At 49.6% G+C, this 69,216-nt stretch overlaps 5 protein-coding genes across 8 annotated transcripts; 4 read left to right on the plus strand and 1 right to left on the minus strand.

Annotated features, from left to right (window-relative positions):
* The first annotated feature begins 7,280 nt into the window (after nt 1-7,280).
* On the plus strand, nt 7,281-15,143 carry LOC100281096 (protein kinase). Its single transcript, NM_001154015.3, has 12 exons — nt 7,281-7,559; nt 7,669-7,797; nt 8,009-8,203; nt 8,418-8,465; nt 8,550-8,678; nt 9,556-9,680; nt 10,361-10,471; nt 13,502-13,610; nt 13,697-13,815; nt 14,180-14,333; nt 14,532-14,676; nt 14,781-15,143. Exons 1-12 carry the CDS (start codon nt 7,440-7,442, stop codon nt 14,831-14,833), a joined length of 1,437 nt encoding a protein of 478 aa, NP_001147487.1. The 5' UTR covers nt 7,281-7,439; the 3' UTR covers nt 14,834-15,143.
* On the minus strand, nt 12,020-21,722 carry LOC103636396 (protein NRT1/ PTR FAMILY 8.1). Of its 3 annotated transcripts, XM_020542417.2 has the most exons (6): nt 21,513-21,722; nt 21,234-21,359; nt 20,844-21,061; nt 20,201-20,733; nt 15,574-16,472; nt 12,020-13,104 (listed from the first exon to the last, which is right to left on the minus strand). In XM_020542417.2, exons 2-5 carry the CDS (start codon nt 21,334-21,336, stop codon nt 15,617-15,619), a joined length of 1,710 nt encoding a protein of 569 aa, XP_020398006.1. In that variant the 5' UTR covers nt 21,337-21,359; nt 21,513-21,722; the 3' UTR covers nt 12,020-13,104; nt 15,574-15,616. The 3 variants fall into 3 exon arrangements, with proteins under 3 accessions (XP_020398006.1, XP_008656974.1, XP_020398007.1); XM_008658752.4 differs by lacking the exon at nt 12,020-13,104 and having other exon boundaries at nt 15,357-16,472; XM_020542418.2 differs by lacking the exons at nt 12,020-13,104; nt 21,513-21,722 and having other exon boundaries at nt 15,357-16,472; nt 21,234-21,502.
* A 3,866-nt stretch (nt 21,723-25,588) lies between these two features.
* Nucleotides 25,589-28,868, plus strand: LOC103636397 (probable carboxylesterase 16). Its single transcript, XM_008658753.4, has 2 exons — nt 25,589-26,735; nt 27,841-28,868. Exons 1-2 carry the CDS (start codon nt 26,062-26,064, stop codon nt 28,379-28,381), a joined length of 1,215 nt encoding a protein of 404 aa, XP_008656975.1. The 5' UTR covers nt 25,589-26,061; the 3' UTR covers nt 28,382-28,868.
* Nucleotides 28,869-30,229: 1,361 nt separating this feature from the next.
* LOC100382312 (Protein PLASTID TRANSCRIPTIONALLY ACTIVE 10) lies at nt 30,230-34,339 on the plus strand. 2 transcript variants are annotated; one of them, XM_008656990.4, is made up of 12 exons: nt 30,230-31,032; nt 31,235-31,294; nt 31,377-31,406; nt 31,500-31,573; nt 32,050-32,131; nt 32,310-32,383; nt 32,496-32,562; nt 32,654-32,746; nt 32,880-33,056; nt 33,161-33,211; nt 33,280-33,440; nt 33,526-34,339. In XM_008656990.4, exons 1-12 carry the CDS (start codon nt 30,316-30,318, stop codon nt 33,917-33,919), a joined length of 1,980 nt encoding a protein of 659 aa, XP_008655212.1. In that variant the 5' UTR covers nt 30,230-30,315; the 3' UTR covers nt 33,920-34,339. The 2 variants fall into 2 exon arrangements, with proteins under 2 accessions (XP_008655212.1, NP_001385664.1); NM_001398735.1 differs by having other exon boundaries at nt 30,266-31,032; nt 33,289-33,440; nt 33,526-34,198.
* A 531-nt stretch (nt 34,340-34,870) lies between these two features.
* LOC100273328 (acid phosphatase/vanadium-dependent haloperoxidase protein) lies at nt 34,871-37,402 on the plus strand. Its single transcript, NM_001147769.1, has 5 exons — nt 34,871-35,443; nt 36,143-36,299; nt 36,532-36,582; nt 36,731-36,823; nt 37,098-37,402. The coding sequence occupies exons 1-5, from the start codon at nt 35,298-35,300 to the stop codon at nt 37,155-37,157; spliced, it is 507 nt and encodes a 168-aa protein (NP_001141241.1). The 5' UTR covers nt 34,871-35,297; the 3' UTR covers nt 37,158-37,402.
* The last annotated feature ends 31,814 nt before the right edge of the window (nt 37,403-69,216 follow it).

The following is a 69,216-nucleotide window of genomic DNA, read 5'->3' on the forward strand; positions in this document are numbered from 1 at the left end:
GTCGTTGTCGTCGTCCTTTTAGGAGGAGGAAGATTCGTCGCTGTCGTAGTAGACAATTTCCTTGATGCGCCTTGTCTTCTTCTTCCTCCCGTCTTTTCTTTTGTGGCCCGAGCCTGAGTCGGTGGGCTTGTCATTATTGAGCTCGTTGACGAAGGTCTCCTTCTCCTTGTCGTTGATCACCATCCCCTTGCCCTTAGGATCCATCTCTTCGGGCGGTTAGTCCCTTTCTTGAAGAGAACGGCTCCGATACCAATTGAGAGCACCTAGAGGGGGGGGGGTGAATAGGTGATCCTGTGAAACTTAAACTTATAGCCACAAAAACTTGTTAAGTGTTAGCACAATAATCGCCAAGTGGCTAGAGAGAAGGTCTTGCACAATACGATAATCACAAAGAATTCAACACAGAGAAGACACAGTGATTTATCCCGTGGTTCGGCCAAGTACAAAACTTGCCTACTCCACGTTGTGGCGTCCCAACGGACGAGAGTTGCACTCAACTCCTCTCAAGTGATCCAATGATCAACTTGAATACCACAGTGTTATGCTTTTCTTTTCTTATCCCGTTCGCGAGGAATCTCCACAACTTGGAGCCTCTCGCCCTTACACTTTTGATGTTCACAAAGAATCACGGAGTAAGGAAGGGAAGCAACACACACAAATCCACAGCAAGAATGCGCACACACACGGCCAAGAATCGAGCTCAAAGACTATCTCAAAGTTCTCACTAGAACGGAGCTCGAATCACTTAGAAAGACAAACGAATGCGCAAAGACTGAGTGTAGATGATCAAGAATGCTCTAAGGTTGCTTGTTTTTATCCTCCATGCGCCTAGGGGTCCCTTTTATAGCCCCAAGGCAGCTAGGAGCCGTTGAGAACAAATCTGGAAGGCCATCCTTGCCTTCTGTCGTCGGGCGCACCGGACAGTCCGGTGCACACCGGACAGTGTCCGGTGCCCGATTTCCTTCCTTAATTGGCGAAGCCGACCGTTGGCAGACGCGGAGCCGTTGGCGCACCGGACATGTCCGGTGCACACCGGACAGTCCGGTGCCCCCTTCTAGCCGTTGGCTCGGCCACGTGTCCCGCGCAGATCGCGCGGCCGACCGTTGGCTCACCGGACAGTCCGGTGCACACCGGACAGTCCGGTGAGTTTTAGCCGTACGCCGTCGGCAAATTCCCGAGAGCGGCTTCTTCGCCCGAGGCAGCCTGGCGCACCGGACACTGTCCGGTGCACCACCGGACAGTCCGGTGCCCCAGACCGAAACAGCCTCTTGGCTGTATACAGCCAACTCATCTCTTTTCTTCTTCTTTCTGTTTCAGATACTTAGACAAGTATATTAGTACACAAAACCAATGTACTAAGGCTTAGTAACATACCTTTACTCTTGATTTGCACTTTGTTCATCCATGGGCATAGATTCACATTTAAGCACTTATGTTGGAACTCAATCACCAAAATACTTTTAGAAATGGCCCAAGGGCACATTTCCCTTTCAGCCCGGTGTGGACCGAGGCTTCCCGCATGAATCGGGAAGTCGCGGCGCGATGTTCCGAGGGATACCCCTGCCTTCGGGAGGCGGAGCTTTCGGCCCATCGGACCGCGGCGCCCTCCAGGAGATTCTTGAGCTCTCCCTGGATTCGCCGCCCCTCGGTGGTTGATGGCTCCGGCATCGCGCGGAGAAGCATTGCCGCTGCAGCCAAGTTCTGGCCGACCCCACTGGAAGTGGGTGGCGGCCTTACCCTGACATCGTCGGCGATGCGGTGCTGGATACTCTGGGGTAGATGACACATTTCTCCGGCCGGAGGCTGGCCCGCCCATTCCTGCCCGACGTCCCGGCGGATCGGCTCAAGTGCTCCTGCTCCCTCGTCGAGCCTGACCTGCACCCCGCGGATTTGCTCAAGTTGTGGGTCATGACCCCCCGCCTGAACGGGGACCACAACTAGCTCCCGTAGGATGTCAACACGAGGCACAGGCCTAGGGAGATCACCGTTCTCCGGCATACCGAGATGGTTGCCTTCGGAGGGACCCCCTATATCGACGTGGAAACATTCACGACTTGGGCCGCAGTCCTCGTCGCCGAGGCTGCGGCTACCGTCGGAACAGTCAGAAAGGCAGTAGTCGCATGCGGTCATGAAGTCCCACATGGCACTGGGGTTACCAAGTCCGGAGAAATCCCAACAGAAGTCGGGCTCGTCATCTTCCTCGGACCCCAAGGGCCCATAGGTCGAGACGTCCGTCAGCCGGTCCAAGGGTGACCGCATACGATACCCTAGAGGGTTTGGACTCGCCTCTACGAGAGCGTCCGCCGAAGCGAAGCCGCTTGGCGGGTCGAGGCTGAATCCAAGGGACGTGAGATGGGAATCGGTCGATACCTCTTGGTCAACGGGCGGTGATGAAGTCACGTCGGGGACTGACTGCACCGTCGTCGCAGGCACGAGGGTGACACCCAGCAAGCCTTTCGCGAGCGTGCTGGCGTCGTCCGTTTGCTCGGAATTGGCGTGTTGCGGGGAGACGGCGCTCGTCTTCGTCTCAAACGCGAGGTCGATGCCCGACGCGCCCCCCGTTGGGGCGTCGGCACCGCCGACTTGCTCGACAGCCGACGAGGGGCCGCCTCCTGCTTGGCCTTGGTTGCCCCGCCTCCTCCTCCGTCGGCGGGGGAGAGGGCGGGGTGAGCTCGAATGTTGTTCTTCCACCACGCGGGGAAGACATCGTCGATTCCGCCGCCGGCGGGCGGGCTGTCGGCCGCCATTGTCGCTGTCGCACGGCGGGGGAAGGAGTATCATGTCGTAGCTGTCGTCGAGGGACATGAACTCAAGACTCCCGAAACGGAGCACCGTCCCGGGCTGGAGAGGTTGCTGGAGACTGCCCATCTGGAGCTTGACGGGAAGCTGTTCGTCAACACGCAGCAGGCCCCTACCTGGCGCGCCAACTGTCGGCGTTTCGAGACCGGGGGTCCCTGGGCCGACGAGTGAAATGTCGCCGCGTGCCCCAGCCCAGATCGGTCGGCGCGAGGCCGAGCGCGAAGGGGGGAAAAGGCGGCCGGAGACGGGCGTGAGAGAGGTGGAAATCCCGCGGCCTTCGTGTTCGTCCCGCGCCCAGGTCGGGTGCGCTTGCAGTAGGGGGTTACAAGCGTCCACGCGGTAGAGGGAGCGAGCGGCCTCACGCGAGCGCCTGTCTCGTCCTCGTCCCCGCGCGGCCAACCCTCTGTAAGAGGGCCCTGGTCCTTCCTTTTATAGGCGTAAGGAGAGGATCCAGGTGTACAATGGGGATGTAGCAGAGTGCTAACGTGTCTAGCGGAGGAGAGCTATCGCCCTAAGTACATGCCATCGTGGCAGCCGGAGAGGTTTTGGCACCCGGTTCGTGTGGTGTCGTGGCCGTCGGAGGAGCGCTGAAGCCTGGCGGAAGGATAGCTGTCGGGGCTGTCGAGTCCTTGCTGACGTCCTCTTGCTTCCGTAAGGGGGCTGAGAGCCGCCATCGTCATAGAGCGTGCGGGGCGCCATCATTACTTTGTCTGGCGGAGCGAGCCAGATGGGACGCCGGTCTTGTTTCCCGTAGCCTGAGTCAGCTTGGGGTAGGGTAATGATGGCGCCTCTTGTTGACGTGGCCGGTCCGCGCCCTAGGTTGGGCGATGTGGAGGCTCCTCCGAGGTCGAGGTCGAGTCTGTCTTCCGAGGTCGAGGTCGAGTCCGAGCCCCTGGGTCGGGCGAGGCGGAGACCGTCGGCTGAGGCTAGGGCTGAGTCCGAGCCCTGGGGTCGGGCGAAGCGGAGTTCGTCGTCTTTAGGGGCTGAGCCCGAGTCCGAGCCCTGGGTCGGGCGGAGCGGAGTTCGCCGTCTTCCGGGGTTGAGCCCAAGTCCGAGCCCTGGGTCGGGCGGAGCGGAGTTCGCCGTCTTCCGGGGGTGAGCCCAAGTCCGAGCCCTGGGTCCGGCGGAGCGGAGTTCGCCGTCTTCCGGGGCTGAGCCCAAGTCCGAGCCCTGGGTTGGGCGAAGCGGAGTTCGCCGTCTTCCGGGGTTGAGCCCAAGTCCGAGCCCTGGGTCGGGCGGAGCGGAGTTCGCCGTCTTCCGGGGCTGCACCCAAGTCCGAGCCCTGGGTCGGGCGAAGCGGAGCTTCCTATGGTGCCTGAGGCTGGGCCTGACTGTCTGTCAGCCTCACTCTGTCAAGTGGCACAACAGTCGGTGCGGCGCAGGCGGCGCTGTCCTTCTGTCAGGCCGGTCAGTGGAGCGGCGAAGTGACTGCGGTCACTTCGGCTCTGCTGACTGAAGGGCGCGCGTCAGGATAAAGGTGTCAGGCCACCTTTGTATTAAATGCTCCTGCGATTTGGTCGGCTGACGCGACGATTTGGTCAGGGTTGCTTCTTGGCGAAGACAGGGCCTCGGGCGAGTCGGAAGTATGTTCGTCGCTGGAGGGGGGCCTCGGGTGAGACGGAGATCCTCCGGGGTCAGCTGCCCTTGCCCGAGGCTAGGCTCGGGCGAGGCGTGATCGAGTCCCTCGAATGGACCGATCCCTGACTTAATCGCACCCATCAGGCCTTTGCAGCTTTGTGCTGATGGGGGTTACTAGGGATGGCAGTGGGTAAGGTACCCAGTGGGCACACGAAGCCATACCCATACCCACTAGGAAAAAATTGACCCATACCCATACCCACTACCCATCATGGGTACAAAATTACGCCATACCCATACCCACCATGGGTAGCGGGTACCTATCGGGTACCCATACCCACTAACATTATGATAGACATGATCATTTGAATCGCAAAAATAAGTACCAGCATAACAAATGTATCGAACCCAACATAATTTTATCACAGGTTCAACAATATTCAACATTAAATGGAAACATCATGCCTTCAAATCACACAAAGCATAGCATTGATTCTACAAAACTATGGACAAAATCATGCCTTCAAATCTAATTGTTCAATACACAATACTTAATATTTGAATCCAGACCCACGTGTCATATATTAGTGGGTTCCCCATTGGGTAGCGGGTATGGGGCAATAGAGAACATACCCACGCCCACCGTACCCGATGGGCATAACAAATGACCCAATAAAATACCCATGGGTATCAAAATCCGCCATATCCGTGCCCTAATAGGGTTTTTACCCATCGGGTTTCGGGTTTCGGGTACCCATTGCCATCCCTAGGGGTTACCAGCTGAGAATTATGAGTTTTGAGGGTACCCCTAATTATGGTTCCCGACAAAACCGTTTGGTGGAAACCACTAAAAGTCGCTAAAAATTCTTATATATATATATTTACAGTTCCACCTAAAAGCTGCTAAAACCAGATCTAGAGGTGCTTTCAATTTTGCACTACAAGAAAGTCGACTTTTAGAAAAAGTTGTTTTCTAGATTCAGCACTTTGGTTTGACTTTTGACTTTTAGGGGGAAAAAGGCAAAACCAAAAGCCAAAGCAAACACACCCTTAATTTTCTGAGGTCTAGAATAATATTGTTTTAGTTATTTCAGTTTTCTAAAATATGGATCCAAAATTATTAACGATTAATTCGGTTTGGGTTTAGATTAATCTGGTTCGGCTCTTTAGTTTCATTTTATTTTACCAATGTACAAAGCCAAGGGTGTACCAAAATTTCAAACTTTTGAACTGCGAAAAGGCAAATAAACTCGTGCGTGCCACTGCTGGTCTTCTGTGTCTTTCACGCGTCCTGTAGCTATCTGTGAGTGAGGCCCTTTTCTGTGTGGAAGGCTGACAAATCCACGGTTCTTTCTTGGCTTCTTGCCTATGACGATGAGCAGGAATCAAAGCGCGCAAGTGCTACTTTACCACCGTGGGTCGAAAATCTATCCAGACCAGGATGTTTCACGTGGATCGGGCCGCAATTTCGGCCGATCCTGGCCCAAACCAACAAGGTAATAGAGATAAACATCAGGTATAACCGTATAAGAGCAACTCCAAGAGTTCTCTGATAGACTTTCTAAATCAATAATTTAAGTAGTCAACACAAAAACTCATCTCCAACAGTTCTCTAAATGAACTTTTTAAATTTAATTTCTCATCTAACTTTATTTCCTCTCTACATTTGGCAACCATTTAGCAACCCCATAAAAAAATATTTACTGCATTATGTGGATAATGAAGGTAATTGATGACATTTGTGACTTTACTTTTTTATGTGAACAGATACAAAACAAAACTACAACCTATATTTAGAGAATTATTGGAGAACTCATATTTTTTATTTCCAAATTATTTAGTAACTTTTTAAATCTATGATTTAGAGCAACTCCAAGAGATTAGCTAAAAAGACTAGCCAAATTTACTGATTTAGCTACTCTCTAAAATAGATTTTAAAGAAAAAGTGTAGGCTAATCCAACAGACTCAGTAAACCTACGGACTGAATAGAGAGTGAAGCAGGCTATCCAAAATTGGAGAGCGAAGATGAAGAAATAGAGAGCCACTAAATTTAAAGAGTCGTTTACAGAGTTTATTGGATACAATTTTCTTTTAATATTAGCTAAATTTACATTTACAAAACCATATACCTCGTCTCTTGGAATTGCTTTTAGAGAGCTAAAATTTACATAGCTACTGGAGTTCCTCTATGTGTTACTAAAAATTGAGGAGAGGGGTGGGGCTGCATCTGCATGGCCCCCTTCGCGGCTTTGACCTCTCCCATGTGGATGGATCCGCCCTGGGCCGATAGCCAACCACAACCAGCCAAACAACACGGACGCGGCAGCGGCCGCCCCACCCCGCCACTTGTTATCGGGCGTAGGGGTGGGCATTTTAAAACCGAAAACCGAATCCGAACCCGAACCGAACCCGAATAGACCGAATTGTCGGTCTATTCGGGTTTTCGGGTTCGGGTTCGGTTCCTATATGTGTTATATTTCGGGTTATGGGTTCGGGTTCGGTTCCTAATCTTTAAAACCCGAATAGACCTAATAACCCGAAATGTAAAAAAGCTCTTAATATGTGATGGTATTATTATATGATTTATGAACTTATTAGCTAGAAATAATGATATCGTCTTAACGATAGTATATATATCTTTGTATGCTAATTTTTATAGTCACTTGTTGTAGTAATAGTACTTTCAATTAATTATTCATTGTATATATTTTAACAAAATATACTAGTCTCTCTACAATTCGGGTCTATTCGGTGGACCGAATAGACCGAACCGAAATTGTGAGTCTATTCGGGTTCGGTTCCTAAAATATTTTTGGAAATTTCGGTTCTCATTTTTCAAAACCCGAAATTTCACAAACCCGAATAGACCGAACCGAATTACCCTAATAGACCGAATGCCCAACCCTAATCGAGCGCGAAAGGAACGGAACGGCGCAGCCGCGGCGGCGGCGGCGGCTCATGTAAGCTCCCCACCAGCGACCAGTGGACACGTATATCCATCTCCCCTCGCACAGTCGCAACTCGCACGCATCCGTCCTCGGCCTCGTTCCGTCCGCCAGCAATGCCGCTGGCGCTCGCGCAACTGCAGGACTTGCGGGACCGCATCTCCGACCGCCTCCGCCCATGGAGCCGCTCCGCGCAGTTCTGGGTCCGCGCCGCGGACATCTACACCAGCTACAAGGTGAGCCGGCTAGCCGCTGCAAAATTGGTGTGCGGTATATGTGCTTGTTTATATGCCCCTGAGTCTAAGCTGCGTTTGTTTTAATTGTGAATCGCTTTGGTCGTTCCAGGTGTGCCAGCTGCGCGCGGGGTTCGTGAAGGACGAGGACGAGCTAGAGACCATGTGGGAGCGGCAGCACGAGCTCGGCGCGGAGAAGATGTACTCCCTCTGCTCCGAGCTCGGCGGTCTCTTCCTCAAGGTTGGTGAGCAGTGTGCATGGGTTCGCCCTGTTCTTTTTTTCCTCCCCCTCCTCTCTGATTTTCAAATTGCCCCAACCCCACCCACCAAAAAAGCGCGTGTGACAGAAGCTGCAATCCGATTGTGTGCTGTAACTGTGACTGCGCTTGTGGAGTTGCGGTGCTTTTTATCATCATGTGCTGCATGACACTGGATAGGTGGATTTTGAACAGGCTGCTCAAATTCTGGGAAAACCTGACCTGGCACCGATGGCTTGGGTGAAGAGACTTGTTACGCTGTGTGATCAAGCCCCATCCACGCCATTTGATGTGGTTAGAGATGTTGTGGAGAAACAGTTGGGGAAGAACTTCGATGACATGTTTGAATTCTTCGATGTCGAGCCTGTTGGGTCTGCTTCTATTGCACAGGTTCGTGCTTAGGTATCTCTCTTCACCTGTGAAATCTGGGCAGCAGGGTAACATCTGTACTTTCTACCTCCTGCGGCCTGCCAATTTTAGGTCTGTGCAAATGTTGTTTGCTTCTTTGTAACATAACATCACATACGTACTGGTGACAAATCACTTATTTTCTTACTAATTGTTTAGATATTTTGGAAGTTTTATTTTGCTTCATATTTATTAGGTGCATCGAGCAAGGCTTAAATTATCAAAGACAGACGTTGCTGTCAAGGTTAGTAATATGCTATGTGTTTTGTTAACAACTATTTGAAACCTCAATTTTTTCGAATGTCATAATGAATTAGGAATTGACCAGGTTCAACATCCAGGAGCCGAACAACTGATGATGGTTGATATTCGGAATATGCAAGCAATGGCCTTGTTTTTGCAGAAGCATGACCTCAACTTTGATCTATTCTCTGCCACCAAAGAGATGGAAAAACAGGTTTCTCCCCCACTCCCATAGCTTTCTGTTTTGTCCCTTGTCCAGGTAATCTGGTATATTTTTCTACACCTTTCCTAAATAACCCTAAAATTTTGAGCCTCTTTCTGCGCTTATAATTATGTTGACATAAAATAAGTCAGTTTGCCGTGTTTCAAATTACTATTGAACCTGTCAAACTGCACAGGATGGTACTATATGCAGATCCTTTATAAGAGTTGACACATCATGGATTCTGCTATCTACTATCTTATATCTAATTAATCAGCAGCTTTCAAATTTAGGATCACTAAAATAGGGTTTCAACATTTCTTTTTCTTTTTTTCTTCAACTGTCGCAGTCGAAAATTTAATTTCTTATCTTAGAGCTAATGGGAAAGCTTCCTCTTAACATTGTTTTCATAGTAATGTCGCATGGTAACTATTATGTATCTTTGGTGAAGAAGTAATGCAACACAAGGTTAATAGAAGGTTCAAATATTAGATATATGCATGTGCACAAAAGAATAAACTCAGTCATTCTTTCTACATATTAGCTGGAAGAACAAGGAAGACATATCTAGAGTCCCCATTTTGACCGTTAGAAACAAGAAATGACTCCTATTTGTATCTGGACCATGATTGACCACTTATATATTTACATTAGCCAAAGGAGGTTAGCTGTTCCAATATATTGGTCTTCATAAACATGCATCTCCTATATGGAAATACGTAGTGTTAACATCATTTTTGTTTTGATAAAGGAAGTAGATTTTACTCTTTAAGTTGTAGAGAATATATTGTTGTGTTTCGTTTCTTGTTAATACCTCAATTTCACACCAGTGCGAGCCTTGTGTGGTATTAAAGTATTGATTTGTTTTTTTTTATGTTTGCTTCTGAAGATATGTTATGAGTTTGACTTTGTGCGTGAAGCAAGAGCAATGGAAAGAATACGAGAATTTCTACGTGTCACTAATAAGAAACCTCCGGTTATGGTGCCTCGTGTGATTCCTGGGATGGTTAGCAGGTATAGTATAATATCATAGCTGCTCACTTAGCCAAAGTGTTCTTCAGGTTATTTTATTGAATCCTAGTTCTATACCATATGTTCAGTTGGATGCAAGGGTTGACTCTAGTTTGATGGTTTCAACGGAGCAATTATAAATCAGCCACTTACTGATACTGGGACACTAATTACTTTTAGCCATTCTAGATCTTCCCTTTGCATGATGCTTCTTTATGCAAAGTTAATATTTGCATTTCAAGTGTGTTTCCTCCATCATGCAGTGCTTGTGTTATTGAATCTTCCTGGCCTTCTAGATTCTGTATCTGGACTTCCAGGGATTAACAGTATCTTGTACTGGCTTGCTTGGATATTTAGAGCTAATAAATAAAGCAATATTTATCACTTCCATTGCACAATATCCAGAAGTCTGTTGCTGATTTTAAATCATACCTTTCTTTGTTCTTGTATTCCAAATGTATAAACTTGATTTTTATATACTGTATGCTGTTAGATAGATCAGACACTTAACTACGATCTAATGTAGTGGGCTAGTGGCTGAACTTTTACTGAACCTCTATCACTTTTGTTTCTTTGCATATGCAACATGTGACAGTTTTAAGACCAATCAATATATGAGGTATTGAGGTTATTCTGTTGTTGTATTAACTAAATGTTCTTTTTTTGTTTATATGTTTTGTTAGAGAAGTTTTGATAATGGAATTTATCAAGGGGACCCCAATAATGAATCTTGGCAATGAAATGGCTAAAAGGGGCATAGATCCTGGTGGTAAGATTGCAGCAATGGCAAAGCAGTAAGCTCCTTCGTCTCAAAAGAGTACGATTCTCATTTGCTTAGTTTACAGAACCTTGTGCTAGTTCTAAGGATCAATGTTATTGGATGAATATAAATATATGATAAAATTTCATGCCACTCAGTTTAGTCACTATTGACAGACCTTGAAAAGCAATTAGTTTTTTTTATCAAACATGCAGGAGAGCAGCAAAGTTATCAAACTGCGTCTGGTGCAGTGTTGTGAGTTCTCTGATTCACCAGGTCAGAGGTTCGAAGCAACCTCTTCGCATTTGCGGGAAGATGACTTACCTTGGTTCATCCCTTCTCTAGACCCCACTCATGTGTGAGCCTTCATCACTGGGTCTGCCAGCCCTTTTGCACATGCAGGAAAGCTGTGTATCATATATTAAAAAAAGGGTGTACCCAGTGCCATAGGCTTCCCGCACTGTGCGGCGTACCTAGTGTCGTAGACTTCCCGTACCCAGCGCCAAACCTTACCCACATAATATGCAGAGGCTGGGACCTTCCGGTTATAGACGGTAGGCTCTACCGCTGCACTATGCCCGCCCTTCGCACCAGGCCCACCCTTCTGTGTATCATATATTAAGATCTAAGAAAAACAGAAGGGGGACAAGAGCCCTTGCAAACACCCACCACCCACAAGAGCTGTTAAATAAAACAGAAGGGGGACAAGAGCTGTTAAATAATATTATAACTCGCTGTTGATAAATATAGGACTGACCCTGACTAAAGCCTAGAAACCTGCACTGTTTTCCATCCGGCACAAGAGCAAGGTGGGAAGTACCCCTAGCCCTGGCCAGACTCCAATTTAACAGCTTCTTCTTAGCGAGAAAAAAATGCTCTAGCCATTTTTGGGGAAGCCCCATCAAACACACTCCAATTGCAGTGTTTCCAAATTATCGAAGCTCCGAGGACGATGATAGAATGGAGACCTTTTCTGATGGGACAGGACCATCCACCATTGATTCAGCTATCGCCCACCAGTCATCAAAGCATACATCTTCATTTTTTGGGGAGAGACCTTGTAAACCGAGTCTTTGCAGCAGGAGAAACCATAATTCTCGTGCAAAAATGCCAGACACAAGTAGATGTTTGATTGTTTCATCAGCTTGATCGCAAAGTGGGCAATGAGCAGGATGTGGGGGACTGGGGGGCTCCACTGCGAGAGACGACCAGCTGTCTAGCACCTTCTATGAGCCACCAGCCACATAAAAAACTTGCATTTTCCTGGATCCCAGAATTTCCAAATCCTCTCCCAGGGCCTAAAGAGGGCAGCACCATGAAACATTCCATTGCATACACATTTGTCAAAGTAGTGGGCAGAGCTAGGCCCCTTTGTTGGGGTCAGCGGTCAGCCGACCCCGATGATTTTTGGCTAAATCAATAGAAAATTACTGATTTACATTGTTGACAACGCTAATGGCCCCAACCTATACTGTTGAAGACCCCATGGACTCTTTTGGCTGACTTTGCCCCTTCCACCTCGGGCTGAAGCACCACCTCACAAAGCATGCACCCAGAGACGAAGAAACTCAGTAATGACTTCAACAGTTAGAGCTCCAGTGATGTCAAAAATCCTGGTGTGATTTGAGAGAGCCCCCCGTACAGTCTGCTTGTTAGGTTTTTTTGGCACTAAAGAGAACAATTGAGGTGTAAGGCCAGCGATACATTGTCTGTGGATGCACCTGTCAGTCCAAAACATCATGGAGGTACCATTACACCAACTTCTGAGACCACTGCCATGGAGAAGAAAACCCGGACAGAGCCATGAATTTGAACTTGTAAGGCTAACAAAGGACGATGAGGATCTGTTTTTTTTTCAAACATAACCTAATCTTGAGTGCCCATCCAAGGTTTTGTTGATTGTAGATGCCGAAGATGCCCATCCTAATCTTTCCAATGGCTTTTAGGGCCCATGGTGGAAGCTCAATGGCCATTGCCAAGTAGACTAGCATTGAGTTGAGGACAAATTGGACCAAGATATGTTGACCAGCACGCATGCCTTCTATCCTGGAAGTCGATCTGCTATCTTATCAATAATGGGCTGGATTTGAGCTTAGATCAGTTTCTCTAGAAAGAGAGGAATTTAAAGATATATACAGGAAAGTCTAGTAACTGACATGGCATGAGGTTCAGTTCTGTATGTGTGATGTCGTCCTTTGTCTAATGGATAGGTCGCACATTGCTCTTGTGAATGTTGGTTTCAGACCTGTTTTTTTGGCACGAGGCAAACCCCAAATCCATTTAATCAGACAGAAATACAATTGTTTTGAGATAGTAGTTCAAGAAGACAAAGAGCCCAGAAAAGGACTACCCTGCGCTATAGCATGATTACAGTTCTATCTCAGAACTCAGGCTGACTCCATAATCATGGCTTACCCCAAAAAACGAAAATCACCCAAGCAAGCATCCTACATACAGTATAAGACTCCTGAAACATCTGAAACAAGCACAGAAACATCCAGAAATAAAAAAAAAGGTCAAACTGAAGTCCTCCAGTCGGGCACTCGGGCATCCTTCGCACCGTGTTTTTCATGCCTCATTGTCATCATCCTCTTGGCATTCTCCAAGATTCAGCTGATCACCTCCCCCATCATTTCAACAATTGAATGCCAGAATCTCCATCGCCACCTGCAACATAGTGTTCACTCCTTCAACGAGTGTTTCCCTATGAGCTCAGCGTATAGATCTATCCAATACCGCATAAGGGCCTGTTCGGATCCACCTAGATGGAAGGGGATTGAGAGGGATTAAATCCCTTCCCATTTAATTTTGACTAGAAGGGGAAAAAACTCCAATCCCGCTCGAACCACCTCTAACCAAACAAGCCCTAAGGGTGCACACATGACAAATGATTTCAATAGGATTCTTTAACAGTTTTCCAGTGTTAAACCAATGTCGCTAACAGAGGGTCTGAATGATTAGAAACATTCTCTTTTTTTGCAAATTCATTTTTTTATCCATGTCTTTAATTACTTTAAATTCTAATGATTAGGTTATCTCAAAAGTACCCCCATTTCTGACGCAGGAAGATTTTGTCAGATCTTACTCTTGCATATGGTCAAATGATCTTGAAGGATGGCTTTTTCCATGCAGATCCACACCCAGGAAACATCCTTATCTGCAAGGACACAGAGGCAAGAGACCTCTTAAACCCTTCAATATCCTTTTACAGGGCAATGGCAGCTTCCAGTTAAATGTTCTTCTTTGTTATTTTTCTTAGGTGGCTTTACTTGATTATGGACAAGTGAAAGAAATGCCAGAAGATTTACGGCTGGCTTATGCAAATCTTGTAGTTGCAATGGCCGATGATGATTTCTCGAGGGCTGAGGAAAGTTTCAGGTATGCTCAATTGCACGCTATGCATTGTTGGTCTAAACGGTTGTTGAGCTCGTTTAGAATCTACACTGGCACACCGTTTCCATTTATCGCCCATTCATCCAATTTAAATGGCCATTTTGCCTGAATTATGGCTAAAAGGTAGGTGACCGACTGTTTAGCGTTTAGCAAAACACTAACAGCATGCTATGTTAATTAGTGAACAAAAATATTTTATGTTGTTTCTGTAACAAAGCAGTCTGAGCTAGCAAACTAATGAAGATATGACATACTGATTCCTGTCCAAAATGAAAAGATGGGTACTGAGTTTTGTTGAATAAATCTGGATGTATTACCTGTTTTGCTTATGGACTACAAAATATTTCAGGGAGCTGGGTATCCGAACATGGGCCATAACTGATAACAAACTAGAAGAATTGTTTCAGTTATCCCTGCGAATGTTCGATACAAGATTACCACCAGGTGTAACTGTTATGTCACCTTTTGCCGATGATTCTTCGCTTAACAAAATTGGAGTGGAGGTATGGTCACTCCTTCAAGAATCGAACAGGCAAACATATAACCTCTACGTTTTTCTTAACCAATCCTATATTCGTGCCCATCCATTTATCTGCATTATCTACACACATTGACACATAGACAATCTATCCATGTACTAATGTGTAGTTTGACCTCCTAATCTGCTTCCTTAAAAATGACTTGTCGTTTTCTATTTGAAGAGCTTCCCGGAGGAGCTATTTTCAGTGCTTCGAACAATCCAGCTTTTGCGAGGGTTGACTGTGGGCATGGGCCTTACATTCTCGTGCGCCCAGCATTGGAGACCGATAGCTGAGGAGGCGTTGTTAAAAGCTGGAAGACAAAGCGGTAAATGTGTTTTATAATCTGCATAATTTTTTTGGTACGGTAAGTTCTGATAGATAGATAGATGGAGTGATGGACTAATTTTAACTTATTCCATGTTGACGCAGCTTCAAAATCAAGAAAACAGAAGAGGAGTTTTCTGAGGAGATTGTTTTGGTGAAGTAGGCATTTAGCCGCATAGCGAACATCAAAGGACATGGTATACGAACATTCTGTGATGAAACGGAAGTAGCCAAAAGCTCGAGCCTTCGATTTTTAGACAGTACATCTGTCCATATTCGTTTACCTTGGGTGCGTGTTATTTTATATATTTGCTCATTCCTTTATCACTATGTGTTTTTTGGGATTCAGTATATAGTTGGGATTGTATCGGAAGCTGACATGTACACAAGTGACATGGACCAATTCAAAGGAAATCATCGTGGTATGTGGGGGTTTGTTCTGTGGACTTTTTTTGTTTCTGATGTGAGGGGTTGCAGCACCACTGGTTTGAAGCCGCCATGCAAAGAATTCTTTTCCCCCAAAAAACTGAGCCCTCGTATATTTTTAGCTTACCTAGACGAAAATCGGACCAATCCTTGTGGTCTGTTTATCCCAGTCACTGCACCATTCTTACCGAAAAATTGCAGCCTTTGAGTTGGGTCCCCTTGTTGCCATCCTTTTGTCCATTCGGAGTGAAGTGATGTTTCTTCGAAATGATTGTGATTGGAACCGGTAGTAGCAACCGCACGCGCGCTAATATCCTACTACTAGCTAGTACGTACTCCCTCCGTTTCTTTTTATTAGTCGCTGGATAGTGCAATTGCACTATCCAGCGACTAATAAAAAGAAACGGAGGGAGTAGTATATTATTATTACGAGATATGTTTGTACTAATCCACGGTATTCTTGTACGTGTACCAGCGCGTGTGAGATGAGATGTCGCTCCGGGGTGGTGTTTGTACTAATCCACGGTCTTCTTGTACGTGTACCAGCGTGCGATAAGCAGGTAGACGCCGAAGTTTCCGACGCAGAGCATGGCGAGCAGCCAGAAGAAGTAGTCGAGGTGCGCGCGGTTGATGTCGTCGGGAATCCACCCATCATCCCGGCCGGCCCGCGCGGTGGCGCGCGCGACGACGGCGACGAGCGCGGAGCTGACGTAGTTCCCTAGCGCGAAGGACGTGATGGAGAGGCCCGAGCAGAGGCTCCGCACGGCGTCGGGCGCCTGGTCGTAGAAGAACTCGATCTGGCCGATGAGCGTGAACACCTCGGACGCGCCCACCACCACGTACTGCGGCACCTGCCAGAAGATGGAGAGCGGCAGGTAACGGGCGTCCCCGCCGGCGCCCGTGTGGGTGTCGTAGTACACGCCGTGGCGCGCGACGACGCGGCGCCGCGCCACCTCCAGCGCCCCCGCGGCGAGCATGGCAGCGGCGAGCACGAGGAGGCCGGCGCCCATGCGCGCCAGCTGCGTGAAGCCGCGGCGGTGGCCCGTGGCGCGGCGCGCTAGCGGGACCACGAGGCGGTCGTAGAGCGGCACCCACAGCATGACGCTGAGGGTGTCGAAGACGGAGAGCGCGGCGGCCGGCACGCGGAATCCGCCGCCCACGTGCGGGTCCAGCGTGTCGCCCTGCAGGACGAAGGTGGTGGTCATCTGCGTGTACGCCGCCGCGAAGACGATGCCGCTCGCCCACACCGGCAGCAGCCGCAGCATGCGCTTAAGCTCCTCCACCTGCGTCACCGTGCACAGGCGCCACGCGCTCGCCGGCCGCCGCCGCGACTTGTCGTCCGCCGTCTCCACCGCGGCCTTGTCCAGGAACCTGCAGCGGGCAGTGTGTAGTCTGCTGGTGGGTCATGGGGCCCTTGGTTTGGTTTCAGTTTAAGATTTCAGTAGTAGAAGATTTGCATGGAATCTGCAAGTGAATAGCTCAAATCTCTGTATCAGACAGATTGTCGACGTGACGCGCGCGCATCTATTAATTGTTAATATTATCATCGACCGGCTGTCTGGCTGCTTCGTCTTCATCCAGTAGTGGCCTCGGTCTGATAATGACCACTACTACTGCTTGCCGCAGAAACGAAAGGTATGTGCGAGAAAACGATCGATCGTCAGTTAGGCATGGCATGCACACGACGACAAACTTGCCGCGCGGTGCAATGCAATCATGTAATCAGTTGGGAATGAAGAGTAGACCGTGACAGTGCAGGACCGCGCGCGAGGTGCACGATGGGAACTAAAGGACCATCTTTTTTAAAGTTTTATTATTATACTACTTCTGTTTTAAAATATTTATTGTTCATTAGTTTATTTTTAAACTAAAATACGAAAAACATAAAACAACGGATGAAGTGGTATACCACAAAAACGGAATGCATAAAATTATATCGATAACCCGACGCAGAATAATATCATGTTGCAATCGATCGAGAAAATTGCTCACGCTGCTAGAAACACCTACTAGTAGATCATAGACTATCACGCTTTTGACTAAGTTAAAAGAGCAACACCTAGTGAGCAATGATAATATGACATGACTCAGCTTCTTTTGAATAAGGTAAATGAGTAACGCGTAGTGGCCAATAATATGACCTAACTTTGTAACTTCTAAGAACAATAGCCAACAGATCATGTATTTGACTGTGCAAATCATTGTTTTGTATTCTATATTACATTTTTTATACAGTGGAGTTTAAAATGAAAGATTTGAGTAGCTGGAGATATAGCCGAAGGATTCATTTACAACAATTTTGGGCTTTGATATATATATATATATATATATATATATATATATATATATATATATATATATATATATATATATATATATATATATATATATATATATATATATATAACTACAGGAAGCCCTGACCAGGTGTGCAGACCGCACCGGAGCCCTGGGCTTATTGTACCTACCTGTGTTTACGCTAAATTATAATACGAGTTATGCTGATGTGTGTATCAGTTTATGCAAATATAGTCTACGCATATTACGTGAATCGGGCCCACGCCGTCACTATAAAAACACCCCCACGCCGCCAGAGATTAGGTTTTAGCGGCGGCGGCGGTTCCCTCGGGCGTGCGAGGAGGCGCCCGTGAGCAGGAGAGCCCCGGCCGCCGCGGCGCTCTCCAGCCAGCGGATTGGCGGTCGTGGAGGGGGCGCGAGGAGGAGCCTCAGCGTCCGCGTCGGTACAGCTTCAGGAGGCACCGGTCAGGCGCGGCGGAGTGGGCGGCGGTGGTGCTGTTCATGGTGCTTGCGGTCGTGGTGCTGCTGGGCGCCGTGGCCGTCCTTGTGGTGGTGCTGCTGCTGCAGCCCCGCGTGTCGTACGTGGCGGTGCGGGCGGGCTGGCGGTGCTCTGCGCCTACCCGTTTCGCGTGCCCGCCAGGGGCGTCCTCCCGCTGGCGTACGTGGCGCGCGCGCAGGGCGCCCCGCTGGCGTACGTGGCGCGCGCGCAGGGCGCCCCGCTGGGCGACGCCGGCAGCGCCGCCATGGAGGCCGCGCTCCGCGACGGCGTGGTGCCGTTCCGGGTGGATGGGGAGGCCCGGACGCGATGGAAGGTCGCGGGGATCATCAGCGTCGACCAGTGGACGCGCCTGGCGTGCCAGCTCCGCTTCTTCTGGCCCAACGGCACCGTGCTCCCCTTCAGATGCATCTCCAAGTCCAAGTTCTTGTTCTTCTGACCGCCGTGCCCTCTGTATTGTCTAGTGGCTACTCTTCTGACCTCAGTTCCATGGCCGAGCGTGAGCGTGACGGATCAAGATTCAGGAACAGCAAATGACTTCATCGTTTTCTTTCTTGTCTTGGATTCGTTCAGTTATTAATTCACCCCCATGTCGCATGTATAGGTCGTCAAAAAAGATTTTGTCTTGGGTTCTTTCTTATTGCATTTTACGCTTCCACTAAAAAGCAAGTTCCACATTCGTCGTTTTAAAACAGATCATTGATTTACGCTAAAATTCGTATCCATTTACGCTGTTTCGGATCACGTCTTACGCTTAAATCCACCTGACCTAGAACCCGAGCACGATCGGAGCGCGATTTTGACGTCGTAATTTAGGCCACATTCGTTGTTACGAAATAGATTGATGATCTACGATAAAATTTATACCCATTTACGCTGTTTGGTTCACGTTTTACGCTGAAATTTGACCAAGCCAAAATCCGTGCACAATCGAACGTGATCAATCTACGCTGTTTTAGCTAATATAGGATTTACGCTAAATTTCGTATTCATTTACGATGTTTTAGCTCACGTTTTACGCCGGAATCTGCCCTAGCCAGAACCCGCGCACGATTGGGTGCACGCGATTTTCACGCCGTAATTTTGGGCTTCGTTTGCTGTTACAAAACAGATATATGATTTACGCTAAATTTCGTACTCATTTACGATGTTTTAGCTCACGTTTTACGCTGGAATCCGCCCGAGCAGAACCCGCGAACTGCGGCTGTAAATTAAAATTTATTTTCTTCTACTAATGCTCCTCGAACCGTAACTGTCCCTTTATTTACGTGATTATGCAGCACGTCTTTCCTTATATCAAACTATAATGCATGGTTTATGCTATCATGTTACACATCGTTATGCAGTCGTAAACGGTGTGCACATGGTAATATTCGTTTCCGTGAGTCAAGGTACAAAATATCCCTTCTATGCATGATTTATGCACATTACTACATATATTTATGTGTGCGTATTTGTTTTCTCCCGTAACTGCGCCTTTATTTACGCGCACGAAGAGCACGTCTTTCCTTATCTCAAAACCGGTGGGAGATTTTAAATGTTTGCATGGTTTACGCTATCATGTATCACAACGTTATGCAGTCGTAAACGTCTAGCACATGCAAATATTCGTGCGCGCGATTCCTAGCATGCAAAGATTCCATTTATGCATGAGTTATGCACATTTGTACACATATTTATGGTTGCGTAATTGCATGTCGCGTGTAAGACGGGATACGTGGTTATCCTTTGCATAAATGGTGCAGGCTGGCGTCCAGTGGGCCGAACGCGACCCGATCGGTCTCCCTGGCTGGGGCTTCGCCCACTAACGGAAGCCCAGGGCTTCCATTACCTCTTCCATATATATATATATATATATATATATATATATATATATATATATATATATATATATATATATATATATATATATATATATATATATATATATATATATATATATATATATATATATATCACCGTTACTTTACATCGGATTTGTAGTCAATTTTTAGAGTTTACAGTAATACAAAAATAGTCATGATCCGTTTTTTTGGGTCAATATATAGTAAAATATAATCGGAACCATGTATCTGAGTGTGTGGATGCTACAAACTTTTCAAACGTCTAGAGGAGAAAGCAGCCCTAGATGGACATGGAATTATCAATTATCATGGTTAGTTCAAGATTTCGCATTGAGATTTTATGACCGGAAAATTATCAACGATCGATAACATTATCATTGTTTACGAGTGATATATAATATCCCCTACTCGTGCAAACAAAGCTGCATGCGAGCGACGAGTTGGTAGCTATAGCCACTGACCTGAACTGATCGGTGTGCGCGAGCCGGCGGCTGCCCTGTATCGCAGACATGCCGTCGGCGTCCTCGCACTCGTGCAGCGCCGACGCGTCCTCCGGAACCTCGACGCCGCACTTCCTGACCGCGGCGACGACGACCTGCGCGACCCTAGTGAACGGGCTGCCGGCGGGCGGCTGGTGGCGGCGGTACGTGGCGGTGCCGGCCAGGAACGCCGCGACGGCCAGCACGCTGAAGAGCACGGGTATGGCGTACCCGAGCCCCCAGCCGACGCTGGACTGCACCCACACCAGCACGGTTCCGCCCACCAGCGAGCCGACGTTGATGGAGAGGTAGAACCAGTTGAAGAAGGAGCTCTGCCGGCGCCCGCGCTCGTCGTCGTGGTCGTCGTCGTCGTCGTCGAAGTCGAACTGGTCCGCGCCGAACGACGACAGCACCGGCTGCAACGCGCTGCCCAGCGCCAGCAGGTACAGCCCCGCGTAGAAGCCGGCGCTCCCCTGCGCCGCCGCCGCCGCGCTCACCGCGAGCACCACGTAGGCCTGGAAACGAAACAAGGGAACGGCGACGGACGAGGGTGTGAGCTTGCTTTGCAACTCTATGTGGACGTGTGATGGTGGGCGAAGGCGAGGACGGCGTACGTACGACGTACCACGACGGAGATGGCCAGGAAGAGCGCGACGGTCCAGTATCTGCCGAGGAAGGCGTCGGCGAGGAAGGCGGCGACGAGCGGCGTGATGGCGCACGTGCCCATCCAGTTGGTGACGCCGTTCGCGGCGGCTTTGCTGCCCTCGTGCAGCCGGTCCTTGAGGTAGTTCACCAGGTTCGTCGACACGCCGAAGTAGGCGATGAACTGGAAGCAGTTGTTCGCTGATGATGTGTGTGGTATATATATACATGTCCGAGCCCAACCATCGCCATTATTCACCACGTCGTCACGCGCGTATAGGAGCGCATATGCAGGCCAGAGCGAATTAAGTTGAGTGCTCATCTACACGACGACGAAAGAAAGAAAAATCAGGCTAGGTGTATGCAGTATTACCGAGGATGAAGACGCAGGCCCAGAAGACGCGGCGGTCCTTCTTGCGTTGTCGGCGGTCGGCGCCGCCGTGTGAGTGTGACTCCACGGCCTCCTCCACCTCCATGGCTCCAGCAGCTGCTGGAGACCCTGAAAGTTATTAGGAAATTCCCTAGGTTAGGTGACGCGTACGAATTCCGAAACCATGGTGGACGGATGGAACCACCCTTCCAGGAATTGAAGAAGATTCTCATAATATAACCCGGCCGGCGTGAATGAAAATGGCATTTGGCTTGGGCTAACCGAAATTGGCTTGGGCTCTGAGCTCTTATCCACGAGTATTTCTGCCCTGGTTGCCGAATGAAATTGACGAGGTAGCTGCTGGCTCTGCTAGCTATGCGACTGTAACTTGAGATCAGAGTGAGCCAGCAGCAGCTAGCTGCACTAGAGCATGGACAGACTCACCAAGAGGACTAGTTTTATAGCAGCAGCGGGAACTGTAAGCTGGTAGCAGCAAAACGCTTCCACTCAGGTGGTGCGGTGCCGTGTCTACTATCGTCGATCGATTCTATACTCACGTTAATTTTATATATTTTTTTTATTAAAGTGTTTTTCATATAAACGTGATCGTGAGTCACCGGTACGACTACCTTTAAATATAATATAAGTGAATTATACACCTTTTTTACCGGCTTAAACTTTTAGATTTAACTGGTTGGTACATACAACTTAATATGGTATCAGAGTCAGAGACCACGAGTTCGAATCCTGGCTAGTGCAATTACATAAAATATAATAATTGTTGCTTACTCACGTCTGAGACCTAAGAGAGACTCCACGTGAGGGATAAGTGAATTGTCATCTTTTTTATCAGCTTAAATTTTTATGTTGAACTGGTTAGTACATACAACTTAATAGCAACGTATGGTGTTATGTTTTGGATAATACATAGTATGGAGTTATGCACGTTGCTCTCACGGGTCGTGAGACATGGAGGTCCACACACGAGAGCGACGGGCGCCGGTCCTGTACGTGGTCTAAGACCAACTCCAGCAGACCCCCTCTCCGTATCCGTATTTAGCACGGCCAACAGTTTCTCTCTCCTCTCCGTATCCGTCCCCGTTTCCAGCAGACTCCGTATTTGCACTCCGCATGTAGTCTATGACAGCTGGGGCCTGCGAGCAGGAGGTGGCGCATGCAGTCTTGTGCGGAGAGGAGAGAAACCATGAAAAAGGGGAGTGCAGGTACACGGCGTATGTTTTGCGGAGACGGATGCGGAGGCTGCTAGAGAGCGAAATAGTGACTCAGAGCGTGTATAATGCGGATGCGGAGTGGGATGGAGAGTGTTGCTGGAGTTGGTCTAATGATTTGGTTGGGGTCATGCTGCTGACGATGAGGCAGCTCGTTATCTGATAGTATTTTTTTTTCTGATAGTCTCTCGCTCCCTACGTACACGTAATCCTTCAGTGCCTGCCCACTATATAGCTTCTAGATTGATTGTCCATGGTACTTTAAAAGTAATCATTGCTTTATGTTCAAAGTAATCAGTGCAATTATTCTCTTTATTTACTTTGCTGTCAATTTTAGATATAAGATTGAACTCGGATTTTTTTTAATTCAAGGTTTTTAAATAGTAACTAAACATTAAAACCGTGCAGAGCTGGTATCGAGGGAATCGCATGAATAGGGCTAGGAGCAGTAACAATTACCATAATTTTCACAAAAACAACTAAAGGCAGTACATAATTTACCATGCAAAACCTAATTTTAGATAGGGAATGCAAGCTTCATGGTTTCTTAGAACACAGAAGTACCGGCCGTTTCCAAAAATTAAAGTATAAACTGGACTATTTGAAAACACGCCAGTTTCTATAATCGGTTTCTTGAAAACTGGACGCTTTCTATGAAATGCATGCTTTATATGGACATATTTTTTTTTGAAGATTACGTTGGCATGGGTGTAACACCTGTCATTCTGTTGCTGATTGTTTACTTAAATTTTAGCAATACTTGACGCATACATACTCACGCTCTAGCAGCAGTAAATTTTTAATTAATTCCAGTGGAAAGATCTTGATTTGAATCTGGATTTTCTGGCCAATAAACAATAATGTAAATTATGTGAAATATAAACAAATAATATATATATTACTCTATTAAAAACCTAATGTGAACATCTCGTGGTACAGCAGCTTCACCACGTGTTGACACTCTGGTCCCGTCCCACGTGTCCTGCCTTGGTGTCCTGCCTTGTGGACCCACGCCCAACGTATGCACAACGCTCTCTCACCTGCTGCACTATGGACCCCAGCACACGCACAGCCAGCTACTGCGTCTACTCAGCACCCGATCCCGCCCGTGCAGCTACCACACCATGCAAAAAAAGCTGTGGACCCCTAGCTCCCGCCTTCCACACAGTCATTTACTGCACCTACGCTATGCAGCACTCGATCCCGCCCATGCAGCTACGCAAGACCTTGAACCTACGTCCATTGCTCCAAAAATTTAGAGTAACCAAATAACAAAAAATAATAGTCTAACATGTCACTAAAATAGGAGGCGTCGTTAAATATATCACGAAATAGCGCGTTCCATGAAGATCTTGGCTGACTTCGTGCATTCTCATTTTTTATTCTAGTTTATATATCAGCGTGCTAACTTTTACAATGTTACGATATTTTTAATCTCCAACACATTGAACCTACGACTCAAAATCAATGAAGGATGACTTAGATGCAGAGGTGGATAATAGATCGATATAAAGATCATGAGCTGCCCCATAATGAAACTGCTAGTAGTCGCGAATATCTCCTTCCCTAACCCAATATTGGAGAAAAAAGATCTAAGAGGGACCTATGGAGAATGTGGTCAGAAATTCATAATAGAGTTCGACCACAACGACCGAATTAATTATCATCATTGAGAAAATTAGACTATTTAGACTACTTAAGTAGAAAAGATTTGAAAATCATGGCATGAGTCTCTTTTTTTCTTTTTAGAGTTTTCTATATGCACAATTTCTCGATGTTTCAATGAAAATTTCTTGACTTTCCACATATAGAAAGAGATAGACTATAAATGACATCTATCATGTCAATAAGACTAAATGAATGGATATTAAATGATAGAAAGTGCTAAGAAGTGAAATAGAATGAAATAGAGTCACTTTGAGTTACGGTTCTGTTTGTTCCCTGCCTCATTTTTAAAATATCAACCTAGAATCTTATTATTAACCAAACGTCCCCTAAATTTTGTATTATATTTTGTGCCGCAATCTCTCGACCTCTCTATAACCTGTTAATGAGATTTACATTAGATTTTGTGCAGCAGCTTCTGAAAATCTGCAGGAAATCAAACGATGTCTAAGATAGTATGGGAGATCTACTGTTGATATATTTATGTGAAGTTACTTGTAGGGTTAATCTTCTATTTGAATGGTCTACTCAGAGCTATTAGGCCTGTTTGTTTCACTTATTTCTAACGAGCTTCTATGAGAATCTGATTGTGGGAAGAATCTGGTTATCGTGAGGATTATGTGGGAAGAAAGATGAAGTAGTCCATATGGTTTAGGACATAGAAAGTGATGGGTTCCTACTATCACGATTGTTCGGCTGATTCTATATTCATGTTCATTTTGAACAGTTTTAACAAAAAAACGATTCTCACAAAAATGACATGAAAAGCCAGTTTGACAGTCCACAACAGCTTCTGATAGCCAAAAGCTGAAACAAACATGACCATTGTTTTGAGCATATGCTTGTTTTGGGATAAATATGAAGATCAAGCACGACAGCGAGAGCGAATTTAGGTCATGTTTGAAACCTCTGGCTAGTAATTAACCATCTAATAAAATAATTGTCTGTTGCGGGTTAGGTAACAATTAGCTAGGATATTAGTTGTGGTTATTTTGAACATCCACAACAAATTTTAGCAGCTAACTATTAGATCTAGAGGTTATAAAGGGCCTTAGTAAAATGTTGATTAAGACCATGCTTAGAACCTTTGAAGCTAATAGTTAACCACTAAAATTAGTTATAGAGATAAAAAACACTCCAATTAATTGTTAGCTAACTTATCATTAATAATTAGTTTTTTAGTTAGCTCAGCGTAACTAACAATTTATTAGCTGACTATCTATAACTCTAGGCTTCTAAACATGACCTAATTACCAGAACACAATAAAGCTTTTTTATTACAATGGACAGGGGTATCGAAGAAAATAGTACTATTAATAAATACCGTTAAAGAATTCAAGTTCATTAATTATTCCATTTGAATCACGAGAGATCTTCTACCCGGACCAAACAGCCAACAGGTGGGGAAAAGAGGAAGAAAAGGGCAGCGGCACTGCGGCAGAACAGTGAATGAATTAACTAGACACATTTGAACTGAGAATCGATGTTGGCAGGGGACACGGCCGACGACTGCACCAGCACCGCCTGCCTTGCTCGTTCTCCTTTTCCTTCCTAGTTCCTTTTCTTCGTCCTCACCAACCACCACCACCACACCCCCCTGTTGTTTCCTCTTGATTGTTCGGTTTGTTTTACAAGTTCCTTGCTTGCGTCGCCAGCAAGCAATCCTCTTTCCTCCCCCTTCCATACCCGAGGGGGAGTACCGCTACCGCGCCACGCTGCCGCCACCGTCATCCGGGCGGCCACCCCGCCAAACGCCATTTCGCTCCGCCCGCTTCGCATCTCCCTCGCCCCCCACCCCAACCACTCCCCTCGTTCCGCCCGCGTCACCCGACTCAATCCGATTCTATCCGCCCGCACCGCAACCCGCCGGCGCCGCCCGAGATCCCGCCCCCAGGGTTCCGTCCCGTGTGATGCGCGGATCTGGCTGAGGGCGAGCCATGCCGAGCGTCGGCGTGAAGATCTACAGCGTCTTCTTCAAGCTCTTGCTCCGCCACCGCCTCCAGTCGCTGGCCTCCGCGGGGGGCCTCGACAACGCGGCCTTCGGGGTCTCCTGCCGCCCCGACGAGGCCACCGCGCCGCCCAACCCGGCCTTCTCCGCCGCCGCCGACGGCGTCGCCTCCAAGGACCTCCACATCGACCCCAACTCCTCGCTCTCCGTCCGCATCTTCCTCCCGACGCCCCCGCCCCCGCACGCGCACCCGCGCCGCGCCAGCGACCCCACCCCGACCGCCCCCGCCGCTGGCGCGCCGTACCGAGGCTACCTCCCGCACGCCGTAGCCTCGCCGCGCGCCGCCGCGTCGGCGCGCCGGAGGCTGCCCATCGTCGTGCAGTTCCACGGCGGCGGCTTCGTCACCGGGAGCAACACCGCCGCGGCCAACGACGCCTTCTGCAGGAGGGTCGCCAAGCTCTGTGATGCCATTGTCGTCGCCGTGGGATACAGGCTTGCGCCAGAGAGCAGATACCCGGCCGCGTTTGAGGACGGGGTCAAGGTGCTCAAGTGGATTACCAAACAGGCAAATCTCGCCATGATGACCAAGGTCAGGGGTGGTGTGGACACCTTCGGTGCGTCCACTGTTGAGCCGTGGATTGCTGCACATGGTGATCCAGCTAGGTAAATGAAACTGATCCTCCTGTTTATGTAGCTGCATAAATGTGTACTAATTGATAAGGCAAAGGCAGGGAGCTTGAAATTGCAGTGCCAAAATGATAATGAGTGTGGGAATCCAAGAATTTTGTAAGAATCTTTTGTTGCATTGCTTGAAGCTGCATGTAACATGGTTAGTGGCCATTGGCGCTTATTCTCCTGTTCAACAAACATGTTTGTGTTCCCTAATGCCTACCGTTTGATAGTTAAGTGGGTGTATGCACTAAAGCTAATAGTTAGTTAGCTAAAAAATTGGTAGTGAAATTAACTAGCTAACAAATAGCTAGCCAACTATTAGCTAAAGTAGTTAATAGTTGAACTATTAGCTAGAGTGTTTGGATGTCTTTAACTAATTTTAGCAGCTAACTATTAGTTCTAGTGCATTTAAACACTCCCTAAGCTTGGTCAATGTTATGTGCACCGTTTGCATGCATTCTAGCTGTTATTTTTTGAGTGAAAGTGTGAAACCCCTGGGATAAATAAGAGGCTTCTCTAAACTATGCAAACATCAGTTAATCATGACTCTCTCTTTTTTTCAACATAACGCTGACACATGTATGATGTGAATTTAAGCTTTGGCATGTATTGAATAGTGACTGGAACTTTCGCAGAATTGTAGTCTTGAATTTCATGTACTTACAACTGAGAAGATCGTGTATGGTTCCTGTGATTTAATTTAATCCATCCATGATCCATCATGGAAATGGAATCCCTTGAATAACTCGAATGGATAGTGATGTATTGTTGACTCTAGTATTATAGCTCTGTTTGTGTAAATACCATATACAAGGGAGCTTCACTTGAGTGAATCTCTTAAATTCTGCTTTCTCTGGATCAATGAGTTACCATTTCCCTGTTTACACTCTTCTGACTTTTATGGTTGTTTATATTCATGTGTCACCTTTATCTAGCCCACATAAGAGTAAACCCCTTAACAAATTCACTTCACATCTTCGCCTGAATGCCATTGCTAGCTATTTTATCCTGTCAGCTGTTGAAATTCCTTTTTTGTGCTAATTGTTGTATATTGATATTACTGGAGTTTGACTGTATGATGTGTTCCTTAGTGCAGATGTGTTCTACTTGGTGCAAGCTGTGGTGCAAATATTGCTGATTATGTCACTCGGAAGGTGGTCGAAGATGGGAAACCATTTGACCCAGTTAAGGTTGTTGCACAAGTCCTGATGTATCCCTTTTTCATAGGGAGTGTTCCAACACACTCGGAAATAAGGCTTGCGAACTCATACTTCTATGACAAGTCCACATGTTTACTTGCTTGGAGATTATTTTTGTCAGATAAAGAGTTCAACCTAGACCACCCTGCTGCCAACCCTCTGGCGCCTGGCAGAGGAGGCCCTCCACTGAAGTGCATGCCGCCGACCTTAACGGTTATTGCCGAGCATGACTGGATGAGGGATCGAGCAATTGCTTACTCTGAGGAACTCCGCAAGGTTAATGTTGACTCGCCGGTTCTTGACTACAAGGATACAGTTCACGAGTTTGCAACCCTGGACGTATTCCTAAAAACACCACAGGCGCAGGCCTGTGCCGAGGACATTGCCATATGGATGAAGAAATATATATCCCTCAGAGGGCATGAGTTCTCATATTAGTTGTAGCAAAAACCATGCATTGTGAAATAGGCCCTTTGCAGGGAAGCGTCAATGTGTTCTTTTCAACTGGTGGAAAGAGGGATGTTGGATTGCAGTCGGGTAAACCAGCTAGCTTAATGCTGAGTACTGAGTCCTTTAGGCCCTGTTCGGTTTCACCGGAATAGACCAGGATTTATTCCAGCTCATCAAAATCTATATAAATTAGAGAAGTAATCCGGCTAGGAATCAATCCGAGGCTCAAATCCATAACAACCGAACAGAGCCTTAGTGATTTTTGTGGAAGAATGTAGTGTGCAAAGTTGTAGACTGTAATCAAAAGATACTCTTCCCCTTGTAGAGCTTAATTCTTTCATTCCTTTTGTACCCTTTGTGTATTTTGGAATTACTGGTGCTGGGGGTTACCATTTTTTGAGAAGAAATAGCAATCTCAGTGGCCATACTTGTGGAGCACTGAGCTCCACACAACGACATGTAACCTGATCGTTCATTTTGTTCCGCGTAGCGTATCTGCTTATATCAGCATGCATCCTTTTTGTTGAACATTGTATTTTGCATTGGCATCAGGTTTTATTACGCTATTACCCATATTGGTGTGCACTAAAATCTGGTATTATTTGAAGGCACATTTTTCTTGTCAGCATCATAAATGTTTAGCGAATGCGAGCTGTGTGTGTATGCCAAGTTTTCATCCACTTATCAACTTTCATGTCCAAAGTCTTCTCAAATCATAACCTGCTTCGTGCCTACACCAACATTCTTGAAGTTCACGTTTTTATTTGTAATTTCCTGTTCTTATTTAATTCACGTGCTCAGGCATTAGCTGAAAACTTGAAATTACGCTAAGGTTAGGAAAAGTCGGTCCGAGCAGAGTCTAGGACATCTTTTGTATTCCAGCTATACGAATTGTCACTGTCAACAAATGATGTCCGAAATCAGAATTGTACACAGATCAGACTTGTCAATCTTATGAAAAAGAGAGAACTCATAAAAATCAGCGGACCTTCAATAGTTTACATTCAAAAAATAAAAAAAATCTAAAAGCTAGTTTGACAATTTTATTTTTTTAAGAAATTCTAATTTTTACAAAGGAAACTAAACTAATTTTGGTCTAGTTTAACAACTCTATTTTTCCAAGTGATTTACATTTTCACAAGCGAAAATAAACTAATTTCTCTTATAAAAATAAGAATCACTTGAAAAAATACGGTTGTCAAGCTAACCCTTTTATTGGAAAATGAAATTTTTTAGAAAAATAGAGTTGTCAAACTAGACTTAGGGGGTGTTTGGTTACACCCCGCTAAAATTTAGCTCATGTCTAATCGAATGTTTAAACCTCCGTTCCGGGTATTAAATGTAGTCGGATTATAAAACTAATTTGTCAGCCGAAGATTAAAAGACGAGACGAATCTAGTCCAGTTGGTTGGGTCTATATTTCATACTCCTATTTAAAAGTCAAACACTTGATGTGACTTAGGCTAAACTTTAGCAGGAGCAACCAAACACCCCCCCTTAATGGTTATATCATAAATGACCTTTCACAAGACATTCCTTGTTCTGCTCTGAATAAAAGGTTGGAGTGATGGTTCTTTTTCTAGGTAATCGGTTATTATCTCGGTAGGATCTTTTGATCCTCCTGGAGCCGACCTGTAGTGATGTAAGCATTTTGTAACAACTCACATAATAAATTTAAGATTTATTTTTTATATTTTTTATAAATTTACTACTAAAAATAAAAATATAAATTTACGAAGCAGATTATATATCCTATTTTTCACAAGAAAATAAAAAAACTAAAAAATAATATATAACTATCAGAGTATTAGTTTTCATCTTACCGACATGTGGGCCACCACATGAACCTTATCCCCGCCGCGCCTCCGCTCCCTTAAACCCCGCGACGGGTCACTGGACGGCCACCAGTCCGTGCTCCCAAAATGGCGGCCTCCCCAGCGGCCGCCGCTACCTTCCTTCACCATCACCTCCCCTTTCCCAGTCGCCCCAAGACACTTCTCAGACCACGCCTCCACCGCCTCGCCGCGTCCATCAACCCCTCGTCCACCGACGAGACCCCCGCCGCGGACCCACCGGTCATCCCCTCGATCAGCATCAAGAACACTGAGCCCGAGGAGGTCGCCCGCCGCCGCAGTTGGGTGGAGCACGGATGGGCTCCGTGGGAGGAAATCATGACGCCGGAGGTCGCCTTTGCGCGCCACAGCCTCAACGAGGGCGAGGAGGTGCCGCTTCAGTCGCCGGAGTCCCTCGAGGCTTTCCGGATGCTCACGCCTTCCTACCGGAAGAAGGTGGAGGCTGAGCCAGGATACCTGGAGCGCCTCTTCGCGACGCGCGACACGCCCGAGCCTCTCGAGACGACGTGGGCCGGCCGGCTCCCGCTGCGGCTCGTGCCGCCGCGGGACTGGCCGCCGCCTGGCTGGGAGGTGGACCCGGACGAGCTGGAGTTCATAAGGGAGGCGCACAGGGCGGCCTCTGAGAGGCTGGACATGGAGGCGGCGGCTGCGGCAGGGGTGACCAACGTGGAGAAGCTGGAGGATGCGCCACAGGATCTGGCGCTAGAGAGGTACAAAATGTTCCTGAAGCAGTACAAGGAATGGGTGGAGGCAAACCGAGATAGGTTGGAGCAGGAGTCCTACCAGGTATAATTGAGTAACTCACTGCTTAATTCTAACCGGAACATCTTTATATGATCATCTAGAAAACGATGAAGCTAGTTTTGGTTGTCATTGTGTGCGTAATTGAATAGAATTTAATTCGTGTCTGTCTTGACATCCCATCGAGTATTTACAGTGTTCCTCTGCCATCATGTAATGTTAAACCTGGGCTATTGCAATTGTGCAGTTTGATCAGGATTACTTCCCTGGCAGACGAAAAAGAGGTAAGGACTACAGTGAGGATATGGTAGGTTCAGCTCTTGAACGAGTCCCATACATTTTGTGATTCATTTCTTTAAGGTACTGAAGTATTGTTTGCTCTGATGCAGCGTGAACTTCCATTCTACTATCCCGGACAGGTTCTGTTGGAACATCTCTACTTCACCTTTTTTTCTCTCTTAGCTAGTCCATTTAATTCTAACCATTTTTTAAATGGCTTTATGCTCTTGCAGATATGTTACGGGCAAGTAACGACTGTTCACCTCTACCAGGGAGCCTTTGTGAACATTGGTTGTGTCCATGAGGGGTATGTGCACTGAATTCTGCTGCATGATGAATTTACGATGAACCTAGTGTACTTAATTTAGCAAAAGGCAGGCCATGAAGGATTATCTCAACTCTCTCCTTACTGTAGGCTAACACAATTTTTTTTGTTTATGGTAATGCTATAACTTGTGTCTTCCCATGCACATGTCTGAAATTTGGGTGTCATGTTTTCTTGTTATACCATCCTTTTTTCTGCTGCGTGTACTGGAAATTACCACATTTCAGATTATTAAGCACACCCCAAAACTTGCACAAAACATTCAACACATAATCTAGATCCAATCAGCACTCTCCACCTTTCAGCAACAGACAAACTTGGCAAGCTTCTTAAATTTGCACTTGTAGCCTTGTAGGATAGTCCTCTGTCTCTTACCCTAGATTTTAAATTTAGCATAGTTGCTAAGACATCGTCTGCTATTTACCTTGTTGAAAATTTACAACTTGTGATGCTTTTAGGTGGGTACCGATAAAAGGAAATGACTGGTACTGGATCCGACATCACATCAAGCCTGGCATGAAAGTCTACGTGGAGATTCTGGTAAGTGATCTTGAGAAATTCACATTTACAGCGAGTGGTTTAAGGACATCTAGTTTCAATATTATAAAGGAAATGCTTTACATTGACTAAAGTGCATGTTTTGTTCATTCTCTCATTTTTTAGAACATTCTGTACATGTTAAGTAGACCGACCTTAATATCTATCAATTTCTGTGCAGGCCAAACGAGACCCTTACCGCTTCCGCTTCCCACTTGAGATGCGATTTGTATATCCTAACATTGATCACCTAATGTGAGTACCACTGTTATCATTGTGTCCTCAGTTCTGATAATATGAATATTAATGCCAGTTGCCATATCGGTGCTTGAGTTTATTCCAATGTGTATTTCCCTTCTGACTGCAGATTTAATAGATTCGACTTCCCACCAATATTTCACCGTAAGGAGGATACTAACCTAGAGCAGTTGTGGGTGCGAATTAATTCTGTTTGATTCAGTTTTCTGCTACCATTTTCAGATCTTATACTGGTGGGTGCATCTAACCTTTTTTATGAACTGGCAGCGTGAAGCCGGACGGCCACCCATTCCTAGGAAAAAACCTTTAAAAGATATGGAAAAGGAACCTTTGGTATCAGACCATCCTTTTGTTGACACGGTATTCTCCATGAATCACAATCATATGCCTCATGCTTCGTATATATATTATTTTGCATGCATCATGTTGTGGCTTGTGCATCTTGCCGTCAAATAGGTTTGTAAGTTAAGTTCCTTTTTTTTTTGTTTTGCAGCTTTGGGAATGGCATAATGCAGAGCAGATGATTTTAGACTACGAGGAACAAAATCCAGATAAATTCAAGAATACAACATATGAGTCCACAGTTGATGCACCCTCAATCGATGAAGAAAAAAGAGTTGAATACACCGAAGGATATTTCAAAGAAACACTGCTAAAAAAGAAAGTTGTGGTATGTAATATCTGTGGTTACCCATCTTTGGATCTTTGCAGCTTGTTAGTTGCAAGTAGATGTATCCCCTAATGGCATCCTGTTGTGATCCCCTTTTTTTTTAGAATATTAGCATCAAAGAACTTGATCTGGATGCTGCCCGTGCTGAACGCCAGGTACACCTCCTTTTACATACGCTGACAATATTTTGTTTAATCGCTTACCATTCCATACTGAACTTTAGTCGGTACAGCTGATAAAAAGGCTGAAAAAGGAAGCCGAGGAGAGAGGGGAGGAATACAAGGTTAGGAAGCTCCGACGAAACAAAGAAATGGATGAGTATGATCTGATGCAATGGCGTCGTTCATTTGAAGAGAGGGAAGCGCTTATCAGAGACATCTGCTGGTAAATCTTGTATCAACGAATTCTGTCACACCACCTACTGCGTAGTTTGGTAACTCCCTAATAAAGTTTTTTTTTTTATTTGCAGCCGGAAAGCGCTTGATCTTCCTATCGAAGAGCCCGGGCGATACGACGTGGACGAGACAGAGGTGTACGGGAAGGATTACTATGACCCAGAGAAGCCAATGTACCGGTACGACTACTGGGGCGAGCCCAAGAACACGGAGAAGACGAAGCTGGAGCGGGACGTGGAGCGCCACAACCAGCAGGTGGTCGGCGACGCGAAGAAGTGGTGCGAGATGTCGTACGACGACTACGTCCGCAAGAAGCTGCGGTTGGAAGCGGCTGAGGCGAGGGAAAGGCGGAGGAAGGCGGCCGAGGCGCAAGAGGACGAGCAGGAGTACGATGACGGCATGGACCTGGACCTGAAGAAGATGACCGATCCACGCGCCCCGCACAACCGGTTTTACATCACGAAATGAAAGGTTAGAGATAGTTGTTAGTTGTGCAAAAGGTTCGATTGCCTTGGTTGTTGTTGTTGGGCCACCGCTTCCGCCTATGGTGCAAGAGTTGGGGGCGCTTGATCAGGTCGTCTGACATTCTCCTTGTTGACCCAACCCCATTCCGATTGGGGCGACCTGGTCAAACGCGGGGGCGTGCTAGCTACGCTCAGTACAAGTATTCAGCATGGAATCTCCAGTATTTTATTCTAGAGAACATATCTTGTGTATATTGAAGTTTAGTGCACATGTTACATATATTAAATCAGTATCACTCATTTTAGATTTAGCATCTCTAGTTGTTTGATATATTTTGTTAAAGACACGCTCCGACATTGTGGGTAGTGGTGGACGATGTTATTTATAAATTGCAATGATCAACCATATAAGTTAGATTTATGATGGATGGTGATGATTTATCATGTGCACTATGTGCACTAAGCTTCTATGTACATGAGATATGTCCTCTTTATTCTATAGATGGTAGCTGCTGAAGTCTGAACAACTACAAATCCCTGTCTAGCCTGTGCGTGACGTCTTGTGCAAGTACTATGAACGCTGCGTGACGGGACGGCAAATATTCGCACAAGATTGATGGCCCCGGCCCGGAGCATGCAGTCATGCACCCACTATAGCTGGCCTGGATCTACCCGCCAGAACACTAGCACGGTGGCCGTTCGATTGTTGGGGAATAATTATGAGCTACATTGTTTTTCTAATTTATTTAAGTTTTGACCAACCTGAAAAATTACAGGGCCATTACTGGATAAACGAATAGGGCCTAAATAATTTGGACCAATGGCTGAAGCCTACCACGGTCCACGGCAGCTCTTGTTCCGTGGGCGCAAGTCGACCGATCGGCATATTCGCCAGCAGCGCAGGCTTCCATTTTGATGCCTCCCTCCGTCCCCTTCCGCTCCAATCAGCGGCCGAGCTGCTCCTCTCGCCCACGCCCGAGACCGAGAGGCCGCGCCGGCGCACCCAAATAAACCCGAGGAGTGCCTACCTGGCCTGGGCGCCTGGTTGAGCGGTAAACAAATCCGTGGGCGTCCTGCGGCTGCGATTAGAATAGAGTAGAATTCATCAGCGGGTCGCCGTCGCCATTGGCGCGGTGCGTGTGCGAGCCCGAGCCGTGCGAAGCAGGTGAGGCGAGGGGACAGACGGGACACGGGAGCGAAGCAAAGCGAAGGAAGGAGTTTCCAGTGAGCGCGGATCGCGGAGGCGGTTTATATAGCCGGAGGGCGCGCGCTCCGGTCCGCTAACGTCCTGCAGGGAGGGAAGGGCAGGATTAGGCAGGGCAGCGCCGCGCCGGCCGGACCGCCCGCCCGCCCGCCCGTCCACGAGCCACGGACTTTCGGCCATGGGGGACGCTGGCGCTGACGCCTCCTCCTCGCCGCCGCCGCCGTCCGGGTCCTTCTCCTACTTCGCCGTCTTCCGCAACTACCCCCTCGTCGCCGCCCTGCTCGGCTTCGCCGTCGCCCAGTCCATCAAGTTCTTCGTCACACGGTACGCCCCTCGTCCGTCCCCGTCCGGTATGTTTGGGTCTGGAGATCGGGCGCGACCGTGGTCGGATCGGATCGGATCCTCATGCGGTTTCGGCGGTCAAAGCTGCCTCATGGCATTGCTTCGACTGTTCCTTATTCTGGACGTCCGAAACGACCTTAAGAATTTCTCCTAGTTCTAATACATCTAGAGGAATGAATGAACGATGATAGACTGGGAATGTAATAGCATCGTATATGGTAGGTTTGCTTTCGTTTCTCGACGGTTTTGGTGAGTTGAGCTCGAAGCAAATGGAGTTGGCCTTGATCCGGTCAGACTATGTACTAAGAATTGTCCACAGTGGTTGTTCTGTGAAACCAATGAAGATGAACACAGAGTCCGCATTGTGTTTATACATGAGAATGGTTTGTCTTATAACAGTGCAGTTTTCTTGATGTTCCTCTTGTAACCCCAGCTAAGGATCGGAGGTTCATTTATGCTTTCTAATAAAGCTGGTCTGGGCCTGTGATCTAAAAAACAATAATCATGCATCAAGGTCTCTTGCTTCTTTTCTCATATTTTTTTTTCCACGGTTCTTATGTGGATTGATACACCCCTCCCTATAAACTTTATGGAAGATCGCGGTTCATTCTAGTCTGAACAGGCGTTTATACAGTTCCCGTGCTGCAGTAAGTTTGATCTCTTCTTGTTTTTTAAACAAAGGTACAAGGAGAACAGATGGGATCCCAAGCGGCTTATCGGCTCGGGTGGCATGCCGTCATCACATTCCGCCACGGTTACAGCACTAGCAGTAGCAATTGGATTCCAGGATGGCTTTAGCTGCTCCCTCTTTGCAACAGCAACTATATTTGCAAGCGTGGTAGGCTATCAGTTCTCCATTCCAACCCATGTTCCTTCTGAAGAGCACAAGAGGTTTTACTTCTTCAATCTTGATTGAAAAAAAAACTGGTCATTTATATTGTTGTCGCTTGGATGCAATTTTCAGCCTTGTTGGACGTTATTCTGTTGCGTGTGGGCATATTGTGCACACGTTTATGCTGACTTCCTCCAATTTTTGAGGTCTCACGAATTTATTTTTTGTGACTTGGCAGGTAATGTATGATGCTTCTGGTATCAGACTGCATGCTGGAAAGCAAGCAGAGGTACGTAATAATTCTTTGCGTGCCATCTGTACTGTTGGTTCAATAGCCTTTCTGTATCGTTACAACCTTGTGATAGCTCTCTATGTATTATGGTAACAATTTGTGTGGTGCTTATGTTGAACTTAATTTAGTTTTCTCCGATCATTAGGTATTGAATCAAATAGTTTGTGAACTTCCTTCTGAACACCCCTTGTCTGAGACAAGACCACTGCGAGAACTTTTAGGCCATACACCAACTCAGGTTTGTTCACATGTCCTTTTTATTGTTTTTTCAAGTGAATGCATTTCATTGTTGTTGGCAAAACGAAAGCGATGGGTTATTGGCATAGACACCAAGTGAACCTCAAACGGGCCGACCCCACATGCCTCTTTTTACTTGGCAACAATATGTAGATATGCCTATCTACTATCAACATCATTCAGCTTCGTCAGCACCACTATCTTCTCGTGGCACACATTTATGAACTACCTTTTTTTATGTTTTACTAATTTCTTGGGTGTCAAATTGCTCCCAGGTGGTTGCTGGTGCATTGCTTGGGTGTACAATAGCCACAGCAGGACAATTATTCCTTTGAACTACGAAGGTGCGGCAGAAATGTTGTAGCATTTGTATCGCAGGGACTTGAGAAGAAGTTTCTCCAGTGTTCTGCTACTTTAGGTATTGGTAAGATTTGCATGTTGGTGCTGTAGTGTTGTTGAATGTTGTATGTTCTGATGGAATGTGGTTATATGTCAAAAAGGTGACGTTCACAGGATTGCTGTACAGAACATTGTTCATGGTTATGATTGATGAAATCTAAAATGTGATTGAAACAGCTGCAGAACTAAGGGAGTGTTTGGTTTGATGGACAGCAAAAAAAAATGTCTGTCGTGTTTATCCATATCTTCTAATCTTTACCATTAGCAAATAGTTAAGGATTACTAGTATGTTATATTATTGTTTAGTAATTATGATGGTAAGATTGATTTTAATAAGTGATAATATTTGACTAGTGATCCATGTCTTTTCCTAGAGTGAGAAATACTAATGTGTGGTTTGAATAGGACATTTAAGGCCTGTTTGGTTCGTGTCTAACTGTGTCACACTTTGTCTAAGGTTAGTCGTTATTAAAAACTAACTTTAGCCAGAAAAGTTAAGCAAAGTGTGACAAGTTAGGCAGCGAACCAAACAAGCCTTTAGCCCTTAGAGGGGAGCAGATGCCTCACCAATGAAAATGCTTGAAATCATCATTGGCCGCCTCAAGGTCTTGTGCCGAGGTGTGAATCTCGTTGAGGCAGGGATTCCACTCGAGGATCCCCTCCAACTGGGTGAGGATCATGGCAAATTGTTCCTCCACTTTCATGGTTAGGACACTACAAGATCAAGCTATCGATTATAGAACTCAAGAGTATCTGTGGGTGGCAATGATAAAGAGGAATTGGCTATGGCCAGTGAATTCGAGGCACAGCTCGCCACCAAGGCCAGCGTGTGTCAGGACAGGTCTAACTTTCTCTCTTCTTATCTCGGATACAGGCATACATCTGCTTCCATATCGTACACCATAGGCCTATTCTACTTACTCCATCCTGGGTCTCTTCCTTTGAAGAGGAGCTGGTACTAGTACCCAGGTATGTGAGAAAAGGCCACCCTGTGGACCACTCTGTGTAGAGCTCCCTGTCAGAGTCAGACTCCACTAGGTGTATGTAGCCGTCTATCATCTTCTTCACTGTACCTGTAGCTCCCGTCGGTGGCAATGGTGCTGTCAGTCTCAATGGAGCTGAACACTAGCCCACGACAGAACCCAAGCACGCACTTTGGATGCGTTTGCTTGCGAATCAACTACGGATAAGCAGAACAGAGATATTTTGTGGCGTTCTCTCTCGTTCTTTCAATTTTAGAATAACTAGAACAACAATTGAGATAGTACTATCCCAACTTCTGACTCTTAATCAAACAAACATATTTAAGTGATCATATCCCATTCCGTTCTATCTTTACAATCGAACGCACTCTTGCTCAGTCGCGAGGGACTCGAAGTAAAATTTGCCCCCGGAACGGTACGATCGTGCACATCAGATTCTTGTCATACACTGATTGGGACGGTGCTAACCTACAGTTATCGAGTCTAATCGTTCCGTTACTTAAAAGGCCCAAGCCACAGATACAGCGACAGCCTCTATCTAGTGCTCTAGTACCCAACCAAACAAGGATCCATTAATATCACGCACTAAGACAGATAAAATTTCTAATTAACCTGTTGATTAAACTAGAATTGCTAATAACATAGATTTTACTTTCAGTTTTTAATCCAATCGAGTACAAATTGATTAAGGGGGTGCTTTAATGCACTAGAGTTAATAGTTACTAGTTGGCTAAAAAAATACTAGTGGTATTAGCTAGAATGTTAACTTTACCGGCTAACTATTAGATTTGACTAAATAGACAAAAAAAATGGAGAAAGCGCCCAGGCGGGCCGGTCCGATGACCGTCCGTAGGCCGCAACTGCCAACCAGAGACCGGCATATGAGGCCGTCCGTAACAGACGACGTACAAACGTGTGACCTTGGGCCTTGCGAGTCGAGCATCGCATTCGCATCGTGTGACATGCAACACGAATACACGATTAGTCCTTGGCTCCTTGCTATGGAATCACGAACATCACGTGCGCTTGTTTTTTTTTCCTGATGGACTTTCACTCGTAGACGTAAATATTGCAATATAAGACTGACCCCAGCGCTAGCTATAAACGATTAACTACTCTATATTGAAGATTCTCCTATCTATATGCTCCAACAACGTCAAAAATGTCTTTTTAAATATTGTCGGTACCCGAAACTAGGATACCTCCTACTACTATACAAAGACGAGAAACTCACGCGGCTATCCCTTAGTCGCGTAGTAGAAGGACTGTACGGGGGCCCAAGCACGGCTCGCCCTAGGCACGAGCGGCTGCTCAGGGCCCACGACAACACCCGACTCCGCCACGTGGACGGCCCCAAGGACGCCACGTGGCCAGAAGAGGTGGTATACTCCAGGATACCATCAGTGGGTCCGAACCTCCAGGAGAAAGCACCAGATCTCTGTACACACAACCCGGACCTCCGATGTAACGCCCCGAATTTTGCAGTTGAATTTTTTCTTTTCTTTACTCGCCAAAATTCGGGCGTTACCTTTCCCTTTTCTTTTTCCCTTCGCTAAACCTTGACCTTTTCCAAAGTTCTAAGCGGGATTCGGTTTGGAATTCCCGTGTAAGAAAAACCCTAAATACTTTATGTTGTTTGATGCACCATGCCGAACCTTGCATTTCTTTTGATTGCTTTGAAAGCGCAATTGCATTCATGTAGAAAGATCGGATTTCGAAAATGTGGAGAAGATCTTTTCTTTCTTTTTTTTCTCCCTCTCTTTTTCTCTCCTCTTTTTCTCTCTCTCCCGCGCCGTGGGCCGACCCCGGCCGGCCCAGCCGCCCCTGGCGCCCCCCCCCTTGGGCCCAATAGGCCCATGCCGCCCCCACCTCCCCTTTTTCCCCAAACCCTCTCCCTCTCCCTCTCATTTTTTTCCCTCTCTCATTCTCTCCCTAGCCGCGGCCCCTACCCGCCCCCTGCCCTAGCGCCGCCCCTACCCTAGGCCGCCGCGCCGCCCCCTGCCGCCGGCCGCCCCTCGCCGTCGATCCCCGCCGGTGAGCCCCCTCCCCCTCCTCCCTCTCCTCCCTCCCCTCTTCTCTCCCCACCCCCGCGCGCCCCCTGGCCGCGCCGGCAGCCGCCCCAGCCCCGCCGTGGCCCCTGGCCGCCGCTGGCCGGCCCTCGGCCGCGCCCAGCCGCGCCCCGCCCGGCCGCCGCTGGCCCGCCCCGGCCGCCTGGCCCCCTGGCCACGCCCCCCTGTCCCGGGCCGGTTCAGCCGGCCTCGGCCCCGGCTCAACCGCCCCCGGCCCCAGCTCGGCCGCCCCCCGCGCTCGGCCGCCTGCCCCCGGGCCGGTTCAACCGCCCCTAGGGCCGGTTCAACCGCCCCCCCCTCTGTTTTTTTATTTTTTTTTATTTTATTTTATTTACTTTCTGTGATCATAATTACTGTATTTTAAGTAGGCTAATCACTGTTCATGCTATGGGAAAATAGGAAGTTTAATTTAAAATTCCGTTATGTTATTGATTCACGTAGTTAATTGTTTACCCTGTGCAATGTTGATCAACTAAAAGTGATTAGGTTTCCATCAGTATATATAAATATATATAACAGAATTATTTTGTTAAAAACCAATTGTGTCATTAGTGCATAAGATTTAACCCCTTGCGAGACCTTTCCCGTTTCTTTCTAACCATAACAAATGCGTTATCGAATGTCATACTTGGTGCATATTCACTTTATTTGTTATCTTGTATGGTGTACTGTTCTTTTGTATTAAATATGTGGATGGATGTATGTATGTTTGCGCTCGCATAGAGAACGATCCGGTCGAAGAGCCCGAGGAATTCGCAGGAGAAGCCCCTGAGCAGCAGTCGGTTGGTGGAGGCAAGTGTCCTTTGACCTATCTCTGTCCTATTCATTCTTTAATTCACCTCCCGCATTACACATTTATACCTAAGGATTGACTAGCTTTTGTTATCCATGTCCTTGTTTACCTATTTGGGTCGGATTATTACTACTTAGTCTGATGCTATTGCTCAACTCTAATCAATGAACATGATGTGATTATCTATGATACGCTGTTTTCCCGTTCTTCTTTATGATTATACTTGTGGTTTTCAAGGGGACTCGAGCGGTTTCTCGAGTGCCTCTCCGTAAGGACCTGTTCTATGGATGACCGCCCGGGAAAACAGTGCAACCATGAGGGTGGAATGGGGTGCCCTTAGCTGAATAATTAGAGGATCCGGGATGTAGTTCACTTAGCCGTCGTGCCGTCAATGGGGCTCGGTGTATGCGGCTCGCTCTGCCAAGTTTGGGTTCGCCCCTTGGGGAGGAGTGCGGTGCATTTAGGAAACCTAACGGGTGGCTACAGCCCCGGGGAATCTTTGTAAAGGCTACGTAGTGAAACCCTGCCTATTCACCTTGGTAGTGTTTAAGGGTTTGATCGGCCCGAGGCAAGAGGGAATCACGGCTTGTGGGTAAAGTGCACAACCTCTGCAGAGTGTTATGAAACTGATATATCAGCCGTGCTCACGGTTATGAGCGGCCAAGGGAGCTCCAGAGATTAGTGATACTTGATCAGAGACATTGTGGTACAGGTGGCAATGAGATTGATGGTTCTGGTTATGATTATGGTATTGGTAAGTGGTATTCTTTCCGTTTGGAAAGGATACATTGGGTTAATAACTTGGGTTAATGTTAAAACCTGGCTTTCTACTAGTAAGTAATAACCTGACCAACTAAAAGCAACTGCTTGACTTATCCCCACATAAAGCTAGTCCACTACAGCCAAACAGGATACTTGCTGAGTATGTTGATGTGTACTCACCCTTGCTCTACACACCAAACCCCCCCAGGTTGTCAGCATTGCAACCACTGCTCAGGCGAAGATGAAGCTGTGGAAGGAGACTTCTAGGAGTTCCAAGACTACGACGAGTTCTAGGTGTGGGTTAGCGGCAACCCCCAGTCGGCTGCCTGTGAAGGCCGCGTTTATCTACGTTTCTTTTCCGCACTTTGATTTATTGTAAGAACCATATGGACGTCTCAGACGTATGATGTAATCGACTATTTCCCTTATTAATACTATTTTGAGCACTGTGTGATGATGTCCATATTATGTAACTGCTGTGTACGTGAATAACTGATCCTGGCACGTACATGGTTCGCATTCGGTTTACCTTCTAAAACCGGGTGTGACATAAGTGGTATCAAAGCCGTGCTGACTGTAGGACCGCTAACCTAGAGTAGAATGGTCGTTCTAAGGACTATGGACCTCTGTCCCTGCCTTGACTTTGATATCCCTTCAAAAGTTGGTCATACCGACCAAACCTATGTTCTACTATATATAATACCTTGCTGAAAATCATGTTTTATTCTAATCCTTCATTTACTTGTGGTTCATTACTTGCTGGTCATATTAATTCTGTTCTCACCCTTTTGCTTGCGATGTCTTTTGTAGATGGCTCGACTTAGACACACTGCACGAAAGTCAGTCATCCCCTTCTTACCCTCCCGCCTTGCTGAGCGTCCGCTTCGCCGTCCCGTGGCCGGACAGTCCAGCCACTTGGAGAGACTACACCACCGCCTGCGTGAGGAGCAGGAACGTCGACGACAGGAGCAGCAGAGCTCTTCCTTCTCGCTCCACCAGGAGATAGAGTCTGTGAGGAGCTGCTCTCCTGTGCTTCCTCTGGAGGCGCCCCCTGCACCACCACTGGGCGTCCCAGCTTCTGGAGTAGCTGCTGGAGGAGACCCAGACGACGGAGGTGGCGACGACAGCTCGAGCCACGACACCGACTTCTCTGCTAACCCTGAGCCGGAAGGATGGGTTGCTCGACCCATCACTCGCGACGCCGCTCGCGGGTGTCACTTCCACGATGCGCTCGACACCCTGCTATGTCGGGCATTTGACCGGCATACTTGGTCCGTCGAGTATCGCTGTGTGGTCTACCAGCACAGTCGCGGGGTCTACCCGGACCGCTGGGAGGCAACTTGCTTGGTGCGCTGCCCGGAGGACAGTCTCCAGGGTGCAGAGGCTTGCTCAGAGCACTATTCTATCTCTGAACGGGACTCAGCTGAGGCAGCCATGCAAGATGCTGCACGGCGTGCGCTTTCGCACTACTGCTCGGTTTTCGGTGGGGCAGCTGATGGTCTTGACCTGAAGTATTACCCCCGCCGTTCATCTGGCAGCACAGGAGGCGTGATTGTCTCACCTGTCGGTGAGGGCAATCCTAGGTTGAGCAGCACAGTCAACCTAGCCGCCGTGCTAAACACGGAGCTGGACCATGCATTAGATGAGTTGAGTAGGGCTCGTGCTGAGATCGCCCTGTTGCGGGCTGAGCGCGCGGAACACCGTTATTTGGATGGTGGTTCCCCCGCTCCCGTTGGGACTCAGCACCCGTACCGCTCACCTCAGCGTGGACACCAGTCTTATGGCAATCCCGCCTGCAAGACCAAGATCAATCTAGAACCATAGCTCGCTAGAGTTGGATCTTGTAATTAATACGAAATAAATATATACATAGAAGCTTCAGTCTTAGCGTTAGTCTCAGTCTTAGTTAGTCTTAGTTAGACAGGGTAGTTTGCTATATCCTGTGCATTTATGTTTGTCATGATGAACTATGTTTGGTTTGGGTCTTTGTAATGATTGTCACCAGAGTGTGGGTATCCCCTGCATTTTGGTTTACATACTATGTCAATAAAGTTAGTTATATAGTTGGGAAACCCATTATTCTCCTTTCCTCTTTATCTGAGAAGCTGTGTGGTCTGTGTTGGAGATCAGTGAAGATGCTCACCTGCTCAGTGCTGTTGAAGAATTCTATTCTCTTTTCTTATGCTGCAAGATCTGCCAGATCAGTTCTGATGTGTGGTTGCATTCTGCAGATGTCAGAGAACAGGCGCAGAGGAGGAAGGCGTGCTCAGCAGGAGCGAGCCGCTCAACAGGAGGAGGCGCCCCAGCAGCAGCAGCTGCCGCCCCCGCCCCCGATGTCGATTGAGCAGATGTTTCTGATGCAGACTCAGGCAGTTCAAGCCATCGGTCAGACTTTGGCCGCCATTCAGCAGCAGCAGCAGCAGCAAGCACCACCTCAGCCTCAGATGCCTCAGATGCCCAGAGACAAGCGTGCTGAATTCATGAGAGGTCATCCACCAACGTTCGCTCATTCTTCTGACCCCATGGATGCTGAAGATTGGCTGCGCACTGTGGAGCGGGAGTTGCATACCGCTCAGTGCGATGACAGGGAGAAAGTTCTGTATGGTCCCCGTCTGTTGAGAGGAGCAGCCCAGTCATGGTGGGAGTCTTACCTCGCCACCCATGCCAACCCCGACACCATCACCTGGGAAGAATTCAGAGGTAGCTTTCGTCAGTACCATGTTCCTGCGGGTCTGATGACAGTGAAGAAGGAGGAGTTCCTGGCCCTTAAGCAAGGGTCATCGTCTGTCAGTGAGTATCGAGACAGGTTTCTGCAATTGTCTCGCTATGCTCCTGAAGATGTCAACACCGACGCCAAGCGACAATACCGTTTCCTGAGAGGCTTGGTTGACCCTCTGCAGTATCAGCTGATGAATCACACCTTCCCGACATTCCAGCACCTGATTGATAGAGCGATCATGACAGAAAGGAAGCGTAAGGAGATGGAAGATCGTAAGCGCAAGATCAGTGGACCCCAGCCTGGAAGCAGCAGCCGTCCCCGTTTCTCAGGCAATCAACCTCAGCAGTTCAGGCAGAACCAGCGTCCACCTCAGCAGCATCAGCAGCGTCAGCAGTATCAGCAGTTCCAAAGGCAGTATCCTCAGCATCAGTACCAGAACCGTCAGAGCAATCAGTCAGGAGGAGGTCAGTTTCAGAGGCAGAATCAGCAGACACCTCGCCTTCCTGCCCCAGCAAATCAGCAGAACAGTCAGGCAGCACCAGCTCAGGTTGGAAACAGGGCATGTTTCCACTGTGGAGAGCAAGGCCATTGGGTGATGCAATGTCCGAAGAAGGCAGCCCAGCAGCAGTCAGGCCCCAATGCCCCAGCAAAGCAGAATGTGCCTCAGCCTGGAGCAGGCAATCGCTCTCAGCCGCGCTATAATCATGGAAGACTGAATCACTTGGAGGCTGAAGCAGTTCAGGAGACCCCCGGCATGATAGTAGGTATGTTCCCAGTCGACTCCCATATTGCAGAAGTGTTATTTGATACTGGAGCAACGCATTCTTTCATTACTGCATCATGGGTAGAAGCACATAATCTTCCAATTACCACCATGTCAACCCCCATTCAAATTGACTCAGCTGGTGGTAGAATTCGAGCTGATAGCATTTGTTTAAATATAAGTGTGGAAATAAGGGGGATAGCGTTTCCCGCCAACCTTATAGTAATGGGTACTCAGGGAATAGATGTCATCCTAGGGATGAATTGGTTAGATAAGTATCAGGCAGTTATCAGTTGTGATAAAAGGACAATCAAGTTGGTGTCCCCACTAGGAGAGGAAGTGGTGACCGAGTTAGTCCCGCCTGAGCCAAAGAAAGGAAGTTGTTATCAGATGGCTGTCGATAGCAGTGAAGCAGATCCAATTGAGAGTATCAAGGTTGTGTTTGAATTCCCAGATGTGTTTCCAAAGGATTTACCGGGTATGCCACCAGAGCGGAAAGTTGAATTTGCTATAGAGCTTCTTCCTGGAACCGCCCCCATCTCTAAGAGAGCTTACAGAATATCTGGACCAGAGTTGGTTGAGCTTAAGAAGCAGATTGATGAGCTGTCAGAGAAAGGTTACATCCGGCCAAGCACCTCGCCTTGGGCCGCCCCTGTCTTGTTTGTGGAGAAGAAAGATGGCACCAAGAGGATGTGTATCGATTATCGAGCTTTGAATGAAGTCACGATCAAGAACAAGTACCCCTTGCCCAGAATTGAAGATCTGTTCGACCAGTTGAGAGGAGCCAGTGTGTTCTCCAAGATTGATCTGAGGTCAGGTTATCATCAGCTCAGGATCCGACCTTCGGACATTCCGAAGACGGCATTCATTACCAAGTATGGTTTATATGAGTTCACAGTGATGTCTTTTGGTTTGACCAATGCGCCAGCATTCTTCATGAACTTGATGAACAGTGTATTCATGGATTACCTTGATAAGTTTGTGGTGGTATTCATTGATGACATTCTGGTTTATTCTCAAAGCGAAGAAGAGCACGCAGATCATTTGAGGATGGTATTGCAGAGATTGCGAGAGCACCAGTTGTATGCAAAGTTGAGCAAGTGTGAGTTCTGGATCAGTGAAGTCCTGTTCTTGGGTCACATAATCAACAAAGAAGGATTGGCTGTGGATCCGAAGAAAGTGGCAGACATTCTAAACTGGAAAGCGCCAACGGATGCTCGAGGAATCAAGAGCTTCATTGGAATGGCCGGATATTATCGGCGATTCATTGAAGGGTTTTCGAAGATTGCGAAGCCAATGACAGCGTTGCTAGGCAACAAGGTTGAGTTCAAGTGGACCCAGAAATGTCAAGAGGCCTTTGAAGCGCTGAAAGAGAAGTTGACAACAGCGCCTGTCCTAGTCTTGCCTGACGTGCACAAGCCCTTCTCGGTGTATTGCGATGCTTGCTACACAGGTTTGGGATGTGTGTTGATGCAAGAGGGAAGAGTTGTGGCTTACTCGTCCCGACAGTTGAAGGTTCATGAGAAGAATTACCCAATCCATGACCTAGAGTTGGCAGCAGTGGTTCACGCACTGAAGACATGGAGGCACTATCTGTATGGACAGAAATGCGATGTTTACACAGACCACAAGAGTCTGAAGTACATATTCACTCAGTCAGAATTGAACATGAGGCAACGAAGATGGTTAGAATTGATCAAAGACTATGAGTTGGAGATTCATTACCATCCAGGAAAAGCGAACGTAGTGGCAGATGCTTTGAGCAGAAAGAGTCAAGTCAATCTGATGGTCGCTCGTCCGATGCCTTATGAGTTGGCCAAAGAGTTTGACAGGTTGAGCCTCGGGTTTCTGAACAATTCGCGAGGAGTCACAGTTGAATTGGAACCTACCTTGGAGCGCGAAATCAAAGAAGCGCAGAAAAATGATGAGAAGATCAGTGAGATTCGGCGATTGATTCTAGATGGCAGAGGCAAAGACTTTCGAGAAGATGCAGAAGGTGTGGTATGGTTCAAAGACCGCTTGTGTGTTCCCAATGTCCAGTCTATTCGGGAGTTGATTCTTAAGGAAGCTCATGAGACAGCTTATTCGATTCACCCTGGCAGTGAGAAAATGTATCAGGATCTGAAGAAGAAATTCTGGTGGTACGGAATGAAAAGAGAAATCGCAGAGCATGTGGCTATGTGCGATAGTTGTCGAAGAATTAAGGCAGAACACCAGAGACCAGCTGGATTGTTGCAACCGTTGCAGATCCCTCAGTGGAAATGGGATGAAATTGGTATGGATTTCATAGTCGGATTGCCTCGCACCCGAGCCGGCTACGATTCCATTTGGGTAGTAGTGGACCGTTTGACCAAGTCAGCCCACTTCATACCTGTCAAGACCAACTACAACAGTGCAGTATTGGCAGAATTGTATATGTCTCGGATCGTTAGTCTTCATGGTGTGCCAAAGAAGATAGTGTCAGACAGAGGAACGCAGTTCACCTCTCATTTCTGGCAGCAGTTGCATGAAGCCTTGGGCACGCATCTGAATTTCAGTTCAGCTTATCACCCGCAGACAGATGGTCAGACTGAAAGAACCAATCAAATTCTTGAAGATATGTTGAGAGCCTGTGCGTTGCAAGATCAGTCCGGATGGGACAAGCGATTGCCTTATGCAGAATTTTCCTATAACAACAGTTACCAGGCCAGTTTGAAGATGTCACCGTTTCAAGCGCTGTATGGAAGGAGTTGCAGAACTCCGTTGCAATGGGATCAGCCTGGAGAGAAGCAGGTGTTTGGGCCAGATATTTTGCTCGAAGCCGAAGAGAACATCAAGATGGTTCGAGAGAATCTGAAGATAGCGCAATCGAGGCAGCGAAGCTATGCAGACACAAGAAGAAGAGAGCTGAGTTTCGAAGTCGGAGACTTTGTCTATCTGAAAGTGTCACCGATCAGAGGAGTCAGAAGATTCGGAGTGAAAGGCAAGCTAGCACCCCGCTACATTGGTCCGTATCAAATTCTCTCAAAGCGTGGAGAAGTGGCTTATCAGCTCAGCCTGCCAGAGAATTTGTCTGCTGTGCATGATGTCTTTCATGTGTCTCAATTGAAGAAGTGTTTGCGTGTGCCAGAAGAGCAGTTGCCAGTGGAAGGTCTTGAAGTCCAGGAGGACTTGACCTATATTGAGAAGCCAGCTCAGATCCTTGAGGTTGCAAATAGAGTCACCCGAAGGAAGACCGTCAGAATGTGCAAAGTCAGATGGAGTCACCACTCTGAGGAAGAAGCAACCTGGGAGCGTGAAGATGATCTGATGGCCAAGTACCCGGAGCTCTTTGCTAGCCAGCCCTGAATCTCGAGGGCGAAATTCTTTTAAGGGGGGGATAGGTTTGTAACGCCCCGAATTTTGCAGTTGAATTTTTTCTTTTCTTTACTCGCCAAAATTCGGGCGTTACCTTTCCCTTTTCTTTTTCCCTTCGCTAAACCTTGACCTTTTCCAAAGTTCTAAGCGGGATTCGGTTTGGAATTCCCGTGTAAGAAAAACCCTAAATACTTTATGTTGTTTGATGCACCATGCCGAACCTTGCATTTCTTTTGATTGCTTTGAAAGCGCAATTGCATTCATGTAGAAAGATCGGATTTCGAAAATGTGGAGAAGATCTTTTCTTTCTTTTTTTTCTCCCTCTCTTTTTCTCTCCTCTTTTTCTCTCTCTCCCGCGCCGTGGGCCGACCCCGGCCGGCCCAGCCGCCCCTGGCGCCCCCCCCTTGGGCCCAATAGGCCCATGCCGCCCCCACCTCCCCTTTTTCCCCAAACCCTCTCCCTCTCCCTCTCATTTTTTTCCCTCTCTCATTCTCTCCCTAGCCGCCGCCCCTACCCGCCCCCTGCCCTAGCGCCGCCCCTACCCTAGGCCGCCGCGCCGCCCCCTGCCGCCGGCCGCCCCTCGCCGTCGATCCCCGCCGGTGAGCCCCCTCCCCCTCCTCCCTCTCCTCCCTCCCCTCTTCTCTCCCCACCCCCGCGCGCCCCCTGGCCGCGCCGGCAGCCGCCCCAGCCCCGCCGTGGCCCCTGGCCGCCGCTGGCCGGCCCTCGGCCGCGCCCAGCCGCGCCCCGCCCGGCCGCCGCTGGCCCGCCCCGGCCGCCTGGCCCCCTGGCCGCGCCCCCCTGTCCCGGGCCGGTTCAGCCGGCCTCGGCCCCGGCTCAACCGCCCCCGGCCCCAGCTCGGCCGCCCCCCGCGCTCGGCCGCCCCAGCTCGGCCGCCTGCCCCCGGGCCGGTTCAACCGCCCCTAGGGCCGGTTCAACCGCCCCCCCTCTGTTTTTTTTTATTTTTTTTTATTTTATTTTATTTACTTTCTGTGATCATAATTACTGTATTTTAAGTAGGCTAATCACTGTTCATGCTATGGGAAAATAGGAAGTTTAATTTAAAATTCCGTTATGTTATTGATTCACGTAGTTAATTGTTTACCCTGTGCAATGTTGATCAACTAAAAGTGATTAGGTTTCCATCAGTATATATAAATATATATAACAGAATTATTTTGTTAAAAACCAATTGTGTCATTAGTGCATAAGATTTAACCCCTTGCGAGACCTTTCCCGTTTCTTTCTAACCATAACAAATGCGTTATCGAATGTCATACTTGGTGCATATTCACTTTATTTGTTATCTTGTATGGTGTACTGTTCTTTTGTATTAAATATGTGGATGGATGTATGTATGTTTGCGCTCGCATAGAGAACGATCCGGTCGAAGAGCCCGAGGAATTCGCAGGAGAAGCCCCTGAGCAGCAGTCGGTTGGTGGAGGCAAGTGTCCTTTGACCTATCTCTGTCCTATTCATTCTTTAATTCACCTCCCGCATTACACATTTATACCTAAGGATTGACTAGCTTTTGTTATCCATGTCCTTGTTTACCTATTTGGGTCGGATTATTACTACTTAGTCTGATGCTATTGCTCAACTCTAATCAATGAACATGATGTGATTATCTATGATACGCTGTTTTCCCGTTCTTCTTTATGATTATACTTGTGGTTTTCAAGGGGACTCGAGCGGTTTCTCGAGTGCCTCTCCGTAAGGACCTGTTCTATGGATGACCGCCCGGGAAAACAGTGCAACCATGAGGGTGGAATGGGGTGCCCTTAGCTGAATAATTAGAGGATCCGGGATGTAGTTCACTTAGCCGTCGTGCCGTCAATGGGGCTCGGTGTATGCGGCTCGCTCTGCCAAGTTTGGGTTCGCCCCTTGGGGAGGAGTGCGGTGCATTTAGGAAACCTAACGGGTGGCTACAGCCCCGGGGAATCTTTGTAAAGGCTACGTAGTGAAACCCTGCCTATTCACCTTGGTAGTGTTTAAGGGTTTGATCGGCCCGAGGCAAGAGGGAATCACGGCTTGTGGGTAAAGTGCACAACCTCTGCAGAGTGTTATGAAACTGATATATCAGCCGTGCTCACGGTTATGAGCGGCCAAGGGAGCTCCAGAGATTAGTGATACTTGATCAGAGACATTGTGGTACAGGTGGCAATGAGATTGATGGTTCTGGTTATGATTATGGTATTGGTAAGTGGTATTCTTTCCGTTTGGAAAGGATACATTGGGTTAATAACTTGGGTTAATGTTAAAACCTGGCTTTCTACTAGTAAGTAATAACCTGACCAACTAAAAGCAACTGCTTGACTTATCCCCACATAAAGCTAGTCCACTACAGCCAAACAGGATACTTGCTGAGTATGTTGATGTGTACTCACCCTTGCTCTACACACCAAACCCCCCCCAGGTTGTCAGCATTGCAACCACTGCTCAGGCGAAGATGAAGCTGTGGAAGGAGACTTCCAGGAGTTCCAAGACTACGACGAGTTCTAGGTGTGGGTTAGCGGCAACCCCCAGTCGGCTGCCTGTGAAGGCCGCGTTTATCTACGTTTCTTTTCCGCACTTTGATTTATTGTAAGAACCATATGGACGTCTCAGACGTATGATGTAATCGACTATTTCCCTTATTAATACTATTTTGAGCACTGTGTGATGATGTCCATATTATGTAACTGCTGTGTACGTGAATAACTGATCCTGGCACGTACATGGTTCGCATTCGGTTTACCTTCTAAAACCGGGTGTGACATCCGAGTACACGGTCCAGGATCCTCAAGTAAGCAAGCCGGACCCCTTAGATGGGATCCGGACCCTCCCCCCTGAGTGAGGTCCGGATCACCCACAGCAAGGTCCCGGGACAGGGAATACCCTGGCCTAGGTCAAAGACAGGCGGGGTCCGGTACTGACACGTGTCCAGGCTTTATCCTGTGCGCTTCCACTCCCCGCTCAGGCGGAGGCCCGATGCTGCCACGTGGCCTATCGCCCGTGACGTAAACCAGCGAGCGGAGCCTAACGTAAGGCCTCTGGGCCGTGCTGCCTCTGCATTTATTGCGGAAGAGACGCGCCGCCTGTCTATCCTGCTGACAGGTAATGTGCCCCTTCAGAATTTAATGTGCCCTGTCCACTCCGCTGGCAGGCAGCGACCAGGCCGTCTCGCAGGCGGCGTGCCTGTCCGTTCCGCTGGCAGGAAGTACGCCCGTGCTGTGGCGCGCATTGTGCTCATCATCACTCACACGTTGCCAGGAAGGCTTCCGCTGTACGCCAATGCTACGCAGGCTGCGGATATCAGGACGCAAGGAGATTGCACTGGCGACTAGCATTAGTTGCTCCAAGTATAACATCCGTTATGTTCCTAGGCCCACATGTCGAGGCTCGGCACCCTTGTACGTGCCCCCTTGAGCTATAAAAGGGGAGGCATGCACTGTTACGATCCAGACACACTTAGACCCAGCTCAGGCTCACAAGTTCATAAAGCTCTCAAGCTCAATACATCACACAGTGGAGTAGGGTATTACGCTCCGGCAGCCCGAACCACTCTAAATCCTTGTGTGTTCTTGTGTTCGTTCATCGCTTAGCAGACAGACAAAACGCTTAGGCCCCTCCTCATCTTAGGACTTAGGGCGGGTGCATTCCGCCACTCGGCCGGAGATTTTCTCTCCGATATTTGGCGCGTCAGGTAGGGGCCTTGGCACTGGGTTTTTGCTTGTTTTCTCGCTCGGCATCATGGTCCACATCGTCGAACACCAAGATTTCGTGCCCGAGGAGTTCATGCTGGAGGAGGAGGCTGCCTCTTCCACTCCGCGAGCCACCAACCTCCCTGCGCCTGGTGCAGCGGCTGGTGTGCACTCTGCACGGCAGCACACTCCCACGCAAACATCCAGGGCATCTAGGGCTGCGCCTAGGGCGCTGTCAGCAGCCAGGGAATTGCTGTGCCACCCTCCTAGCTCCACGGCCTCTCCAGGAGTCATGAAGCAGTGGCGGGACCATGTCGACCGTCTACTCGGCATGGCGTACTCTAGCTCAACCAGGCCTAGGCCTCGGTCATCCCGGCGTCAACATGAGGCGACGACATCTGTGCGCTCACCCTCGGTGAGGGCAGCGCCGACTGAGGACCTACGGGTAGAGCTCAACCGCCGGCGCGCGGCGGAGGATGCTCTAGTCTTTCTGGAGAGGTCTAATGACCTACGGGCAGAACTCAACCGCAGGCGTGCGGGCGAGGATGCCCGCGTCTCTCTGGAGAGGTCACGAGAGCGCCGACAAAACGTCGAGGGTCGCAACCTCGACTACGACTTTGCCGCGGTTGCACCGCAGACTCCAACGGGCGCCCGGATCCGGGCAGGTGTCCCGTTGGCCGGCGTGGGCTGCGCCGCACTCGCGGACCATCTCCGCGCGGTGACCTGGCCATCCAAGTTCCGGCCACACCTGCCGAAGAAGTACGACGGTACGTCCAATCCGTCGGAATTCTTGTAGGTTTACGTCACCGCCATCACGGCAGCAGGTGGAGACACCACCGTGATGGCAACATACTTCCATGTTGCCTTGTCTGGGCCGGCTCGGACTTGGCTCATGAACCTTGCCCCAGGATCGGTCTACTCCTGGGAAGAGCTCTGTGCACGGTTCACAGCGAACTTCGCCAGCACTTACCAACAGCATGGCGTGGAGGCCCGCCTCCACGCAGTGAGGCAGGAGCCCAGGGAAACTCTCCGGACGTTCATCTCCTGCTTCACCAAGGTACGAGGCACCATACCTCGTATTTCAGATGCTTATATCATAACTGCTTTCCGCCAGGGAGTACGTGATGAAAAGATGTTGGAGAAGTTAGCCACACACGACGTGGAAACTGTCACCACACTCTTCGCTCTGGCCGACAAGTGCGCCAGAGCCGCCGAAGGCCGTGCATGGCACTCGGCGCCACAGATCGGAGCTGCCCAGACGGGTGGCTCGGGTGTCGTCGCTCAGGACGACAAAAAGAAGAAGAAAAACTGTGGCCACGAGAAGCCGCATTCTGCCGCTCTAGTCGTTGCAGCTGCGACTGGGGGCCGGAACGAGCGCAACAAGCGCCCACGGCCGCAGAGGGGTAACAGTGACTCATGCCCTATACACCCCAACAGTCGCCACAGCGCTGCAGAATGTCGCGAGATCATCGAGCTCGTGAAGCGCGTCAGCGAGTGGCGCGAGCAGTCTTCTAGGGACGGCTCCCCACCTCGCCGCCGACCTGGCAAGGAAAGGGTCGACGACGGCGAGGTGGCCACGGCTGAATGGGACCTTGGGTATCAGTCACCCGAGGGGGTCTTGAAGGATGTTTTCACCAGAGACTCCGACTCTGGTGATGACAACTAGACGGGCCACCGGGGGGACCCTGTACTCCCTGGTCTATGGGGCCGAAGCCTGCCTTCCCCCGGAAACCCTTCTGGACTCCCCATGGGTCCAGTCTTTTGATAAGTCTGTGCAGGAATGGCTACGGCGCGAGGACATGGACTCCATCCACGAACGCAGATAGCAGGCGGTGATCCAAAGTGCACGTTGCAACCAGGTGCCCAGGCACTACCGCCAACGGTTCGTGCATAAGTAGGGAGCTCGGGGTCCGGGACCTGGTCCTAAGGCGAATCCTAAACCAAGAAGGGCTCCTCAAACTCTCCCCAGCCGGGAAGGACCCTTCAAGGTGATGGAAGTATGCCGACCCGGGTGTATCCGTCTTGCCGCACCAGAAGGGGAACCTCTTCCCAATCCTTGGAATATAGAGTATTCCTATAAGTCCTACCCACAGAAGCAAGTCCGAGGGGTTATGATTTCTTCTGTTAACTAGGTTGTGCATACGTGTACGCCAGCCCGGTGAGGTCCGCCCTCATAAGCCTGGCTTGTTGGTCTGCACTAAATGCATGTCAAGTTATAAGGAAAGAATTTACCCCCTCAGATGTGCTCCTGTGATGGTTTCATTCTGCTACAGATTAAAGATGTTATTATTTTTTACCTAACCCACCCATACGGTCTCCCACCCTTGCTGATATGATGACATCCGAATTGAATAGCCAGGCTTGCAGTTTAGGACCCCTCTGCGAAAGCAGGAGGGTCCGGCAGCCTGGGGGCCGGCTCTGGAGAACGAGAGCTCGTTCCATGGAGAGGTCCGGAGCTGTGTAGCCACTTAGCCCGATTCCGTACCCTAGGCCTGCACACTCCACCACTCTATGACAGGTACCCTAGTATTTATAGCTATAGTCCTGTGGGCCCGGTAACCTTGGGTCCGGTTCTAGAGAATGGATGCTTGTCTCTTGGGGTGGTCCGGAGCCGTGTAGCCGCTTAGCCTGGTCTCGTACCGTAAGCCTGCACACTCCACTACTCTGCGACAGGTGTCCTAGTACCTAGAGCCGCGATCCAGGGGGTCCGGACACACAACTTGGCTTCCCAGATTAAATCCAGCAGGTCCCGTGCATGTATCAAAGGATGGCTAATACCAGACGATGGGTCCTATGGGTGTACTGCTAACGCTCCCTAGCCGAAGCTGTGTGCAGGTCCAGGTCCCAGTCGAGGCTACCTCCTAGGGGCCATTGCCAAATCATTCTTAGGTATGCTGGTATCCAGTCTCGACACGTCGAGCCTATATCCCAGGGGGGCCAGGTACTAGGGAGGAGTCGGTAACCACACACGACAGGGACGAGTGGTACACAGATAAGTGCTAATACTGCTTGATAAATAGTACTCAAAAGTACCTTACAAAAGCAAAAGTTATTACATCCACTTTCAAGCAGGGCCCTAGCCTTATGTCTACGGGTATGACCTACTCGACATCAGTAGGGTCGCGCTGGAAGCGCGCGGCCGCCATCTCCACGGCGTACGGCGTCTTGTACGACCTCCTGGGTGGCGTCTTTAGCGACCGGGCCAGTGGTCACCATTGAAGGTGGCACCGAAGCCATCAAAGCCGAAGAGGTGGAGCCATAGCACGGCTCGCTTCTTACCCCATGGAGTTGAAGCTCACGCGGGGGATGGAGCCGCAGCTCAGCCCGCTTTCCACCTTCACAAGGCTGGTGAACATCCTTCCCTCTGAATGCTGGAGGAAGAAGCGGGAAGAAGCGTTTCCCCCACGGGGAGCTTGCCAGCGACGGTGACCACCTCAATGTGTGCGCCATAGCGAAGAGGCCCTCGCCCCCGTCTTCCTACGGGGGTGACGACGAGGCCGTTGCGGCATCGCTGGGGCGCGACCAGTCCATGGAGACGGGCCATCAGTTCATGCGGGAGATGGAGCCGTAGCTCAGCTCGCTCTCCACCCCCACAAGGCTGATGAACATCCTTGAAGCCGGGCACCGGCGGAAGAGCACAAACTCCCCGACGGTGAGATCGCCGAGGGAGATGTCGTCGGTACGAATCCTTCCACTAAACGTCGGCACACTCCATCCAAGCAGGCAACACACCATGTCGAGCATCCACTCAGTCTGGACACGCTCGGGATGAACTTACAAGGCCATGGCGAACTACAGCGACGCAAAGCAGAGACCTTGAAGGCAAAGGGGCGCAGAGGGCTCGGAGGCGAAAGGGCACAGCGAGTGGGAGAGAAGCGAAGGCATGGCTGCTACTCGAGGGATGAACCCCATTTTAAAGGCAGACTCCCCCGCTCGCACCCCGAAACGCCATGGGAAGTCTCCCCCGATGCACACCGGTGTACCCAACCTATGACTCGGGGGCCCGGCCCCACAAGTCATACAACTGGTGCGCTGGTCTCCGAGTGCGGAGAAGGCGAACCGCCACGCAAGGAGCGTGCTACCGACCCACAGTAGTGCGCCTCTTCATCTTCACCGCAAACAACATCTCCGACCTCTGGCATGGGGGCCCAGGCCCACATGTCATGCACCTAGCGTGCCGGTTCCTAGGTGCGAAGAAGGCGAACCGTCGCGCAAGGTGCATGCTACTGTCCCGCGGTAGTACGCCTCTTCACCTCCGCCGCGATCAACGACCCGGTCTCTAGCGCAGGGGCCCGGGTCCAAGAGTCATCCTCCTTGGGTGCCGGCCCCTGGGTACAGAGAAGTCGTACCGCCGATTCTGCGTCTCTTCGAGGCCGCCGCAGAAGACAAAAAGATGAATTTTTAAAGGCAGCAGGATCGAGGTGGCCGCGCGTGGCCTGGCAAGACCATCAAGTATGGGGGCCACACATCCATCGACCGCAGACATGGCAGACGGCGTGACCGAAGGTGGGTCAGCAACGACTACGTCAGCAAGTACCCGGAAGCAGCGCGCCAGTCACTATTCAGGCTTTGGCCCCACCTGCAGGCTCGTACCCTCCCCTGAGGTGGGCTCGAGGGCCACTGTCGGTACCCCGAAACTAGGGCACCCCCTGCTACTATACAAAGGCGAGGAACCCACGTGGCTATCCCTTAGTCGTGTGGCAGAAGGGCTATGCGGGGGCCCAAGCGTGGCTCGCCCTAGGCACGGGCGGCTGCTCAGGGCCCACGACAACACCCGACTCCGCCACGTGGATGGCCCCAAGGACGCCACGTGGCCAGAAGAGGTGGTATACTCCAGGATACCATCAGTGGGTCCAGACCTCCAGGAGAAAGCGCCGGACCCCTGTACGCACAACCCGGACATCCGAGTACGGTCCAGGATCCTCAAGTAAGCAAGCCGGACCCCTTAGATGGGATCCGGACCCCCTGAGTGAGGTCCGGATCACCCACAACAAGGTCCTGGGACAGGGAATACCCTGACCTAGGTCAAAGACAGGCGGGGGTCCGGTACTGACACGTGTCCAGGCTTTATCCTGTGCGCTTCCGCTCCCCGCTCAGGCGGAGGCCCGATGTTACCACGTGGCCTATCGCCCGTGACGTAAGCCAGCGGGCGGAGCCTGACGTAAGGCCTCTGGGTCGTGCTGCCTCTGCATTTATTGCGGAAGAGACGTGCCGCCTGTCTATCCTGCTGACAAGCGATGTGCCCCTTCAGCATTTAATGTGCCCTATCCACTCCGCTGGCAGGCAGCGACTAGGCCGTCTCGCAGGCGGCGTGCCTGTCCGTTCCGCTGGCAGGCAGTACGCCCGTGCTGTGGCGCGCACTGTGCTCATCATCACTCACACGTTGCCAGGAAGGCTTCCGCTGTATGCTAATGCCACGCAGGTTGCAGATATTAGGACGCAAGGAGATTGCACTGACGACTAGTATTAGTTGCTCTAAGTATAACATCTGTTATGTTTCTGGGCCCACATGTCGGGACTCAACACCCTTGTACGTGCCCCCTTGAGCTATAAAAGGGGAGGCATGCACCGTTACGATCCAGACACACTTAGACCCAGCTCAGGCTCACAAGTCATACAAGCTCTCAAGCTCAATACATCACACAGTGGAGTAGGGTATTACGCTCCGGCGGCCCGAACCACTCTAAATCCTTATGTGTTCTTGTGTTCGTTCATCGCTTAGCAGACAGGCAAAACGCTTAGGCCCCTCCTCATCTTAGGACTTAGGGCGAGTGCATTCCACCACCCGGCCGGAGATTTCCTCTCCGACAAATATATAAGATGACACTTCCATTTTTTATATATAAATTCTCTTCTCTATATATTTTTTATAATTTAAACAATAGTTTAATCGTATGTAAAAATATAGAGTAAAATATATCTCTAATACAAATATTTAACGTATAAAAAACATTATTGGAGAGAAACACGATATAGAGAAAAGAAAACAGTATAGTTAGAGACAGTTTAAGTGTTATTGGGTAACAACTAGATCTTGTGTCCTAGATCAGCCCTTATACATAAGAACAAAAATCTATGGGCTTGTCTATATAGCACATGGGTATTTTATACTCTAGAAACACATGTGTGTTTTCAAATGCAAAAACACACAGATTATGTTTTGTGGTAAAACTTTGTGTTTTGCAAACACAAAACACACACATTTCATATCCGCTAGATCAAGATCTAATGGTCACAAATAAAAATACCCTAAAAATAAAAAATGATCTATTATACACAAAACTTATACAAAGATATGTGTTAATGTATAACATGACGCCTTGCTTTTTTTTGAAGGATGGATGAAAATGAGAAAAAACTTACAAAAAACACTATTTTTTCTAGAACTAACATAACATCAACTTCTGAAATTTTGCCAAAACTTAGTCTATTTCCTTGAGTTGACCTATAAAACACCAAAACAAAATAGATAGCAAGAAAATACTGATAGTACATCAAAAAACTAGAATGATAGACACGTACAAAAAAAGCTACCATGACCAAGCACCATACTTGGAGACCATAACCACGACACGTTCTGCCAGCAGCATAGCAAAAAAATAACAGAATCATTAGACAAAACTAGAATCACTATTTTTTCTAGAACTAACATAACATCAACTTCTGAAATTTTGCCAAAACTCAAAACATAACAAAACAACATACAAAACAGCAACGACATACAAAAAAATAAATTAGACAAAACATAGCAAAAAACTCCCATGACCAAGCACCATACCTGGAGACCATACCCACGACACGTTCTGCCAGCAACATAGCAAAAAAAAAGAACAGAATCATTAGACAAAACTAGAATCACTATTTTTTCTAGAACTAACATAACATCAACTTCTGAAATTTTGCCAAAACTCAGAACATAACAAAACAACATATAAAACATAGCCAAAAAACATACAAAACAACAATGACATACAAAAAAACATAGCCAACAAAAAACAAAAATCCAAAAAACTGCATAGCAAAAAAAAGAACATAATTAATAGACAAAACATAGCAAAACAACAAACAAAACATAGCCAAAAAACACAAAACATAGCCAACAAAAAACAAAAATTCAAAAAACTGCATAGCAAAAAAAAGAACAGAATCAATAGACAAAACATAGCAAAACTTAAAAAAAGCTCCCATGACCAAGCACCATACCTGGAGACCATACCCACGACACGTTCTGCCAGTAGCATAGCAAAAAAATAACAGAATCATTAGACAAAACATAACAAAACAACATACAAAACATAGCCAAAAAACAAACAAATACACACCTCAAGTTGGGATGGAATTTAAAAAACAGATGGAAGTGAAGAAGAGTTAACAGAGGATCAGATCGATGCCTTCATTATGAGTGAGCAGATAGCTGCATCAGAAGGAAACAATGCATCAATAGACAGCAAATACACACCTCAAGTTGGGATGGAATTTAAGACCAGGGGAGATGCGGAGCACTTCTTATTCTTCTATGGGTTTTTGGCTGGTTTTAAACCAGCAATCACCCACACTTTTAGAACTTCCAACAAAAAAAGAAACAATGAGGTTACAAAGGTGGAGCTGAAATATAACAAGCATGGAAAAACAAAAAAAGCTAATCAGCAGGAACAAGATAATTGCATAGAACATCAGGGGTGCGAGAAAGGGCCAAAAAGGAATACAAATGTCCAGGTTAAAACAGACTGCAAAGTAGTCATGGTTATAAAAGAACATCAACAGAAGTGGGTGATCGATAGGTAGACTTGGAACACAATCATGATCTCAGACCAGCTGACAACAACAACATGTTTAGCAGACATAAATACATGACTGAAATGGAAAAAGGAGTTATACGAACATTGAACCACAACAACATACCTACTCGAAAGATGATTGCTATATTGTTTTATCTGAGAGGAGGTATGACAACATTGTCGTACAAAAAAAGATGTAAGTAACTACAGAACTAAATTAAACAAGGAAGTAACAGGAAATGATATGACACAAGCACTGCAGTTTTTCCAAGAAAAACAGAAGGAAGATGCCAATTTCTTCTATAGAATTGTCATTGGAGGAGATAAAAAAAGTGAAGCACATGTTTTGGGCTGATGGGACATCTTTGAAATACTATGAGATGTATGGAGATTGCATCAGTTTCGACACCACATACATGACTAATAAGTACAACCTACCATTTCGCCATTTGTGGGAGTTACAGGGCATGCACATACATGCTTGTTCGCATGTGCATTCATTTCTGATGAAACAATAGAAACATTCAAGTGGATATTCAACACATTCCTTGAGGCCATGGGAGGAAAACACCCTCGAACAATAATAACAGATCAAGATAAAGCAATGAGAACCGCAATCAAAGAGGTCTTCCCTGAAACGGTGCATAGGAATTGCTTCTTCCACATAAAAAGCAAATACTACCAGAAAAACGGAAATTGCTTTGCAAGAAATTTAGGAATGGCAGAGGACTTTGAGGACATAGTTAACTATTCACTAACTGTGCCTGAATTTGAGAGGGACTGGAAGAAAATGGTTGAGGACTACCACCTAGAAAACAATAAGTATTTCAACAAAATGTGGGAAACAAGAGCTAGGTTCATATCGATATACTTCAAAAATGACTTCTTCCCATTCTTGCAAAGTACAGGAAGAAGCGAGGGCACAAACTCAAGGTTTAAAGACAATGTGGCTTCAACTTATAGTGTGAGCAGCTTCTTGCGTGAGTACCAAAGGATTGTGGAACAAGTGAATGTGTCAGAGGAGTATGAGGATAATGAAAGCAATAAAAAACGTCCAAAGGAACTAATGTTTGGATATACAATAGAGAGGCAAGCACAAGAAGCATACAATAGGAACATATTCAAAAAATTCCAGCCCCAGTTGCAAACAACCCCAAAACTAAGTTAAAACAGAACAACTGCCCCGTATACTTTCGAGGTGTATCCAAAAACAAACCAGGAACACAAACCGCATAAAACAAGGAGGTACCTTGTTATGGCTAACCTAACATATGGAATGGAAGAGTTCACTTGTGTATGCGGCAAGTGTCGGCGTCTCGAGACCGGGGGGTCCCTAAGGCCGACGAGTGAGTGTGCCGCGTGCCCCAGCCCAGATGGGTCGAGCGCGTGGGCGAGCGCGAAGGGGGGAAGCGAGGTGGCCGGAGACGGGCGTGAGAGAGGTGGAAATCCCGCGGCCTTCGTGTTCGTCCCGCGCCCAGGTCGGGTGCGCTTGCAGTAGGGGATTACAAGCGTCCACGCGGGTGAGGGAAGCGAGCGGCCCCAAGAGAGCGCCTGCCCCGTCCTCGTCCCCGCGCGGCCAACCCTCTCTAAGATGGCCCTGGTCCTTCCTTTTATAGGCGTAAGGAGAGGATCCAGGTGTACAATGGGGGTGTAGCAGAGTGCTACGTGTCTAGCGGGGGAGAGCTAGCGCCCTAAGTACATGCCAATGTGGCAGCCGGAGAGATCTTGGCACCCTACTGGTGTGATGTCGTGGCTGTCGGAGGAGCAATGGAGCCTGGCGGAGGGACAGCTGTCGGAGCGGTTGAGTCCTTGCTGACGTCCCCCTACTTCCGTAAGGGAGCTGAGAGCCGCCATCGTCACAGGGCTAGCGGGGCGCCATTATTGCCTATCTGGCGGAGCTAGCCAGATGGGACACCGGTCTTGTTCTTTGTGGCCCGAGTCGGCTCGGGGTAGAGTGATGATGGCGCTTCCTGTTGACGTTGCGGGCCTGTGCCCTAGGTCGGGCGACGTGGAGGCTCCTCCGAAGCCGAGGTCGAGTCTGTCTTCCATGGCCGAGGCCGAGCCCGAGCTCCTGGGTCGGGCGAGGCGGAGGTTGTTCGGCAGAGGCCAGGGCGGAGTCCGAGCCCTGGGGTCGGGCGAAGCGGAGTTCGTCGTCTTCTAGGGCTGAGCCCAAGTCTGAGCCCTAGGTCGGGCGGAGCGGAGTTCGCCGTCTTCCGGGGCCTTAGCCCGTGTCCGAGCCCTAGGTCGGACGGAGCGGAGTTCGCCGTCTTCCGGGGCCTTAGCCCGAGTCCGAGCCCTGGGTCGGGCGGAGCGGAGTTCACCGTCTTCCGGGGCTTTAGCCCGAGTCCGAGCCCTGGGTCGGGCGGAGCGGAGTTCGCCGTCTTCCGGGGCTTTAGCCCGAGTCCGAGCCCTGGGTCGGGCGGAGCGGAGTTCGCCATCTTCCGGGGCTTTAGCCCGAGTCCGAGCCCTGGGTCGGGCGGAGCGGAGTTCGCCGTCTTCCGGGGCTGAGCCCGAGTCCGAGCCCTGGGTCGGGCGGAGCTTCCTATGGCGCCTTTGGCAAGGCCTGACTGCCTGTCAGTCTCACTCTGTCAAGTGGCACTGCAGTCGGAGTGGCGCAGGCGGCGCTGTCCTTCTGTCAGACCAGTCAGTGGAGCGGCGAAGTGACGGCGGTCACTTCGGCTCTGCCGGAGGGCGCGTGTCAGGATAAAGGTGTCAGGCCACCTTTGCGTTAAATGCTCCTGCGACTCGATCGGTCGGCGCGGCGATTTAGTCAGGGATGCTTCTTAGCGAAGGCAAGGCCTCGGGCGAGCCGGAGATGTGTCCGCCATTAAAAGGGGGGGGCCTCGGGCGAGACGGAAACCCCTCGGGGTCGGCTGCCCTTGCCCGAGGCTAGGCTCGGGCGAGGCGTGATCGAGTCGCTCGTATGGACTGATCCCTGACTTAATCGCACCCATCAGGCCTCTGCAGCTTTATGCTGATGGGGGTTACCAGCTGAGAATTAGGCGTCTTGAGGGTACCCCTAATTATGGTCCCCGACAGTAGCCCCCGAGCCTCGAAGGGAGTGTTAGCACTCGCTTGGAGGCTTTCGTCGCACTTTTTTGCAAGGGGACCAGCCTTTCTCGGTTGCATTTTGTTCCGGTGGGTGCGCGCGAGCGCACCCGCCGGGTGTAGCCCCCGAGGCCTCGGAGGAGTGGTTTTACTCCTTCGAGGTCTTAATGCCTTACGTAATGCTTCGGCTGGTCTGGTTGTTCCCTCATGCGAGCAGGCCGTAGCCCGGGTGCACGGTCGGGGCCCAAGTTCTCGGGCTGGTATGTCGACGCTGTCAACGGTTTGGCCGGAGCCGGGTTTGCGAGAGCAGCCTCCGAGCCTCTGCACAGAGCGAGAGGGCGATCAGGGACAGACTCGGCTTTTTTACATACGCCCCTATGTCGCCTTTCTGCAAGGAGGAGGGGGGAGAGCGCCATGTTACCCTCGATGGGCACCGAACATGGTGTCTCCGGTGAGCTGCAAGCGGGTAATCCGAGTGGACGTCCGTGCCCCGTTCGTTGGGGTCGGCTAGGGGCCCAGAGGCACGCCCAAAAGTACCTGCGGGTGATCTGCCGGACCCGGTCCCCTGGCGACGGGGTCCGAGGGCTCGATGCCTCCCTCCGATGGGATTCCGTTACAAGATCGCTCCCGCTGGTCTCGGAAATGTCCTAGGGTACCTCGGGAGCGCAGCCCGAGCCTTGGTTATGTATCGAACGTACCCCTGGTCATCCCTCGCTCGGCGTCTGAGGCGACTGTGAACCCTTTGGGGGCCAGCCTTCGAACCTCTGATCAGTAATGGGCATGGAGCCCGAGTAGCCTGAGGCGGCCGTGGAACCCTTCGGGGGGCCAGCCTTCGAACCTCTGACCAGTAGTGGGTGTCGGGCCCACGCGATCTGAGGCGGCTGTTGAACCCTTCGGGGGGCCAGCCTTCGAACCTCTGATCAGTAAGGAGGCTCGGAGCCTGGTTCCTTCACGGGGAAGGATCCCTTTCGGGGTATCCCCCTTTCCCGGTCCCTGTCGCAAGAGATAGAGAAAAGAGGAAAAAGGGAAAATGATACGAAACCGAACGACGCGGCGTACCTTTTTTGGCGCGGTTGTTACGACGAAGGCGAAGCGTCGCCCGCTGCTCCTGCTAGAAACGCCGCCTGTCCAGCCGCGGAGTTAGTGCGACGGGGCGAGTAGTTGGTGGGGCAGCCGTTGCGCGTGCGCGAGCCGTTCGAGGAACGGATCACGGGCGCGTTGTCTTCACGCCGTGAGAGGGGGTTCTCTTGCTGCCCCCGGATGGGACGTGAGCTTGGCTGACGACGTGACCTCTGCTCCCGCGCGCCAGCCACCGTCATTACTGCCGGCCCACTTTTGGCCGCGTTGGCCGCCGCGTCAGGCTGGTGCTACCGGGTCGCGCGCTGGGTCGCCTCGAGTCGCGGTATTGGTTCTGCAATCGAGGAGGCGCGGTGGTGGCGCAGGCGGTGCGGTTGTTTGCATGCAGCATCCGGCGCGCCGGTTGCGCGACGCGTGGGCCTGGGCCTCCATGCTGGTGTGTCGGGAGTTGGAGAAGTGCGTCCACTTGGCGCGGTTGCATGCCGCCTGCATGGCTGCCCGCCCCTTTCGCCCGTTGGTCTGGGCAAAAGTGGAGGGTCACTTGTAACCGCTGGGCGGTTGCGTGCACCACGCGCGGCGGTTTGGCTTCTTCTGCTCGGAGCCAGTCTGCATGACATGCGGGATCCAGCCCCCGCGCCGCAGGGGAGGGCTTTGGAGCGTGTTGGAGGAGACTCCGCCCGTGACGGTTGGGGGCGCGCTTAGGGAGAGTTGCCTTTAAAAGGAGGGCGACCCCTTTCGTAAGGCGACCATGTCTCCTCGCTCCCTTATGCGCCGCGCCTTTCCACCTTCCAAGCCCCCGGATGGGGGGAACCCGCCGTCTTTTCGCCTCATCGTTGGAGGAACGCAACTCCGTGGGAGTTGGTACCTTTCAGCCATCGTTCGGCTTCAAGGATTTTCATCACTCAGCCCGGTTGCCCCTCTCCGCTGGTGGTCACCCAAGACGGTGACCTCCAGCTCCTAGATGGGGAGAGGCAAACCGGGTTGTGATCCCGGTCCCGCCCTCAGTGTTGAGGGTGTTCGTCACCCTCGCTGGGGCGGGGAGCGAGACGAGCCGGGGCTCCACCTTCTGCGCGGGTCGGCGGACCACCTCTTCTTCCAGCTTCTGGTGGTGGCAATCGCCCTCTAGCCCTACGGCGGAGACGTCCTCCAGCCATGCCGGGGAAGGCGAACTGTTGCTGCCTAGCTAGGATGCAACATTCCGCCCTCTTCCTCGCATTCGCGGCGAGGACGGCAGCGAGGATCTGCCGGTACGCTTGGGGGCGACCCGCGTTTTGCTGGTGATTTGCCCAGAGCTTGTCGCTCCACGGGCTTCCCCGGCGTGGGGGTCGTCCATACCTGTGGAGACGGAACCGGAGTTCCGTTTGTAATGGCACTCCAAATGCCAGGGTTTTTTGTTCATCACGGCTTTTGGGGCCTGAACATGTATGTAACGTCGGCACAGAGCCGTGTTTTTTCCTCATTTTTGAGCGCTAAGACTCGTCTGTTGATTATCTGAATCGCTTCACCAAGCATGAGTCGCCCCGTGTCAAGGTGACGAGTGAGGTATCCGTATCCCGGAGGCGTAGGAGTCCCTCGGCTCGGTCGGCCTTGCTGTCCGAGGCTCCTCTAGCTTAGTTAAAGAGACCCCTCGGCCGCTCTTCGACGAGCCGAGGCCAGGGGTAGCGATATCAGTATGAACAGAGGCGGAGTCGGCTCGAAAATGAAACCTGGTTGGCCGGAGCCTAGCCGGGCTGTCCGTTGGCGGGACCGACGTCGGAGTTGATCAGCCGAGGCCTCGGACCGGGCTGGCGCCCTTGGAAGACGGTTGGCCGAGGCCCCAGGGGTAACCGGCCGAGCCGCCTGCTCGGGCCGGATTCCCGGAGAAGTCCCTGGCAGCGATTGCCCGGGCGTGGTGATGACGTCGTCCTTCGGAGCGGAGATCCTCGGACCGCGTCGCCGTCCGAGGCTAGGTCGGGCCTCGCCGAAGGTGTCGTCGATGCCGAGGGTGTTGCTGCCCCCTTCCAGCGTCAAGACCCGAGCCTGCAGGATCAGATTGTCTTGTAGCGTGTGCCTTGTGCGGCCGCCGAGGCCAGAACACACACCCTCGCTGCGTTGTAAAGCTGCGTCTCTTTTCCTCTTGTTTCGAGTATCTGGACTTTTTGTCGGTAACAGGGATGTTTGTGCGAGCGAGAGTTGCTTCTCGCGGAAGGTGATGAGTGAGGTATCCGTATCCCGGAGGCATGGGAGTCCCTCGGCTCGGTCGGCCTTGCCGCTTACGCGTACTTTCACCCGTCCATGAGGCCCTGTCACCGACTCGGTCGAGAAGGCTCGAAGGATCGCTTCGGCAGAAGGGCTTCCGAACGTAAAGACTTGTTCGATCCGCGGAGCCACTTTATCCGAACGCGAGTTACTTATCGCAGAAGGTGATGAGTGAGGTATCCGTATCCCGGAGGCGTAGGAGTCCCTCGGCTCGGTCAGCCTTGGCTGCTTACGTGTACTCCGTCGTTTCCAGGACCCACTTTTCGAAGTAGTCAAAAAGCACGAAAGATATTCTGGTAAAAGAGATCTTTTTTTGAGGAAAATTTTGACGCAGAGGGGGTTTCCCCCCTTTTAGCCCCCGAGGGAGGGTTCGGGCTTTGCCGAGGCGAGGCCGACCCTTCCTTGTTGACTAAACTTTGCGTGGGTGCGAGGTATATGAACAACTTGGTAACATCTTAAGGGTAGAAGCGACGTAGCTGTTGGATGTTCCAAGCGTTGTCGTAGACCTCGCCTTGACTGTTGGCCAGCTTGTACGTTCCGGGCTTCAGAACTTTGGCGATGACGAATGGCCCCTCCCAGGGGGGCGTGAGCTTGTGCCTCCCTCGGGTGTCTTGCCGCAGCCGAAGCACTAGGTCGCCCACTGGAGGTCTCGGGGTCGGACCCCTCGGGCGTGGTAGCGTCGTAGGGATTGCTGATACCGCGCCGAGTGTAGTAAGGCCCTGTCCCGAGCCTCTTCCAGCTGGTCCAGCGAGTCTTCTCGGCTAGCTTGATTGCTTTGATCGTCGTAGGCCCTCGTCCTCGGGGAGCCGTATTCCAGGTCAGTGGGCAAGACGGCCTCGGCCCCGTAGACCAGGAAGAACGGCGTGAAACCCGTGGCTCGGCTCGGCGTTGTTCTCAGGCTCCAGACCACCGAGGGGAGTTCCTTCATCCATCGCTTGCCGAACTTGTTGAGGTCGTTGTAAATCCGAGGCTTGAGCCCTTGTAGAATCATGCCGTTGGCACGCTCTACTTGCCCATTCGACATGGGATGAGCCACGGCGGCCCAGTCCACCCGGATGTGGTGATCCTCGCAAAAATCCAAGAATTTTCTACCGGTGAACTGGGTGCCGTTGTCGGTGATGATGGAGTTGGGGATCCCGAAGCGATGGATGATGTTGGTGAAGAACGCCACCGCCTGCTCGGACCTGATGCTGTTCAGGGGTCGGACCTCGATCCACTTGGAGAACTTGTCGATGGAGACCAGCAGGTGCGTGTAGCCCCTGGGCGCCTTCTGCAAGGGACCGACGAGGTCCAGACCCCACACAGCAAAGGGCCAGGTGATGTGTATCGTCTGCAGGGCCTGAGCGGGCAGGTGGGTCTGCTTCGCATAGAATTGACACCCTTCGCAGGTGCGGACAATTCTAGTAGCGTCGGCCACCGCCGTTGGCCAGTAGAAGCCTTGCCGGAAAGCATTCCCGACGAGGGCTCGGGGCGCTGCGTGATGGCCGCAAGCCCCCGAGTGTATCTCTTGCAGGAGTTCCTGACCTTCGGCGATGGAGATGCATCGCTGGAGGATGCCCGAGGGACTGCGGTGGTAGAGCTCCTTCCCATCGCCCAGCAGGACGAACGACTTGGCGCGTCGCGCTATCCGCCGAGCCTCGGCTCGGTCGAGGGGCAGCTCCCCTTGGCGGAGATATTGCAGGTACGGGGTCTGCCAATCTCGATCAGGCGTGGCCCCGCTCCGCTCCTCCTCGATGTGCAGTGCCTCGCCCTCGGGGGCCGAGGGTACCTCGGGCTGAACTGAGGACACCTCGGGCTCGGGCGTGTCGTTGATCTTGACGGAGGGCTGATGCAGATCCCGGGAGAAGACGTCCGGGGGAACCGTTGTTCGCCCCAAGACTATTTTGGCCAACTCGTCCGCAGTCTCGTTGTAGCGCCGAGCGATGTGGTTAAGCTCGAGCCCGTAGAACTTGTCTTCCAGGCGCCGAACCTCATCGCAGTAGGCCTCCATCTTCGGGTCGCGGCAGTGGGAGTTCTTCATGACTTGGTCGATGACGAGCTGCGAGTCGCCGCGAGCGTCGAGGCGTCGGACCCCTAGCTCGATGGCGATTCGCAATCCGTTGATCAGAGCTTCGTACTCAGCCACATTGTTGGACACCGGGAAATGGAGGCGTAGCACGTAGCATAGGTGTTTCCCGAGGGGCGAGATGAAGAGCAGGCCCGCGCCGGCTCCCGTCTTCATCAGCGACCCGTCGAAAAACATGGTCCAGAGCTCCGGTTGGATCGGAGCCGTCGGCAGCTGGGTGTCGACCCATTCGGCTACGAAGTCCGCCAATACCTGGGACTTGATGGCCTTCCGGGGCGCGAACGAGATGGTCTCGCCCATGATTTCCACCGCCCACTTTGCGATCCTGCCCGAGGCCTCTCGGCACTGGATGATCTCCCCCAGGGGGAAGGATGACACCACAGTTACCGGGTGAGACTCGAAGTAGTGTCGCAACTTCCGCCTCGTCAGGATCACTGCGTACAGCAGCTTCTGTACTTGTGGGTAGCGGATCTTGGTTTCGGACAGTACCTCGCTGACGAAGTAAACTGGCCTCTGAATGGGCAATGCATGCCCCTCTTCTTGCCTCTCGACCACAATCGCGGCGCTAACCACCTGAGTGGTCGCGGCGACGTAGACCAAGAGGGCTTCTCCATCAGCTGGGGGTACCAAGATAGGCGCCTTGGTGAGGAGCGCCTTCAGGTCCCCGAGAGCTTCCTCGGCCTC

This window comes from Zea mays, chromosome 8, assembly GCF_902167145.1.
Source record: "Zea mays cultivar B73 chromosome 8, Zm-B73-REFERENCE-NAM-5.0, whole genome shotgun sequence".
NCBI lineage: Eukaryota > Viridiplantae > Streptophyta > Magnoliopsida > Poales > Poaceae > Zea > Zea mays.

Bases quoted from the DNA above. Each gene is read 5' to 3' on its own strand.
- LOC100382312 (XM_008656990.4), top strand. From the start codon at position 30,316: ATGGCGGCCTCCCCAGCGGCCGCCGCTACCTTCCTTCACCATCACCTC. The intron at 31,295-31,376 runs GTAGGTTCAGCT...GCTCTGATGCAG, and splicing joins AGGACTACAGTGAGGATATG to CGTGAACTTCCATTCTACTA. The intron at 31,407-31,499 runs GTTCTGTTGGAA...ATGCTCTTGCAG, and splicing joins CATTCTACTATCCCGGACAG to ATATGTTACGGGCAAGTAAC.
- LOC100281096 (NM_001154015.3), top strand. From the start codon at position 7,440: ATGCCGCTGGCGCTCGCGCAACTGCAGGACTTGCGGGACCGCATCTCC. The intron at 9,681-10,360 runs GTATAGTATAAT...ATGTTTTGTTAG, and splicing joins ATTCCTGGGATGGTTAGCAG to AGAAGTTTTGATAATGGAAT. The intron at 13,611-13,696 runs GCAAGAGACCTC...TATTTTTCTTAG, and splicing joins TTATCTGCAAGGACACAGAG to GTGGCTTTACTTGATTATGG.
- LOC103636397 (XM_008658753.4), top strand. From the start codon at position 26,062: ATGCCGAGCGTCGGCGTGAAGATCTACAGCGTCTTCTTCAAGCTCTTG. The intron at 26,736-27,840 runs GTAAATGAAACT...TCCTTAGTGCAG, and splicing joins GCACATGGTGATCCAGCTAG to ATGTGTTCTACTTGGTGCAA.
- LOC103636396 (XM_020542417.2), bottom strand. From the start codon at position 21,336: ATGGAGGTGGAGGAGGCCGTGGAGTCACACTCACACGGCGGCGCCGAC. The intron at 21,062-21,233 runs GTAATACTGCAT...ACACATCATCAG, and splicing joins GGCCTGCGTCTTCATCCTCG to CGAACAACTGCTTCCAGTTC. The intron at 16,473-20,200 runs GTCAGTGGCTAT...TGCCCGCTGCAG, and splicing joins GCGCACACCGATCAGTTCAG to GTTCCTGGACAAGGCCGCGG.
- LOC100273328 (NM_001147769.1), top strand. From the start codon at position 35,298: ATGGGGGACGCTGGCGCTGACGCCTCCTCCTCGCCGCCGCCGCCGTCC. The intron at 35,444-36,142 runs GTACGCCCCTCG...TTTTAAACAAAG, and splicing joins ATCAAGTTCTTCGTCACACG to GTACAAGGAGAACAGATGGG. The intron at 36,300-36,531 runs GTAGGCTATCAG...GTGACTTGGCAG, and splicing joins CAACTATATTTGCAAGCGTG to GTAATGTATGATGCTTCTGG.